Raw genomic sequence first — 72089 nt, forward strand, 5'->3', positions numbered from 1 at the left:
CCCCTCGCAGCCCCGATCCGTCTAAGGCTGGAAATTACCTGAAAAGTTAATAAAGCGGGTGAGTTTACGAAAACTCAGTGTGAAATCCCCTACTATAAAAGGAACAATCAGTCATATAAAAGAATTAAAAGTCTGGCCCCAACCTTACTTACAGTTTCAATACCAATTGGGCCTTAGCCCATTATAACAGACAGTACCAAATGGGCTTTAACCCATTACAGAATAAGAAACATTATCAGAACTAGAATCAGAATCAGAATCAGAATCAGAATTAGGTGATAGAATCAGAATCAGAATTAGGTGACGTAATCGTAATCGTAATCGAATTAGTATCGTAATGTAATCAAAATCGTAATCATTATCAAGCAATGTAATCTAAAATCAGAATGTGAATGCAATCCCAACCCAATCGTACCAGCCCTACACTCCATGTGGGGAATAGCTCAACCCACCTAGCCCTACACTCCACAGTTGCAGCATTGCTGCTCAGTTATCAGATATTGTGACAGAGTCACCAGATATAGATATTGTGGCAGAGCCACCAGAACAGATATTTGTGGCATAGCCACCAGAAACAGATAATGTAGCAAAGCCACTGAACAGAATACGTGGCACAAAGCCATCGATAACTGCATTATGTTAGGCACATAGCCATCAACTAGAGTAACATAACCGGCACACAGCCCTAGGTAAATGTGATCGACATAGAGTCGTCAATAACCATATATTGGCAATAGCCTTAGGCAAATATGTTTGGCACACAGCCATAATCAGGTTGGCACAGAGCTATATGTAGGTTGACACGAAGCCATAATCAGAAGGCTTTAAGCCATCGGTAGCTGTATCATGTTAGGCACATAGCCATCAGCAACGGTAATATAGTCGGCACACAGCCTCGGGTAAATATGATCGGCACTCAGCCATTGATCGGTCCATAGTTGTCTTGGGTGACCCGTGCGACCTTATCAAATTAGTACGAATATACGGCTCTTAAGCCTTCGGTGGATCCACAGTCGTCAAGCAACCATGCGATCCTAACAGATCAGATCTTCCTCTGTACAAAATCCCAACCCATGCAACATGTCATGTATGCAGAATGTCATGCCCATAGTTGAATCAAACAATCACAGTCAAGTCATTCATATACCAACATATATTCACAATCAAATTCGTCAACCACACAGTCCAAGTTAGTCACTTGGCCACAAGGGCAAAACAGTCATTTAACACGTTAGGGGCAAAATGGTAATTTTACCCCACAAGGTATCTCGGTAATTCCACCCTACAGGGGTATTTTAGTAATTCTACCTTATAGGGGTATTTCGATAATTCTACCCTACAGGGGTATTGCGATACTTCTACCCTACAGGGTTATTTCAGTAATTCTACCCTACAGGGGTATTTCGGTAATTCTACCCTACAGGGGTATTCCGGTAATTCTACCCTACAGGGGTATTGCGATAATTCTACCCTACAGGGGTATTGCGGTAATTCTATCCTACAGTGTGACAGCCTTAAAACGACCCTAGTCGAAATGTGGTTTCGGGACCACAAAACCAAGGCATAAAAATAATTTAATATTTATTTTATTGCCTATAATGTGTGTTAACTCATGTGTGATATTTTTTATGCTTTGATTTAGAATTATAGATGTGAATTTCACTAGAAAGGACCTAGTAATAAACTTTGAAAGTATGAGGGAAATGTGTGATGACTAATTAAAGGATGCATGCAAAACAATGGACTTGCATGTCAAATTTCCCCCCCCATAGCTAGTGGCCGGCCATGACAAGGATTTATGGGCAAAAATCATGTCATGAAACATGTTTGGTAAATGGGTTATGATGGAAAGAATAAAATAAGGGTATGGAATAAACAATTAATGTTAGTAGATGAGAAAAAAAAAAAGTGTCCATCTTCCTCCATAGCTTGGCCGAATGTCCTAAAGGAAGAAAGAAAAAATTTTGTTCATCTCTTTTCACTCTCTTGTTGGCCGAAAATACTAAGGTTAAGGAAGGAGTTTTGCTTCATACTTGGTTTGGAAGAGGATTAGGAAGAGGTTGGCTAAACTTGCATCAAGATTAAGGTATGTTTGAGGTTCATGCATGTTTTAGTTGCTAGCTTAATGTTCTTGTTAGCCCATGGTTCAAATCCTTGTTATGTCATGGGAATGAAATTCGGCCAAAGTGAATGTGGTGTTAATGCCATTGCATGTTAAATGACAAGCTTGAAAGTGATACATGTGATGGAGGATTGAAGATTCTTAGATTTTCTTTTAGCATTTTTTTGAATGAGATACTAAGTTCTTTGTTTCACCATGACCAAATTGAAATGGTGTGGTGTTGTGGTATTCGGCCATGATATATCCATAAGTATAATTCATGCATGTTGCATGGTAAGTAAGATTTAAGCTTTGGAAATGTGTATATATTTGGATATAAGCCACTTGAGAATTCGGCCCTTGCACCTACATGAATATATGTTTGCACATGATGGATTGGTATGACATATATACTAATTCAAAGTGTATATTTGCTTGTGATGATGTGTTGATTATGAAGTAAATAAGAGATGTGCAATGAATTACGATATGTAATGTGTTAGTAGTAAAATGTATGCTGTTTTTTTTTGTGTGGTATTAAGTGTATATTCGCCACATGAGGGGTAATTAGTGTGCATGCATTCGGTTTGAGGCAAGCATATTGATGCCTATTCTTGGCTTAGAAAATTCGCTAAGAGGAATATTAACTAATGTGTTGAGTTCGATTTATGATTTCGTACATATGCAACTTTGATGCCTAATGTATATAAGGGCCAAGTACTTTGAACTTCACGTTGATGTTTGAATGTATTGAATTGCTTGTTGTGATGTAAAATGTGCATGACCATTGTGTATTTGAGCTAAAGGATGGCCATATGACCATTTACACTCCTTGTCATATTCGCCATAAGCTATCATGATGAGATTTTAATAAGTTAAATTTGTGTGAATTAGCTCAAGAGCAAAGGGAGCTAAATCCGATAAAGGGAAGGAAAAAGTAGTTGAATAGCCGTTAAATCGCTCGACAACATCCAAGGTAAGTCTTGAGTGATGACCCTACTTGAATTATATCAAAATTATGCTCCTTGTTTGTGTGGCCATTGAGCGAAATAGTAAAGGTTGATAAATATTTTGTGTTAGAGCTTTAGTAACGAAAATGAACTATGGACGTGTCTTGAATATTGATATATGTGTAAGTGAACATTGGAAATATATCCGGGCTAAGACCCGAAGGCATTCGTGCGAGTTGATATATCCGGGCTAAGACCCGAAGGCATTCGTGCGAGTTGATATATCCGGGCTAAGACCAAGGCATTCGTGAAGTTGATATATCGGGCTAAGACCAAGGCCTTTGTGCAAGTCACCAAACCGGGTTATGACCAAGGCAATCGTATGAGTCGCTATATCCGGTTAAATCCCGAAAGTATGTGATTCGGAAGTGAGCAATCTTGCTGTGAAAATTTCAGCTTATACACTTGTGAAAATTCCAGCAATGAGGTATGTTTGTATGTGCTTGTACTAATTGAATTCTTACAAGTAAGTATGCGCTAAGTTGATAAACGAGCTACCGCCTTGGGCTAAGTTGTTCTTTTGTGTATGAACATAAGGGTCGGTGATGTGAAATAAGTATGAGTATGGGAATGTGAGTTAGTAAAGTGGTTTAATTAGCCATGTGAATAAAATACCTTAGTCAAAGCTGATTTCATTGCTTGAGACTTACTAAGCATTAAAATGCTTACCCGTTGCTTTGGCTCTCTGTTTTATAGGTTTCGCTCGTTAGCTATCGGATTCGGGATCAAAGAAGTCAAGTCATCCACACTATCGAAGCCCCATTTTGGTACAAATTTTGGTTGAACTTTGAAATGGCATGTATAGGACCATCCTTTGTTGAAGGTCATGTACCTTCCGGTTTGTGTAAACTTGGATAGCCATGCGAAAATGGCTTATATCGTTTTAGCATAGAACTATAATCGTTTGTATGTTGACCCTTATGAGGTATGGAATTATTTTGAAACGATTAGCCATTGGAATGGTTAATCATGATCACGCTTTGTGCTATGTATGTAAAAGGGCCAATTGAATCATGGAAAGTATGAAATAGGTAAAGCCTACTAAAGGCAGATGCTGACAGCAGCAGTGACGTGGATGTGAAAAATCACTAAAATAGTAGGAATGGTATTAAATAGCAAATAAATTATGTAAGTGTACCTTGATGAATCTACTTTCATATGGAAGAAACGAAATGGTCATATGAGTTATAAGTTAACAGATTTTAAAGTTCTTGTGAAATAGGGCCAGAACGGTTTCTGGATCCCCTGTTCCAACTTTGGAAAATCATTGTAAATTAACCAGAGATAATTAGGAGTCATTCCATATGTGTAGATTCCTCTCTGAGTCTAGTTTCTATAGAAACAAACGGCATTAGTATTGAAGCCCTGTACAGGAGATATCCAATTCGTAACGCACAAAGGTCAGTGTAGTCGATCCCTACAACAGGCGAGACTTTAACTAATAAACTGTACTAATTGGCTCGACCAAAAATTCTAGAAAAAAATATGTAGATGGACATATGAGTCTAGTTTCAGGAAAAATTTACGGAACTGATTTTCGAGTTGTAAAACTCAAGTTATGAATTTTGGAGCGACTAGTACTCAGATTGGCAGCTTGTCTGAAAATTGTCAATAAGTGGGTTGAAGTTCATTAACACCTCGCGTTCGACTCGTGACGGTCTCGGGTTCGGGTGTTACAATTTTATTGGTATCAGAGCTACGGTTTAGTCGATTCTAGGACTACCGTAATGCGTTTGGGTCTAGCTATACATGCCATTTTATGTGATTATATGATAGTGTGGTGATTTCTGACGTTTGAACTTGTGTTTATTTATAGTAATGGATCCCGATCCCAACCGAGCGATAGCTGATGATGTGGAGAGTGTGGCGCTGCTCCTCAAGACAAGGGACAGCCGGCGGACTCTCAACCTGTTGCTAGCAATCCGAATGACGAGGCTAGACAAGCCTTTTATAGCGTGATGAATGATTGGTTCAACCAATACATTCGAACTAATACTACTGTTCCACAACCTCCATTCCCAACAAACACACCCCAAGACCTACAATGCCTCCGGTAATTGACCAAATAAGGTCGAATAAGCCCCAGTTGATAGAATCCAAAACATGGGGCTACTGAATTTAAAGCTACGGATAGTGATGATGCCGAGCAAGTCGAATTTTGGTTGGACAACACGATCCGCACTCGATGAGCTATCTTGTACACCGATGAATGCCTAAAGTGTACCATCTCCTTGCTACGTGATTCGCCTACTATTGGTGGAGTACTCGACTTTGTTGTGCCCATGAACAAGTAACTTGGGAGTTCTTCCAAACCGAGTTTGGAAAAAGTATATCGATCGAGATTTATGGACCAAAAGCGAAAGGAATTTCTCGAACTTAAACAAGGTTCCATGTCGGTTACCGACTATGAACGAAAATTCGTGAGGCTTAGCGATGCGCGAGAATGCATTTCTTCGAAGTCGTGATGTGTAAACGCTCAAGATGGACTGAATGATGAGATAAAGCTGTATGTTGGCATTTTGGAAATCAGAGTTTGTGACTCTCGTCGAGCGAGCGATGCAAAGCCGAGGAGTTTAGTATGGAGAAAAGGAAAGCGGAAGCGGGAGCAAGGGAGTTTCAGAAGAGGTATTCGGGAAGCCCTTCCAACAGTCATCAAAGAAACTTAGAGATGGCTTAGGCCGATCTAGAGACACTTCGGCTTTTCTAGACGAGATCGCGATCGACCCCCGTGACCACACACGAATCACTTCGATCGCCATGAGTGGGAATGATCGACGAGAGAGGACGGAGTGCCGTGATTGTGGCAAATGGCATTTTGAAGTCTGAGATTCCGTGACCGCTCTGTTACAAGTGTGGATCAGTTGACCACTTCATTAAAGATTGCCCGAGGTTGTGCGAGCAGAATGTAGATCGGAGTGGGAAACCGGTACTACCACCGCCGAGGTAGACCATCCGGAAATACGGGCAAGGCTAGTGGTGGTCGAGAGGATCTAGAGATCTGCGACCAGATCCGAGGCTCGCGCTCCAGCTAGGACTTATGCTATCTGCGCACGCGAGGATGCCTCCTCGCGGATGTTATTACGGTACTTTCACTCTCTTTGATACTAATGTGATTGCTTTGATTGACCCCGGTTCTACTCATTCTTATATATGCGAAACCTTAGCATCCAAGAAGACTTTGCCTATTGAGTCTCTCGAGTTCGTAATTCGGTGTCAAATCCTTTGGGTCGTTATGTGCTGGTCGACAAAGTGTGTAAGAAATGCCCCTAGTAATTGAGGTACTGTTTTCCGGCGGACTTGATGCTTTTGCCGTTCGATGAATTTGATGTTATTCTTGGGTTGGATTGGTTGACCGTGCATGATGCGGTTGTGAATTGCAAAAGCAAGACTATTGATTTGAGATGCGCAAACAACGAGATGATCCGAGTTGAGTCTCTGAACTTGAAGGGGTTGCCATTGTAATATCATCAATGTTGGCCCAGAAATATGTAAGAAAAGGGTGTGAAGCATACCTTGCGTATGTACTTGATGATAAGGAGTTAGGAATAGAACCCAAATCTGTGCCGGTGGTTTGTGAATACCCGGACGTTTTTCCCGAAGAATTGCCGGGTTTGCCACCTGTTAGGGAGATAGAGTTTGGCATTGAGCTTGTACCTGGGACCACACCGATTTCGATAGCTCCATATCGTATGGCACCAACGGAATTAAAGGAGTTGAAAGCTCAGTTGCAAGAGTTGATGGATAGAGGTTTTGCTCGCCCGAGTTTTTCACCTTGGGGTGCACCAGTGTTGTTTGTGAAAAAGAAGGACGGAACCATGAGGTTGTGCATCGACTATCGTCAGCTTAATAAAGTGACAATAAAGAACAAGTATCCGTTACCACGTATCGATGATTTGTTCGATCAACTGAAGGGAGCCTCAGTGTTCTCAAAAATAGATTTGAGATCGGGCTATTATCAGATTCATGAATCCGAGATTCGGACATACCCAAAACCGCCTTCAGAACGAGATATGGTCACTACGAGTTCTTAGTGATGCCGTTTGGGCTCACTAATGCCCCTGCGGTATTTATGGATTTGATGAATCGGATCTTCAGATCATATTTGGATCGGTTCGTAGTTGTGTTCATCGACGACATCTTGGTCTATTCAAGAGATGAGACCGAACATGCGGAGCACCTGAGATTAGTGTTGCAAATTTTACGGGATAAGCAGTTATATGCTAAGTTTAGCAAGTGTGAGTTCTGGTTAAGAGAGGTTAGCTTCTTGGGTCACGTGGTATCTGCATCGGGTATTCGAGTCGACCCAAGCAAAATTTCAGCCATACTTAACTGGAAACCTCCAAGAAATATTACTGAGGTTCGGAGCTTTTTGGGACTTGCCGGTTACTACCGACGGTTTGTAAAAGGATTCTCGATGATAGCCACACCCATGACGAAACTGCTTCAGAAAGATGTCAAGTTTGAATGGACGGAAAAGTGTCATGTAACACCCCGAACCCGAGACCATCGCCGGTGTCGGACACGAGGGGTTAGCAAGCCAAGTTCACTTGTTTTGCCCATCCATTGGACATTTCCAGTCAGGCTGGAAAAACTGCGTCACTGTCGCCTTAAAAATCATATCTCGAGTTTCAAAACTCGGAAACTGGTTTCGTAAATTTTCCCTGAATTTAGACTCATATATCCATCCATGGATTTATTTCTAGAATTTTTGGTCGGGCCAATTGGTACAGTTTATTAGTTAAAGTCACCCATGTTACAGGGATCGACTGCTCTGACCTTCGCGCGGTATAACTTGAATATCTCTCTGTACAGGGCTTTAATGCTGGTGCCGTTTGTTTCAAATGAAACTAGACTCAAAATGGAATCTGTACATATAAGGTATGTCGCCTAATTCTTTCTGGATAATTTATAGTAAATTTTAAAGTTGCGACAGGGAACCCAGAAACCATTCTGGCCCTGTCTCACAATAGCTTTAATATCTCTTAACCTGTAACTCCTATGACCATTTCGTTTCTTCCATAAGAAAATAGACTCATCAAGGTTCATTTACATAGCTTATTCACTATTTAATTCCATTCCTATGAATTTTGGTGATTTTTCACATTCACGCCACTGCAGCTGGCAGCATCTGTTTTAAGGTAGGTCTTACCTATTTGGTAGTCTCCATGAACCAACTAGTCTTGCCATACATAGGTTCATATATGATCATTTTAACCATGCCAATGGCTGATCATATGACCAACATTCCCATTTCAATCCATAGCCACATCATGACACCAAATATATACATACAAACCACAATTAGTCTAAGTTCATGCTTCCTTTTCGAGCCATTTTCGCATGGCCGTACATACTTACATTACAACATATTTAACAAACAAGAGGTAGTCCTATACATGCCATCTCAAGTTCAACCAAAAATTTATACCAAAATGGAGGCTTGATAGTGTGGATGACTTCGACTTCAACGATCCCGAATCCGATTGCTATCGGCGAAATCTAGAAAAGCGAGAGCCAAAGCAATGAGTAAGCATTTTTATGCTTAGTAAGTCTCAAGGAATATAATCAACTCTAATTACAGCAATACATTCACATAGTTAAATGCATCATTTCATTAATGCACATTCACATAATCATACTTACTTCACCATCCCAACTCTTATGTTCATACACAAATAACGGCTTCATTAAGGCCGATAACTCGTTCCATCATAGGAGCGGATATTCACACGCTCTTACTCCTAGCGCATAAAGCACACACCGCACTTACCTTGTCATTGGGAAATTTCACAAGTGCATTAGCTGAAATTTTCCAGCAAGCTTATAATTTTCAAATCACATACCTTCGGAGTTTAACAGGATGTCGCTACTCGATCAATCGCCGGGACATAGCCCGGTTATGGTAACCCGCACCAAGGCCTACGGGACTTAACCGGATATCACGATTTGCACAACGCGCCTTGGTCTTAGCCCGGATAGAATGACTCGCACGAATGCCTTCGGGTCTTAGCCCGGATGTAGCCACTAGCACAATTGCCTTCGGGTCTTAACCCGGTTATAATTTCCAGCATAATTGTCTTCGGGGCTTAGCCCGGGTGGAATTCAAATACTCATACACACATAATCAATAATCATACACATCCATATTTCATCTCACCTAATTCAAGTAAGGTCACTTCTTGAGGACTTACCTCGGATGTTGTCGAACGGCTTTTACGGCTATTCGATTACTTTTTCCTTCCCCTTGTCCAATTGTGGCCCTCTTAGCTCTTGAGCTAATTCAAACAAATTCAATTTATCAAAACCTCATTGTGCTAGCTTATGGCCGAATATGACAAGGAATTTAAATGGTCATATGGCCACCCTTTAGCTTGAATACACAATGGTCATGCACATTTTATACTACATCAAGCAATTCAATACAATTTATTCGAGCATCAAGGAAAAGCTAAGGCCTTCAATAGGCTACCCAAGGCCGAATATTCATGTACATGTTGAGGTCAATTTTGCACTTAATACCTCACAAAAACAGCATGCAATTTACTAATTAATGCTTTGCACATTGTGGCTCAAAACTTATAATATAGCATCAAGCACTTATATGTGTGTTAGGCGAATTGTGCTTGCAATTTCACAAGCATTCTTCCACATTTTCTTCTTTAAACCAATATATTCATCACTTAGTTCATAACCAAACATAATGTGCAATCATATATATGCGATATGAGCATGGCCGAATTTTCAAGGTGTCCATAGCCATCCAAAACACAAATTTTAACTAACATGCAAGAAGCATGAATCATGCTCAAGAATGCATCATGGCGAATATGACAATCATGCTCCTTTTCAATTTCAATCATGATAAAACAAAGAGAAAACTCAAAATCTTACTCAAGAGTAGACAATCCATCATTGCATGCATCATCATCAAGCTTCACACTTAGCATGCAATGGCTTTATCACCATAACAACTTTGGCCAAATACCATTTCCATGGCTTAACAAAGATTTGAGCCATGGCTAACATGCACATCAAGTTAGCAACCAAAGCATGCATGAAACTCCTAACACAACCTCATACATACCTTAATCTTGATGCAAACTTAGCCAAATCTCCTTCTAGATCTCTTCCAAACCAAGCATGAAGCAAAATCCTCCTTCTTCCTTAGTTTTGGCTCAAAGAAAGGATGAACAAAATTTTTTCTTTCCTTCTCTACAACTCACGGCAATGGGGGATTACCACACTCACACACATTTTTTTTTCATTTTTTATCACCCATACACCTTTGTTTATTATTTCACCCTAATGCACCAACAAAACATGTTTCATGACATGTTTAGCCCATCCTCCTTGTCATGGCCGGCCACCACCTATAAAGGGGGAATTTGACATGCAAGTCCATTATTTTGCATGCATGCTTTAATTAGTCATCACACATTTCCTATCATACTTTCAAAGTTCATTACTAAGTCCTTTCTTGTGGAATTCACCCTTATAACACTAAATCAATCATCATAAAATGTCATACATGAGCACACACATATTATAGGCATCAAAATAAATTTTAATTATTTTTATGCCTCGGTTTTGTGGTCCCGAGACCACCTTCCGACTAGGGTCAATTTTGGGCTGTCACAACTCTCCCCACTTAAGAAATTTTCGTCCCGAAAATCTTACCGGTAAATAGGTTTGGATATCGCTCTTTCATAGAGTTCTCGGTCTCCCAAGTAGCTTCTTCTATCCCGTGCTTGAGCCATAACACTTTTACTAGCGGAACCCACTTGTTTCACAACTCTTTCACTTCTCGTGATAGGATACGAATCGGTTCTTCCTCATAACTCATATTAGCTTGAATTTCAATTTCTGATGGACTAATCACGTGCGATGGATCGGATCTATAGCGTCGAAGCATTGAAACGTGAAAGACATCGTGAACCTTTTCGAGTTCGGGGGCAAAATCAAACGATATGCCTTTGGATCGACTCGCCGGATATCTCATATGGCCCAACGAACCTCGGGCTCAACTTGCCCTTACGGCCGAATCGAGTATCTTTTTCCAAGGCGATACCTTGAGAAACACTTTATCACCCACGATACTCGATATCCTTACGCTTCAGTCGCGTCGACTTACTCGACGATCGGAGGCTATCTTGAGACTTTCACGGATTACTTTCACTTTCATTCAGCATCCCTAATCAAATCCACCCGAAAATCTTGCTTTCACCGAGCTCGGTCAAAACAATGGTGTACGGCATTTACGACCGTACAAGGCCTCGTAGGGTGCCATCTTAATACTTGATTGAAAGTTGTTGTTGTGCGAATTCAATCAATGGCAAATACCGCTCCCATAAACCACTAAACTCGAGGACGCAACATCTTAACATATCCTCAAGTATCTCGAATTATCCGCTCGGATTGACCATCGGTTTGGGGGTGAAAGGCGGTGTTGAAATGCAACTTGGTACCCAAAGCCTCTTGTAATTTTTTTCCAAAATCGCGACGTAATCTTGGGTCTCTATCCGACACGATAGAAATAGGCACCCCATTCAATCGAATAATTTGGGAGACGTATAATTACGCCAATTTATCGGCGAAAAATCCGTATGGACAGGATAAAATGAGCGACTTGGTCGATCTATCAACAATGACCCAAATCGCATCTTTCTTACTTGCCGATAACCGGTAATCCGGATATAAAATCCATTGTCACTCGATCCCATTTCTATTCAGTATCATGATTGGTTGAAGTAATCCCGATGGCACTTGATGTTCAACTTTCACTTGTTGACATATCGACACCTTGAAACAAATTGAAATATCTTATTTCATACCTGGGCCACCAAAATTGGCGTTTGGTCATTGTACATTTTAGTACTACCGGGTGGATTGACATTCGACTCTCGTGAGCCTCGCTCAAAATCATCGAAACAAGTTCCGAATCCCTTGGAATACATAATCGACCCTTGAACGTCAAGCAGTCATTGTCGTCAATCTGAAATTCCGATTCTTCATCCGAAACACATTCGGCTCGCTTAGCGACCAATTCAGCGTCGACCTTTTGAGATTCAAGTATTTGATGAATCAATAATGGTTTGGCCTCTAATTCGACTACTAGCACCTCCTCGGGTGAAAGCGGATAAATGAGCATCCATCGCTCTCAAAGCAGACAGTGCCTTGCGACTTAAAGCATCGGCCACCACGTTGGCCTTTCCCGGGTGATAATCAATGCTGAGTTCATAGTCTTTCAACAACTCAAGCCAACGTCGTTGTCGCAGGTTTAAATCTTTCTGAGTCATCAAATATTTTAGACTCTTGTGGTCCGAATAAATATGACACCTTTCTCCAAACAAGTAATGCCGCCATATCTTCAAGGCGAACACTATGGCTGCTAGTTCAAGGTCATGGGTCGGATAGTTTCTCTCATGCGGCTTTAGTTGTCTCGACGCGTAAGCCACAACTCGACCTTCTTGCATCAACACACAACCTAACCCAAGCAAGGATGCGCCATCAGATATGACAAACTCTTTACCGGACTCATTTGTACTAGCTTTGGGGCCTCGGTTAAACAAGTTTTTAGTCGATCGAAACTTTCTTGACAAGCGTTCGACCACTCGAACTCAACATCTTTTGGAGTAGTTTCGTCATCGACGCAGCTATCATCGAAAAACCTTTCACAAATCGTCGATAGTATCCAAGCAAGCCCCAAAAGCTCCTAACCCGGTAACATTCCTTGGAGGTTTCCAATTGACTATGGTCGAAATTTTGTTGGGTCCACCCGACACCGTCGCGGACACCACATGCCCCAAAAAAACTAACCTCTTTCACCAAAATTCACATTTACCGAACTTTATGTATAATCGCTTATCTCGTAAGATTTGCAACACTAGCCTCGGTGTTCGGGTTTCATCTCTCGAATTGACCTAAATGTCATCGATAAATACAACTACGAACCGATCCAAGTATGGTCTGAAAATTCTATTCATTAAATCCATAAACACCGTTAGGGCATTAGTGAGCCCAAACGGCATCACTAGGAACTCATAGTGACCATATCTCGCTCAAGGCGTCTTGGGTACGTCCGAATCTCGGATTCGCAATTGATAATAGCCCGATCTCAAATCTATTTTCGAGAACACCGAGGCCCCCTTTAGTTGATCGAACAAGTCATCGATACGTGCAACGGATATTTGTTCTTTATTGTCGCTTTATTAAGTCGACGATAATCGATGCACAAATTACTGGTTCCATCCTTCTTTTCACGAACAACACCGGCGCACCCAAGGCGAAAAACTCGGGTGAGCAAAACCTCTATCCACCAATTCTTGCAACCGAGCTTCCAACTCCTTTAATTCGTTAATGCCATACGATACGGAGCTATCGAAATTGAATGGTACCGGTACCAATTCGATGCCAAATTCTACTTCGAACGGTGGTAAGCCGGCAATTCTTCGGGAAAACATCCGGTATTCACAAACCACGAGCACGATTCGGGTTTCTTTTTCGATTCCTTGTCATCGAAAGCACGTCGCAAGGTACGCTTAGCCCCTTTTCTTACATATTTCGGGCCAACATCGGCGATATTACGGTGGCAACTCCTTTAAGTCCGTAGACTCAACCCGTATTATCTTGTTATTCGAGCTCCTCAAATCGATAGTCTTGCTCTTTCAATTTACAACCGCGATCGTGCATGGTCAACCAATCCGGACCAAGAATAACGTCGAACTCATCGAACGGCAAAAGCATCAAGTTCGCGGAAAACAAGAACCTCGGAACACTAGGGGACTTTTCTTGCACACTTTGTTGACAAGCACGTAATGACCCAAGGGTTTGACACCGAATTACAAACTCGAGAGACTCAATAGGAAAAGTCTTCTTTGGATGCTAAGGTTTCACATATATAAGATTGAGTAGAACCGGGGTCAATCAAAGCAATCACATTAGTATTGAAAAGAGTGAAAGCACGGTAATGACATCCGGAGAGGCAGCATCCTCGGCGGCGCGATGGCATAAGTCCTCGCAGGAGCACGAGCCTCGATCCGATGGTAGCATCTCTAGATCCTCTCGACCGCCAACGACATTGCCCATATTTCTAGGTGGCCTACCTCGAGCAAGCAGAGTACCCGAGTTTCCACTCGACTCACATTCTGCTCAAGCATCCTCGGGCAATCCTTCCTAAAGTGGTCGGCCGATCCACACTTATAGCAGAGCGATCACGAAACCAACAGCTCCCGAATGCCATTTGCCACAATGTTGACACTCGCCTCTCTCGGCGATCATTTCCACCACTGGCGATCGAAGTGACTCGTGTGGTCACAGGGGGTCGATCGCGTCCTCGTCTAGAAAAGCCCAAAGCGCCTCTAGACCGGTTCACATCATCTCGAAATCTCTTCGGTGCCTGTTGAAGAGACTTTCCCGAGGACCTCTTTCGGAATTCTCCAGTTCCCATATCAGCTTTTTGTTTCTCCTTTCTAAGCTCTTCGACTTTACAAGCTCGCTCAACAAGTACTACGATCTCTCGTATTTCGAGAATGCCAACGAACATCCTTATATCATCATTCAGCCCATCCTCGAAGCGTTTACACATAATAGCTTCGGACGAAATGCATTCTCGCGTGTACCGGCTAAGCCTCACAAACTTTCGTTCGTAGTCGGTAACGGACATAGAACCTTGCTTAAGATCAAGGAATTCCCTCCGCTTTTGGTCGATGAATCTCTGACTAATATACTTTTTTCGGAACTCGGTTAGAAAGAATTCCCAAGTCACTTGTTCTCTAGGCACCACAGAAGTCAGAGTACTCCACCAATAGTAGGTGGAATCACGTAGCAAGGAGATGGTACACTTTAAGCACTCATCGGGTGTACAAGATAGCTCATCGAGCACCCGGATAGTGTTGTCCAACCAAAATTCAGCTCGTTCGGCATCATCATCATCCGTAGCTTTAAATTCAGTGGCCCCATGTTTTGAATCCTATCGATCGGGGCTTACTTGACCTTATTTGGTCAGTTACGAGGTATTGTATGTCTTGGGGTTGCATTTGTCGGGAATGGAGGTTGTGGGACAGTAGTGTTAGTTCGAATGTATTGATTAAACCATTCGTTCATCACACTATAAAAGGCTTGCCTAGCCTCATCATTCGGATTGCTGGCCATAGGTTGAGAGTCCATGGCGCTGTCCCTTGTACGGGAGCAAGCGCCACACTCTCCACATCATCAGCTATTGCTCGGTTGGGATCGGGATCCATTGCTATAAACAAACTCAAAGTCAAATTGTCAGAAATCACCACACTATCGATTCATCATTTAATGGCATGTATAGCTAGACCCCAAACACCTCACGGTAGTCCTAGAATCGACTAAACCGTGGCTCGATACCAATAAAATTGTAACACCCGAACCCGAGACCATCATGATTGTCGGACACGAGGGGTTAGCAAGCCAAGTTCACTTGTTTTGCCCATCCATTGGACATTTCCAGTCAGGCTGGAAAAACTGCGTCACTGTCGCCTTTAAAATCATATCTCGAGTTTCAAAACTCGGAAACTGGTTTCGTAAATTTTCCTGAATTTAGACTCATATATCCATCCATGGATTTATTTCTAGAATTTTGGTCGGGCCAATTGGTACAGTTTATTAGTTAAAGTCACCCATGTTACAGGGATCGACTGCTCTGACCTTCGCGCGGTATAACTTGAATATCTCTCTGTACAGGGCTTTAATGCTGGTGCCGTTTGTTTCAAATGAAACTAGACTCAAAATGGAATCTGTACATATAAGGTATGTCGCCTAATTCTTTCTGGATAATTTATAGTAAATTTTAAAGTTGCGACAGGGAACCCAGAAACCATTCTGGCCCTGTCTCACAATAGCTTTAATATCTCTTAACCTGTAACTCCTATGACCATTTCGTTTCTTCCATAAGAAAATAGACTCATCAAGGTTCATTTACATAGCTTATTCACTATTTAATTCCATTCCTATGAATTTTGGTGATTTTTCACATTCACGCCACTGCAGCTGGCAGCATCTGTTTTAAGGTAGGTCTTACCTATTTGGTAGTCTCCATGAACCAACTAGTCTTGCCATACATAGGTTCATATATGATCATTTTAACCATGCCAATGGCTGATCATATGACCAACATTCCCATTTCCAATCCATAGCCACATCATGACACCAAATATATACATACAAACCACAATTAGTCTAAGTTCATGCTTCCCTTTTCGAGCCATTTTCGCATGGCCGTACATACTTACATTACAACATATTTAACAAACAAGAGGTAGTCCTATACATGCCATCTCAAGTTCAACCAAAATTTATACCAAAATGGAGGCTTGATAGTGTGGATGACTTCGACTTCAACGATCCCGAATCCGATTGCTATCGGCGAAATCTAGAAAACCGAGAGCCAAAGCGGTGGAGTAAGCATTTTTATGCTTAGTAAGTCTCAAGGAATATAATCAACTCTAATTACAGCAATACATTCACATAGTTAAATGCATCATTTCATTAATGCACATTCACATAATCATACTTACTTCACCATCCCAACTCTTATGTTCATACACAAATAACGGCTTCATTAAGGCCGATAACTCGTTCCATCATAGGGCGGATATTCACACGCCTTACTCCTAGCGCAAAAGCACACACCGCACTTACCTTGTCATTGGGAAATTTCACAAGTGCATTAGCTGAAATTTTCCAGCAAGCTTATAATTTTCAAATCACATACCTTCGGAGTTTAACCGGATGTCGCTACTCGATCAATCGCCTTGGGACATAGCCGGTTATGGTAACCCGTACCAAGGCCTCACGGGACTTAACCCGGATATCACGATTTGCACAACCGCCTTGGTCTTAGCCCGGATAGAATGACTCGCATACGAATGCCTTGGTCTTAGCCGGATGTAGCCACTAGCACAATTGCCTTGGTCTTAACCCGGTTATAATTTCCAGCATAATTGTCTTGGGGCTTAGCCCGGTGGAATTCAAATACTCATACACACATAATCAATAATCATACACATCCATATTTCATCTCACCTAATTCAAGTAAGGTCACTTCTTGAGGACTTACCTCGGATGTTGTCGAACGGCTTTTACGGCTATTCGATTACTTTTTCCTTCCCCTTGTCCAATTGTGGCCCTCTTAGCTCTTGAGCTAATTCAAACAAATTCAATTTATCAAAACCTCATTGTGCTAGCTTATGGCGAATATGACAAGGAATTTAAATGGTCATATGGCCACCCTTTAGCTTGAATACACAATGGTCATGCACATTTTATACTACATCAAGCAATTCAATACAATTTATTCGAGCATCAAGGAAAAGCTAAGGCCTTCAATAGGCTACCCAAGGCGAATATTCATGTACATGTTGAGGTCAATTTTGCACTTAATACCTCACAAAAACAGCATGCAATTTACTAATTAATGCTTTGCACATTGTGGCTCAAAACTTATAATATAGCATCAAGCACTTATATGTGTGCTAGGCCGAATTGTGCTTGCAATTTCACAAGCATTCTTCCACATTTTCTTCTTTAAACCAATATATTCATCACTTAGTTCATAACCAAACATAATGTGCAATCATATATATGCGTATATGAGCATGGCCGAATTTTCAAGGTGTCCATAGCCATCCAAAACACAAATTTTAACTAACATGCAAGAAGCATGAATCATGCTCAAGAATGCATCATGGCGAATATGACAATCATGCTCCTTTTCAATTTCAATCATGATAAAACAAAGAAAACTCAAAATCTTACTCAAGAGTAGACAATCCATCATTGCATGCATCATCATCAAGCTTCACACTTAGCATGCAATGGCTTTATCACCATAACAACTTTGGCCAAATACCATTTCCATGGCTTAACAAAGATTTGAGCCATGGCTAACATGCACATCAAGTTAGCAACCAAAGCATGCATGAAACTCCTAACACAACCTCATACATACCTTAATCTTGATGCAAACTTAGCCAAATCTCCTTCTAGATCTCTTCCAAACCAAGCATGAAGCAAAAATCCTCCTTCTTCCTTAGTTTTGGCTCAAAGAAAGGATGAACAAAATTTTTTCTTTCCTTCTCTACAACTCACGGCAATGGGGGATTACCACACTCACACACATTTTTTTTTCATTTTTTATCACCCATACACCTTTGTTTATTATTTCACCCTAATGCACCAACAAAACATGTTTCATGACATGTTTAGCCCATCCTCCCTTGTCATGGCCGCCACCACCTATAAAGGGGAATTTGACATGCAAGTCCATTATTTTGCATGCATGCTTTAATTAGTCATCACACATTTCCTATCATACTTTCAAAGTTCATTACTAAGTCCTTTCTTGTGGAATTCACCCTTATAACACTAAATCAATCATCATAAAATGTCATACATGAGCACACATATTATAGGCATCAAAATAAATTTTAATTATTTTTATGCCTCGGTTTTGTGGTCCCGAGACCACCTTCCGACTAGGGTCAATTTTGGGCTGTCACATGTCGAGAAAAGTTTTGACCAATTGAAAACTCATTTGACGGAAGCTCGGAAGACTAGTCTGACCCGAATCGGCAAAGAGTTTGTCATCTATAGTGACGCCTCCCTACTTGGGTTAGGTTGCGTATTGATGCAAGAAGGTCGAGTTGTGGCCTATCGTCGAGACAATTAAAGCCACATGAGAAAATTATCCGACCCATGATCTCGAATTGGTCGCCATCGTATTCGCCTTAAAGATATGGCGACATTACTTATTTGGTGAGAAGTGCCATGTGTATTCGGATCACAAAAGTCTCAAATATTTGATGACTCAAAGAGACTTAAATCTGCGACAAAGACGTTGGCTCGAGCTGTTAAAGGATTATGAGCTGGTCATTGACTATCACGGGAAAGGCTAATGTGGTTGCGGATGCCTTAAGCCGAAATCACTTTATTTGCTTTTTCTGAGCGATGAATGTACACTTGTCTATCCTACCCGACAATGTGTTAGTAGCGAATTAAAGGCCAAACCATTGTTGACTCATCAAATTCGTGAAGCTCGAGAAAGTTGATGAGGAGTTGCGTGCAAAGCGGGCTGAGTGTGTTACGAACAAGGAATCGGAGTTTCAAATTGATGATGACGATTGTTTGAGGTTCGAAGTCGTTTGTGTGTTCCAAAGAATTGAACTTATTTCGATAATTCGAACGAAGCTCATTGTAGCCGAATGGCAATCCACCGGGAGTACGAAGATGTACAATGAGTTGAAAGCGTCGGTTTTGGTGGCATGGTATGAAACGAGACATCTCCGACTTTGTTGCAAGATGTTTAATATGTCAACAAGTGAAAGCGGAGCATCAAGTGCCTTGAGGTTACTTCACCGATCACGATACCCGAGTGGAAATGGGATCGAGTCACAATGGACTTTGTGTCCGGATTGCCGTTGTCGCAAGTAAGAAGGATGCAATTTGGGTTATTATTGATAGACTAACTAAGTCGGCTCACTTTATCCCCGTGCGTATGGATTTTCATTGGATAAACTAGCTGAATTGTACGTTTCTCGATTGTGAGATTACACGGGTACCGATTTACATTGTGTCGGATAGAGATCCGAGGTTCACCTCGCGATTTTGGAAGAAATTACAAGAAGCATTGGGCACCAAGTTGCATTTCAGCACCGCCTTTCACCCCAAACCGATGGTCAATCCGAGCGTATAATTGGATACTTGAGGATATGTTGAGATGTTGCATCCTCGAGTTCGTGGTTCGTGGGAGCGGTACCTACCTTTGATTGAATTCGCACAACAATAGTTTTCAATCAAGTATTAAGATGGCGCCTTACGAGGCTTTGTACAGGCGTAAATGCCGTACACCATTGTTTTGGACCGAGCTCGGTGAGAACAAAATTTTGGAGTGGATTTGATTAAAGATCTTTGAGCAGAAAGTAAAAGTAATCCGTGAAAATCAAGATAGCCTCCGATCGTCGTAAATCGATGCGGATTTGAAACGAAAGGACATTGAGTATCGGTGGGAGATAAAGTGTTTCTTAAAGTTTCGCCGTGGAAAAGATACTCAGATTCGGTACCGTAAGGGCAAGTTGAGCCGAGATTCATTGGGCGTCTGAAATCTCCGAACGAGTTGGCCCGATTCATGTATCGTTTGATCTTGCCCCCGAACTTGAAAAGATTCACAACGTCTTCCATGTTTCAATGCTTCGACGCTATAGATCTGATCCGTCGCACGTAATTAGTCCATCAGAGGTTGAAATTCAAGCCGATATGAGTTATGAAGAAGAACCGATTCGTATCCTAGCTCGTGAAATGAAAGAGTTGCGAAACAAAAGGGTTCCGCTAGTGAAAGTGTTATGGCTCAAACACGGGATAGAAGAAGCTACTTGGGAACCCGAGAACTCTATGAAAGAGCAATATCCAAACCTATTTACGGTAAGATTTTGGGGACGAAAATTTCTAAAGTGGGGAGAGTTGTGACCTTAAAACGACCCTAGTCGAAATGTGGTTTCGGGACCACAAAACCAAGGCATAAAAATAATTTAATATTTATTTTATTGCCTATAATGTGTGTTAACTCATGTGTGATATTTTTATGCTTTGATTTAGAATTATAGATGTGAATTTCACTAGAAAGGACCTAGTAATAAACTTTGAAAGTATGAGGGAAATGTGTGATGACTAATTAAAGGATGCATGCAAAACAATGGACTTGCATGTCAAATTTCCCCCCATAGCTAGTGGCCGCCATGACAAGGATTTATGGGCAAAAATCATGTCATGAAACATGTTTGGTAAATGGGTTATGATGGAAAGAATAAAATAAGGGTATGGAATAAGCAATTAATGTTAGTAGATGAGAAAAAAAAAAAAAGTGTCCATCTTCCTCCATAGCTTGGCGAATGTCCTAAAGGAAGAAAGAAAAATTTTTGTTCATCTCTTTTCACTCTCTTGTTGGCCGAAAATACTAAGGTTAAGGAAGGAGTTTTGCTTCATACTTGGTTTGGAAGAGGATTAGGAAGAGGTTGGCTAAACTTGCATCAAGATTAAGGTATGTTTGAGGTTCATGCATGTTTTTAGTTGCTAGCTTAATGTTCTTGTTAGCCCATGGTTCAAATCCTTGTTATGTCATGGGAATGAAATTCGGCCAAAGTGAATGTGGTGTTAATGCCATTGCATGTTAAATGACAAGCTTGAAAGTGATACATGTGATGGAGGATTGAAGATTCTTAGATTTTCTTTTAGCATTTTTTTGAATGAGATACTAAGTTCTTTGTTTCACCATGACCAAATTGAAATGGTGTGGTGTTGTGGTATTCGCCATGATATATCCATAAGTATAATTCATGCATGTTGCATGGTAAGTAAGATTTAAGCTTTGGAAATGTGTATATATTTGGATATAAGCCACTTGAGAATTGGCCCTTGCACCTACATGAATATATGTTTGCACATGATGGATTGGTATGACATATATACTAATTCAAAGTGTATATTTGCTTGTGATGATGTGTTGATTATGAAGTAAATAAGAGATGTGCAATGAATTACGATATGTAATGTGTTAGTAGTAAAATGTATGCTGTTTTTTTTTGTGTGGTATTAAGTGTATATTCGCCACATGAGGGGTAATTAGTGTGCATGCATTCGGTTTGAGGCAAGCATATTGATGCCTATTCTTGGCTTAGAAAATTCGCTAAGAGGAATATTAACTAATGTGTTGAGTTCGATTTATGATTTCGTACATATGCAACTTTGATGCCTAATGTATATAAGGGCCAAGTACTTTGAACTTCACGTTGATGTTTGAATGTATTGAATTGCTTGTTGTGATGTAAAATGTGCATGACCATTGTGTATTTGAGCTAAAGGATGGCCATATGACCATTTACACTCCTTGTCATATTCGCCATAAGCTATCATGATGAGATTTTAATAAGTTAAATTTGTGTGAATTAGCTCAAGAGCAAAGGGAGCTAAATCCGATAAAGGGAAGGAAAAAGTAGTTGAATAGCCGTCGAAATCGCTTCGACAACATCCAAGGTAAGTCTTGAGTGATGACCCTACTTGAATTATATCAAAATTATGCTCCTTGTTTGTGTGGCCATTGAGCCGAAATAGTAAAGGTTGATAAATATTTTGTGTTAGAGCTTTAGTGTGAAAATGAACTATGGGCGTGTCTTGAATATTGATATATGTGTAAGTGAACATTGGAAATATATCCGGGCTAAGACCCAAGGCATTCGTATGCGAGTTGATATATCCGGGCTAAGACCCAAGGCATTCGTGCGAGTTGATATATCCGGGCTAAGACCAAGGCCTTTGTGCAAGTCACCAATCCGGTTATGACCGAAGGCAATCGTCTTGAGTCGCTATATCCGGTTAAATCGAAAGTATGTGATTCGAAGTGAGCAATCTTGCTGTGAAAATTTCAGCTTATACACTTGTGAAAATTCCAGCAATGAGGTATGTTTGTATGTGCTTGTACTAATTGAATTCTTACAAGTAAGTATGCGCTAAGTTGATAAACGAGCTACCGGCCTTGGGCTAAGTTGTTCTTTTGTGTATGAACATAAGGGTCGGTGATGTGAAATAAGTATGAGTATGGGAATGTGAGTTAGTAAAGTGGTTTAATTAGCCATGTGAATAAAATACCTTAGTCAAAGCTGATTTCATTGCTTGAGACTTACTAAGCATTAAAATGCTTACCCGTTGCTTTGGCTCTCTGTTTTATAGGTTTATTTCGTTAGCTATCGGATTCGGGATCAAAGAAGTCGAAGTCATCCACACTATCGAAGCCCCATTTTGGTACAAATTTTGGTTGAACTTTGAAATGGCATGTATAGGACCATCCTTTGTTGAAGGTCATGTACCTTCCGGTTTGTGTAAACTTGGATAGCCATGCGAAAATGGCTTATATCGTTTTTAGCATAGAACTATAATCGTTTGTATGTTGACCCTTATGAGGTATGGAATTATTTTGAAACGATTAGCCATTGGAATGGTTAATCATGATCACGCTTTGTGCTATGTATGTAAAAGGGCCAATTGAATCATGGAAAGTATGAAATAGGTAAAGCCTACTAAAGGCAGATGCTGACAGCAGCAGTGACGTGGATGTGAAAAATCACTAAAAATAGTAGGAATGGTATTAAATAGCAAATAAATTATGTAAGTGTACCTTGATGAATCTACTTTCATATGGAAGAAACGAAATGGTCATATGAGTTATAAGTTAACAGATTTTAAAGTTCTTGTGAAATAGGGCCAGAACGGTTTCTGGATCCCCTGTTCCAACTTTGGAAAATCATTGTAAATTAACCAGAGATAATTAGGAGTCATTCCATATATGTGTAGATTCCTCTCTGAGTCTAGTTTCTATAGAAACAAACGGCATTAGTATTGAAGCCCTGTACAGGAGATATCCAATTCGTAACGCACAAAGGTCAGTGTAGTCGATCCCTACAACAGGCGAGACTTTAACTAATAAACTGTACTAATTGGCTCGACCAAAATTCTAGAAAAAATATGTAGATGGACATATGAGTCTAGTTTCAGGAAAAATTTACGGAACTGATTTTCGAGTTGTAAAACTCAAGTTATGAATTTTGGAGCGACTAGTACTCAGATTGGCAGCTTGTCTGAAAATTGTCAATAAGTGGGTTGAAGTCTGTTAACACCTCGCGTTCGACTCCGGCGACGGTCTCGGGTTCGGGGTGTTACATACAGGGGTATTGCAGTAATTCTACCCTACAGGGGTATTTCAGTATTTCTACCCTACAAGGGTATTTCGGTAATTTTGTAAATCGAGGGTAAAACGGTAATTCTGTAAATCAAGGGTGCTTTGGTAATTTTACAAGTTGAGGGTATTTCAATAATTTTACAGGTCGAGGGTATTTCAATAATTTCACAAATCAGGGATATTTTGGTAATTTTATAAACTAGGGGTATTTTGATAATTTTACAAACCAGGGGTATTTTGGTAATTTTACAAACTAGGGGTATTTTGGTGATTTTATAAACAAAGGGAATTTTAGTAATTTTACAAACCAGGGTTATTTTGGTAATTTTGTAAACCAGGGGTATTTTGGTAATTTTATAAACCAAGGGTATTCTAGTAATTTTACAAACCAGGGGTATTTTGGTAATTTTATAAACCAAGGGTATTCTAGTAATTTTACAAACCAGGGGTATTTTGTTAATTTGGTAAACTAAAGTATTCTAAACAGGGATAACAATACGAATGGGCCTAAAGCCCTTTCTCGGCCCAAATGGGCCCACACGCTCGTGTGGCCCTTTTAGCCCAAATGTAGCCACAGATATAAGATTCACCTAACCTAGTCCAATATTTACTACACAATCAAACAACTTATCCAATTGGGCCCGTAGGCCCATTCGGCCCATATGGCTCCTTTTGGCCCATCGTGGCCCGAAGTAGCCATCCTACAGCTAGAGTAGTGAGAAATACACACCTGATTAGAGACTGGAGTTAATCCACGCTCCAAGCACTTTTAGTCGACGCCCAACCCAAACGAGCATGCCATAAAGTGAAAGGGATCAGCCAAGAAAGGTACCTTACTCTCCTCATGGTTCTCTCTATTTAAAGACGACAGCATCCACTCTTATGTTAGCTTCTCGATGTGGGATCCTCCATCATCGAGTTTAAATTCAACACCAACTCTTGCCACCGTTAGCAAAATAAATGCTCTTTGCTTGCCATGGGATTGAACCCATGTCTCCCCTTAAATGCTCCACACGCTACTTGCCACTAAGCCACAAGGCTTTTGTGTCCTGATTTCTCCAACAATATTCTTAAGGCCTACCTACTACACCTGGGGTTGATTCACCTTAAACCAAAATTTTTGCTAGAGTCCGTGTTTGAACCCGTGATTTCTCCAACACTTCTCAAAGACACTTAACCACTAAAACAAGCCTTCATTAATGAAATTTTCATGCACAACAAAATATTATAAGCTGCCTTCAACCGCTCCCATGCTCAAGGCCCAAAACTTCTAGGCCCAAATTCAGGGTGTTACAACTCTACTTCCCTTAAAGAAATTTCGTCCCCAAAATTTTCGTCTAATAGGGTAGTCGTGTAACATCTACCCCACTACGCTATCTGCAAGCAAGACTCGATCCTACTATCACTATCACAGTTCAACTAGAACTTGAAACATCTCATACATACAACACTTATTCACAGAAGCAGCCACATATTTATCACACATATATACAATTTCTATATCCAAACATCACATCCACATAAATAAATACCAAATTTAAATTCAGAACAATATCTAAGGAATCCATAGTATTTCAATTTCTAAGCAGACAAAAGTATTCAGAAGACTTACAGATTCGGCGCCGGAGACTCGGTGTGCCACACTTTTTAAAAGAAATACTTCAAACTGACCACGTGGTTGAAAGTAATTTTCTAAAATTCAACCTTTGAAAACCTAATCCACAGCCGAGTTGTTGCAACCCAGGCTCTGATACCACTAAATGTTACACCCCAAACCCAACCTAGAAGTTTGGCTCGAATCTGGCGTGTCACATTGAATTATTTTTTGAAAACCATGTTTCCATTAAAAACCCTTCTTAATAATTAAAAACTTATACCCTTTTTAAACCTTGTTAGAAAACCTCAGCTGAATAACATTCTTAACAACTTTGTAAAAATTAAGCGATTATGGAAGCTTAATTTAAAAACAATTGTTGTTACGTGATGTTTTGAACAACAGTAGTTGCTTTGGAAAACCGTGTTCTAATACTAGAAATTATAAGAACAATAAATAAAATTCCAAATTTGAAATCCAAAAAAATGCAACGGCTTTACTACAACCCACATAAAACATTTAAAAGTAATAATCAAAATTGTAACATAAGCGATTGTGTGGCTTCCTCCGAGCCACTCATGATCCGATCCGTCTAAGGCTGGAAATTACCTGAAAAGTTAATAAAGCGGGTGAGTTTACGAAAACTCAGTGTGAAATCCCCTACTATAAAAGGAACAGTCAGTCATATAAAAGAATTAAAAGTCTGGCCCCAGCCTTACTTACAGTTTCAATACCAATTGGGCCTTAGCCCATTATAACAGACAGTACCAGATGGGCTTTAACCCATTACAGAATAAGAAACATTATCAGAACTAGAATCAGAATCAGAATCAGAATTAGGTGACAGAATCAGAATCAGAATCAGAATCAGAGGATCAGGTAACAGAATCAAAATCAGAATCAATATCAAGTAATAGAATCTAAAATCAGAATGTGAATGCAATCCCAACCCAAACCACCCTATAACCAACCGCTACACTCCACCCGCACCAGCCCTACACTTCATGTGGGGAATAGCTGAACCCACCCAGGACTACACTCCACGCTTAAAGCATTCTTTGCTCGGTTATCGAATATTGTGACAGAGTCACCAGATATAAATATTGTGGTAGAGCCACCAGAACAGATATTTGTGGCATAGCCACCAGAAACAGATAATGTAGCAAAGCCACTTAACAGAATATGTGGCACAAAGCCATCGATAACTGCATTATGTTAGGCACATAGCCATCAACTAGAGTAACATAACCAGCACACAGCCCTAGGTAAATGTGATCGACACAGAGTCGTCAATAACCATATATTGGCACATAGCCTTAGGCAAATACGTTTGGCACACAGCCATAATCAGGTTGGCACAGAGCCATATGTAGGTTGACAAGAAGCCATAATCAGAAGGCTTTAAGCCATCGGTAGCTGTATCATGTTAGGCACATAGCCATCAACGACGGTAATATAGTCGGCACACAGCCTCGGGTAAATATGATCGGCACTCAGCCATTGATCGGTCCACAGTCGTCTTGGGCGACCCGTGCGACCTTCTCAAATCAGTACGAATATACGGATCTTAAGCCTTCGGTGGATCCACAGTCGTCAAGCAACCATGCGATCCTAACAGATCAGATCTTCCTCCGTACAAAATCCCAACCCATGCAACATGTCATGTATGCAGAATGTCATGCCCATATTTGAATCAAACAATCACAGTCAAGTCATTCATATAACAACATATATTCACAATCAAATTCGTCAACCACATAGTCCAAGTTAGTCACTTGGCCACAAGGGCAAAATAGTCATTTAACACCTTAGGGGCAAAATGGTAATTTTACACTACCAGGTGTCTCGGTAATTCCACCCTATAGGGATATTTTAGTAATTCTACCCTACAGGGGTATTGCGATACTTCTACCCTACAGGGTTATTTCAGTAATTCTACCCTACAGGGGTATTTCGGTAATTTTACCCTACAAGGGTATTCCGGTAATTCTACCCTATAGGGGTATTCCGGTAATTCTACCCTACAGGGGTATTGCAATAATTCTACCCTACAGGGGTATTTCAGTATTTCTACCCTACAAGGGTATTTCGGTAATTTTCTAAATCGAGGGTAAAACGGTAATTCTGTAAATCAAGGGTATTTTGGTAATTTTACAAGTCGAGGGTATTTCAATAATTTTACAGGTCGAGGGTATTTCAATAATTTCAAAATCAGGGATATTTTGGTAATTTTACAAACTAGGGGTATTTTGATAATTTTACAAACGAGGGGTATTTTGGTAATTTTACAAACCAGGGGTATTTTGGTGATTTTATAAATAGAGGGTATTTTAGTAATTTTACAAACTAGGGGTATTTTGGTAATTTTGTAAACCAAGGGTATTTTGGTAATTTTACAAACCAAGGGTATTTTGGTGATTTTATAAACCAAGGGTATTCTACTAATTTTACAAATCAGGGGTATTTTGTTAATTTGGTAAACTAAAGTATTCTAAACAGGGATAACAATACGAATGGGCCTAAAGCCTTTTCTCAACCCAAATGGGCCCACACGCTCGTGTGGCCCTTTTAGCCCAAATCTAGCCACAAATATGAGATTCACCTAGCCTAGTCCAATATTTACTACACAATCAAACAACTTATCCAATTGGGCCCGTAGGCCCATTGGGCCCATAGGGCTCCTTTTTACCATCAGCGGCAAGTAGCCATCCTACAGCTAGAGTAGTGAGAAATACACACCTGATTGGAGACTGGAGTTAATCCACGCTCCGAGCACTCTTAGCCGACTCCCAACCCAAACGAGCACGCCATAAAGCGAAAGGGATCAGCCAAGAAAGGTACCTTACTCTCCTCATGGTTCTCTCTATTTAAAGCCAGCTTCGCATCCACTCTTATGTTAGCTTCTCGATGTGGGATCCCTCCATCATCAGAGTTTAAATTCAACACCAACTCTTGCCGCCCCCTGTTAGCAAAATAAATGCTCTTTGCTTGCCATGGGATTCGAACCCATGCCTCCCCTTAAATGCTCCACACGCTACTTGCCACTAAGCCACAAGGCTTTTTGTGTCACAATTTCTCCAACAATATTCTTAAGGCCTACCTACTACACCCAGGGTTGATTCACCTTAAACCAAAATTTTTGCTAGAGTCCAGGTTTGAACCCAGGACTTCTCCAACACTTCTCAGCACACTTAACCACTAAAACAAGCCTTCATTAACGAAATTTTCACGCACAATAGAATATTATAAGCTGCCTTCAACCGCTCCCATGCTCAAGGCCCAAAACTTCTAGGCCCAAATTCAGGGTGTTACAGTTATGTTACTTGCTATTTGCATGTGAACTTACTAAGCATTTATGCTTACTCCCTCCTTTTCATTCCCTGTAGTTTTGACAAGCTAGCTCGGAAATCAGGAACGGTCGGAGGCACGCTCACACTATCCGTATACCATCATGGCATAATGGCTTGTATATTTTGAGTATGGCATGTATAACATTATAATCATTTTTTATATATGGTCTTATGATATGGTTATTGAGTGGTATAAAAATGCTTGGTAATGATTAGCTATTGGAATGGCTAATTATGGTCATATTTGGTGTTATGTATGTCAAATTGCTATTGTGCTAGCAAGGTTGGTTTAATATATACATGTAAGTTACTTTGTATATGATGTTTAGAAAAAAAATAGTGAAGGGCAAAGTTAATGATGTTGGATAAATTTTTAGTAGAGTTGTGCTTAGACATTCGGTCATTGATGAGCATTGTGGTAACCTAGTTGTAGTTGCAACTCCTAATTTTGAGATGGAATTTGTACACATACGTTAAGTAAATGGTTAGGGCCGAATGGGGACTATGTGTTTGAAAGAATAAAATCGATACTATAATTGATAGTATAAGTATTCGGCCATTCAATCAAGGGTATAGGTGATGTTAGATCAATTTTAGCACATTCGGCTATATAAGTATACCCAATCATGATATTGCCTTTGATTGTATAAAATCAACTAAAATGGGTGGTTAGTGAGGGTGGTTATTTAATATACGAATATGTATATGTGTATGTGTGATTGGATTATTGATAGAATAGTAAATTGCATAAGGCTATTGGTAGAATAGCCAAGAACATAAGGTAGCAAGATAAAATTTTACCATGTCATTCCGTATGTTATATGATCATTAGAATGTGGATACCAACATATGTACCAAAGCGATTGAATGAGTTAATTTGTTTGTTTAAGCTCAAGATCCTAAAGGAGAGGCGTCCAACAATGGGAAATCGAAGGTCAACGAGTAGCCGACTTAGAATTATTTGCCCAACACAAGGTAAGTCATTAAGCATATATTTGGTGTTGATTTAAATGATCATAATATATATGCAATTGTGTTTAAATGAGTTGATGCGTAAATGGAAATGTATGTGTATGGAATGATGCCATTGTTGAATGTATAAAGGCAGCAAAATGCATAAGGTATTGGTCTCGGCACTAAGTGTGCGGGTATAAATGGACACGGTGACAAGATTGGCACTAAGTGTGCGGGTTTAAAATTGTACAGCACTAAGTGTGCGAGCTGAATATATATAGCACTAAGTGTGCGGATTCACTATATGCTCTTGCATTACAATTGGCACTGAGTGTGCGACATTATCGAGTTAATCCGGACAGCGGATCGGGTAAGTACCTTGAGCTCATGACGAATAGGCAATATGTTCATGCTCGGGGTTGAGCTTGGTAAGCTTTAAATCTATGTGATGATTGCAATTGTATGATTGTGGTGAAAATGAGTTGGTGTGTAAAAATGCCTCAAATATCTTATTATGCAGAATATGAAATGTGGATGTATGACTTGGTATGAGATTGAACCGAAAGGTCAGGAATTATGGTATAGTTTCGATATGGATGGAGTACCTAGCCTCGTTTATTGTTTCATGTTGTGATAATTTTATTAATGGATGGTTGTCGAATGCTTATGACTTCTTGAGTTATAAACTCACTCGGTGTTTTCTTGTCACCCATTTTAGGTCTCTTAGACTCGTATCGTTTTGCGTGCTCGGAACCGTCGTTGAAGTCATCACACCGGCTGGAAATCTTTTGGTATTGTCTTCGTAGTTGAACTAGGAGAACATTTGGCATGTATAGGCTATTTTGTTTTGTTGAATTTGGGTTGTAAACTTTAAGCCATGCGAAAATGGCCTATGTGGTCAGTTGAGTGTGAATCTAAAACCTATAGGCACGAGCCTTAGAAACCTTAATTTTGATAAGGTGGCCATAGTTTGTATTATGTATGAGGAAATAGTTGGCCATGGAAGAATTATGAAATAGTCATTGTTTGCTTTAGTAACAGATGCTGCCAGCAGCAGTAAGGTGAGATGGAAAAATCACTAAAAATAATAGAAGTAGAATTAAATAGTAAATAAATTATGAAATTGAACCTTGATGAATCTATTTTCATATGGACGAAACGAAACGACCATATGAGCTGTATTTTAAGAGATATTCAGGTTTTCGCGAAACAGGGCCAGAACGGTTTCTGGATCCCCTGCTCCGACTTTGAAAATTCACTATAAATTAACCAGAGAGAATTAGAAGTCATGCTCTATATGTACAGATTCCCATGTGAGTCTAGTTTCTCTAGAAAAAACGGAATAAGTGTTGGAGCCCTGTACAGGAAGATATCTAAGTCGTAGTGCACAAAGGTCAGTGTAGTCGAACCCTGAAACAGGGGAGACTTTAACTAATAAACTGTACTAATTGGCTCAACCAAAAATTCTAGAAAAAAATGTGTAGATGGTATTATGAGTCTAGTTTCAGGAAAAATTTACGGAACTGATTTTCGAGTTCTGGAACTCGAGATATGATTTTTAAGGTGACAGTGACGCAGTTAGCTAGCCTGCCTGGAACAGAAATTAAATATTTCCAAGAGAGAAATAAGGGAAGTAAGCCCGGTAACACCACGTGGTCAAATCCGGTGACGGTCACGGGTTTGGGGTGTTACAATACATTTTCGTACTACCCGGATGAACAGATAAATGACTGTTGTGAGCTTCGTTCAAAATCATCTGAATCAACTCTAGATTTCTTGGAACACAAATCCGATCTCTAAATCTCAAACAATCATCTTTATCAACTTTGAATTCTGAATCAGAATCTAAATCACTCTGAGCTCATTTTGCTATTATCTCATAATCAATCTATTATCTCATAATCAATCTTTTGAGTTTTGATAATTTTTTGAATGAATAACGGTCTTGCTTTCAATTCAGCTAAAACCAAACCATCATTGGACACAACCAAATGAGCATTCATCGCACTCAGAGCAAACAATGATTTTTGACTCAAAGCATCAGCAACAACATTTGCTTTTCCCTGATTATAATCAATCATAATCTCATAGTCTTTTAGCAATTCTAACCACCTTTTTTTTCACAAATTTAGGTCTTTCTGAGTCATCAGATATTTCAAACTCTCATGATCAAAATAAATGTGACATTTCTCACCGAACAAATAGTGGCGCCAAATCTTCAAAGCAAACACAATCGCAGCTAACTCAAGGTCGTGCGTCGGATAGTTCTTTTTGTGCGGCTTTAACTATCTCGAAGCATAAGCAATGAATTTTCCTTCCCGCATCAAAACACATCCCAAACTATTCAGTGAAGCATCACTATAGATCACAAATTCTTTACCTGATTCGTGTAATGCCTCAAAAATGTAAGTGACTATTTTTATATGTTGTGTGCATAAATCCATGTATGCCTCAGTGGTTGAGTGTCCTGAGGAGCCTTGGAGAAGCCTAGAGTTCATACCTTGGCTTATGCTAAATTTTTTTTTTACTTGAATTAAACTTGTCTCTGTTCTGTAGGTCTCTTAAAGAAATTTGGTAAAATATGACAAAAGAAGTTGATTGGTCTAAGGGGTAGTGGCATGTTACTACTGTTAGTAGGTCTTGGGTTTGAGGCCTATTGTGCACAAGGATGTTTATTTTTGTTGCTGAGCCATGTACGTAGTTAAGAAGTAGTGGAACTCTAAAGCTAGTGGGTGATTGGAGTGTTTGAAGAGGAGTGGGTGTGTGGCTGAAATTTAGGGGAAGTTTGAAAGGGGTTTGAATTGGTTGGTTGAGGGTTGTGAGGATAGATTTGGGGAGAAAGTTGAGGATAGGATAATAGGATGGAGGGAGTGGTAGAAGTTGACCGAAACTAGGTTTCCCATAGTGCTAATTCAATCATAGACTTGTGAGTGCCAAAATTGTGTGGGGTTTTTGGTTTTCCAGTCTTGCTAGTTATCATTTCTTTTGCTACGTTTCTCTCGATTTTCCTTTCTTTCAGGTTTTTGTGATTGTGGATCTTTCTTTTGATTCTAAAGCCGAGTTGGCTAGTGCTTTCGGGTACTTTCTTTTTGGGGCTATTTCAGTTTTTGTTCTTTTCTCTCTACTCCCTTAGCTGCCATTCTCCTTCAAACTTCTTGTTGCCAAATACTCTTATTCCTTCCCTCTCAGACCCTTTTGGTTTTTAGCTTTAGTCTAAACCGAATCTCTTCTTCTTCCCTTGGCTTATTTGATTATCTCATTGACCAATTGCATCTTTTCTTTCCTCTCTTTTCATTTAGATATATTGGCCAAATTTTATACCCCTCTGTTTAGTTTCTGTTGTTGCAAGTGTTCTTTGGCAAATCGGTAAGCACTCGGTCTCTCTTATTTCTCTCAACTCTTATCAAGCCTTTTCTCTCTTACACTATTTTGGCCGACTACTTTTCTATTGTTATTGTCGAATCTCATCTCCCTTTTCTTGTGTGGTGTTCATAGGTTCCTAGTCTCTCGGGGAATGGAGGAGTTGCAAGTGATAACTGAATGTACAAATCCTTTCCTCATTTTCCAATCGAAAGTAACTTTATTGTGTTTATCACATTCAATTGGGGCATGTTGGCTTACATTCCTTGGTGTGGCCAAATGCTCCTTTCCCCTGTACTAATGAGTTTTGGTTTCTATGTAATAGTACATGATGTTTCAATCCATGTGTTAGGCAATCGTGTTAATGGATTTCACTGATAACGCAGATTTTCAGCAAGGAGCAAGGGATCAATTTTAGTCAGCGATCTAAGAGGACTAAGCCACAGTTGGCCAGTCAAGGCAAGTATTATAAATAGTTGGATTAAGAGTAAAAAGGAGGGAATTTAACCCTAACGTTGATAAGTGACTAATCGAACTTCTAACTGTGATAGGTATGGAATACTCGTAGGCCAATAGAGCATTTTCACAATCAGGTGTGTAATCACACTATTGTAACTGTTATGGAAAAAGCCAGAAACCATGTCTGTATACACTATAAGAGCGTGCGCTCGCTCCTGTTTTGATTCGAATGCTTAATACATGGGCATTCTATCGTAGAGGCCTTCGTGAGTGATTTCATGGACTTAGGTTGTTTTGGGCCCGTTGGGCTGAAATAGGCCGTGTGGGCCCACATGGGCTATGTTATGGGATTTGGGCCGAATATCACTGTTTGATTGTTAAGGTTGCACGAGTCACGCAAGACGATTGTGGACCTATTGTTGGGCCGGTAAGTACACCTAAACCCTAATTTGTGTTATGATTGTTATACCCCTAGAAGGTAAATGAGGAATATACCCCTGTATGTTGTATGACTATTGAGCATGCCATATTTATTGTATAAACATATATATTATGTTGCATTGCATAGGGTGGGATATAAGATATTGGAGGAAGTGTACTGAAAGGCTATAAGCCTATACTAGCAGCTCTGTTGCAAATAGTGTTAATGCCAAGACCGGTACTATATTTTGGAGTGCAGGGATGGGTGGGTTGATTTTATCCCCACATGGAGTGTCACGCTGGATGGAGTGGAGTGTAGAGGATGGATGGGTAGGATCTCTATATGCATTTCTGATACTTCCACTGTAATAGGCTAAGGCCCACACTGATATTGCTACTGATATGGGCTTAGGCCCAGACTATTCAGTACTATATATTTGACTATTTGATAAATAGGGATTACACACTGAGTTTTCAAAAACTCACCTTTTCTGCTTATCTGTGCAGGTAATCCTTAGGCGGGTCAGTACTGTGAGGGACTCAGAGATGGCCACACCGCTATTTATTTTTTCGGTTTGATTTTAGTGAAAGTAATTTTATTTGGGTAAATTGATGTCATAAGGCCATTTCAAGTTTTTGTTTTTATTTGGGGATTTATTGAAATTGACTCATATATGTTAGCACTAGGACTTGGGTTTTAAAAAGGTAAACATTTTTCAACTACCACGCCATGTTACTGGTTTTTAAAGCTTCCGCAATGAACGATGTTTTAAAGTGTAGTAACGATTTTAGTAAGAGACGTGTTTTGCTTAACAATCTAACAATTTAACAAATGAATAAGATAAGTTAGCATTTTAAAAGGACACAACGAGGTTTTAACATAAATAAATTTTTCCGCTAGAACTATGTTTTCAGAACTCACTTCAATGTGACATCACAGATTCGGCCATAATGTCTAGGCTGGGTTTGGGGTGTTACAATTCAGGTTGTACTAACACTAGAGCTTCAATCAATAGGGCTTTCAATTGATCAAAGCTTTACTGTCACTTTTCGGACCATTCAAACTTCACATCTTTCTAAAGCAGTTTCATTAATGGAGTTGCAATCATCGAAAAGCCTTTTACGAACCTTCTATAATAACCAGAAGGTCCCAGAAAACTGCAAACTTCGAAGACATTTCTTGGAGGCTTCCAATCCAAAATAGCTGAAATTTTGCTCGGGTCAACTCGGATACCTGATGCTAACAATATATGGCTCAGAAAACTGACTTCTCGTAACCAAAATTCACATTTGCTAAACTTCGCATATAGTTGCTTATCTCACAAAGTCTGTAGCACTATTCTCAGATGTTCAGCATGCTCAGATTCATCACATTAATAAATTAATATGTCATCAATGAATACGACAATAAATCGATCTAAATATGGTCTGAAAATTCTATTCATCAAATCCATAAAGATAGCAGGTGCATTAGTTAATCCGAAAGGCATAACTAAAAACTTATAGTGGCCGTATCTCATTCTGAATGCAGTTTTCAAAATGTCTGAATCTTTTACTCGCAACTGATAATAGCCTAATCTCAAATCTATCTTCGAAAACATAGTAGCTCCTTTCAATTGATCAAACAAATCATCAGTTTGAGGCAGAGGATACTTATTCTTGATAGTCACTTTATTCAACTGACGATAATCTATGCACATTCTCATCGTACTGTCTTTCTCTTTCACAAATAGAACAGGTGTAACATCCTGATTTTCGGGTTTATTCGCCATTTTCAATATTTTGTAAAGATTTTTAAAATTTTGTATTTGGATGTGGAATTAGTATTTTGAGTAGGTAAATGGGCTTATAGAAGGCCCATGAGTTGGCCAAAACCCAGTTGAATTTTTGGAATTTTAGACTTAGGAGTTAGGGGTTCTGGCTAAGTGGCCTTAAGTGGAGTGATGGGTAAATTGCATCACAAATGAGCCTTTGGTAAAGTGGCTAAGTGACGCCACTAGGGAGCTATGAAGGTGGCGTGTAAGTGTTGGGGGAAGACCTGGGTTCGATTCCCTTTGTTGGCAAATAGATGCATTTATTTTTTTAGTGCAGGAGGGGTAAGTGTTGGAGTTCAGGTGGATTCTACTAGAGGAGAGTTGGATCAGTTTAAATGCTTGGATTAAGGAGTGATAAGGGGAGAGATTTAAGGGATTGGGATGAGGCTAGGAGTTAGCGAATGGGGGAATTGAAGAGGAAAATTGGTAGGGGATTATGAGGGTAGTATTTGGCACTTAGGGTATTGTTGGTGCCGTTTTCTTACGCTTTTACACCTTAGGATCGTTCTTTTCTCTCTTTTTCCTCTCTAGCGAAACTACCACCTCCCTATTCTTCTTCTTCTATTTTTCTTCTTCAAACTATTCATCATACCTACTATTCATCAACACTTTTGCCAAATCCATAAAAGCGAAAATCTGTGATCCTTTGCTTGTGCCGATTTCTTCAAAGCCGTGTTCTCCTATGTTCTTTTGCTTTTATTAATTTACAAATTATCTTTTCTTAATCACGGATTCTGACGCAATTCTACTTCAAGGTTGTAGCCCGCATTATCATCTCCTTCATCACACAAAAGCGAAAAACCATAGATTTGGGGGCTTATAGCGAAACTTCGAACTCCGGAGTCGAGTTTTTACCATCGTTTGAAAGATAAATCTGCACGAGATTGCGTGGAGATCAAAAGGAGTAAGGGGTAAGTGTTCATCATCTCGGATCTGGTTATATTTTACAAAGTTAGGAAAAGCAAGTCCCTAAAATATAGAGGTTGTCGAATTGGGCATGTGGCTCTAAAGGTTTTTAAGCGGCGTTTTACATCAATGATTAGTGTCTTCTTAAGTGTTGGATTAAAGGCGTGGGTTGTTGGAGCAATCGGATTCGGAGCTAGCTACCATTTTTGGCAAAGAAGGTAAGATTTCAAAGGCTTTTAGGGATATGGTTTGTGCAGTAGCGTAGATCACGAAATTACCCCTAAAGAGAAAAATTACCGATATACCCCTAGGGTTTTAAATTGGCTGTACTGCTTGATTGATTACTACTGTATTTTGCATGATATGCATTTATTAATATCTGTTGCATGGGATTGGGGTATTAATGGAGGAAGTACTGAAAGTGGTTCATCCACGTACTGGAGGTTTTGCCTCAACTGACTAAAATTTGAGTGCGTTCTTTAAGCTGTGTGTGTAAGTGGGTGGGTTGAGATATTCCCACATGGTGTGTAGGGTTGGTGCAGGCGGTGTAGTGGTTGGTGGGTTGAGTAGTCACCCGGATGGGCTTGCATTCATTATTCTTGTTGTTACTCATGCTCTTGAGGCGGGCCTATGGGCCACCTTGTTATGTAAAAAGGGCTAAGGCCTTGCTATTGATACGAAAAGGGCTTGACCCTCGTGTATTGTTATCTGAATAGGGCTTAGGCCCAATGGGCTCGAGCTGAATTGGGCTTTGGATGGGTTTTATACACTGAGTTTTCCCAAACTCACCCCCTTCCTCTTCCATCCTTGCAGGTGAGCCCTAGAATTGGTGGACTTGGAGCTGGGCGGGATTCAGAGTGGCCATGAAGATTGATTGCCGATTTTAAATAAGTTTAGCATTTATTTTGGATTATTTTTATTATGCTTAAAGTTGTAATAAGGTCGCTCTTTTTAATTACTTATATTTTGGGGATTATTAAACTGGCTAGCACTAGGGTTCGTTTTATAAAATCTACTTATTTTAAAAGATCACGATGACGCATAAAGTTTCCATAAAGTAAATGTTTTCCCAAGAAAATAAATATTTTAAGCAAACGATTTGCAACCTTAATCATTTTCTTAATCTGGTCATAATCAAACGGTTTTCTCAAAATTATACAAGATGTTAGAGTGTGGCAAGAGCGGTGTGCATGTCTAGGATTGGATCCGAAGAGAGCTTGGTACTTAAGCAGTCCGACGGACTCACCTCCTCTTCTTCCTGGTTTCCTACCTGGTGCGCAGCTTCCATTCACTTTAACTTACTTTTAAAAGTGTCTTTTACAACACCAACTCAGCTTTTCCAAACTAAGTGTTTTGAACGCATCAATGTGGCGCATCAGATCCGGTCATAACATCCAGGCCGGGTTTGGGGTGTTACAACAGGAGCACCCTAAGGTGAGAAACTCGGTCTCGCAAACCCTCTATCAATCAACTCTTGCAACTGAGACTTTAATTCTTTTAACTCAGATGGAGCCATTCTATACGGACTATCGAAATCAGAGTAGTTCTCGGTACTAACTCAATACCAAATTCAACTTCCCGGATCGGAGGTAATCCTGGAAGTTCTTCAGGAAACACATCAGGAAATTCACAGAAAATAGGCACTGATTCAATTTTCTTTTCTGACACTTTCGAATCGATTACATAAGCAAAGTAAGCTTTACCACCTTTTCTCACAATACTCAGAGCTTTCATCGAAGATATCACAGCAGGTAATCCATTCAAATCACTAGATTCAATTTGAACTATTTCATCATTCTTACATCTCAAATCAATAGTTTTCCGTTTGCAATTCACGACAGCATCTTGCAACATTAACCAATCCATACACAGAATTATATCAAACTCATCAAAAGGTAATAACATCAGATTGGCTGAAAAACAAATGTCTTAAAACATTAACGGACAATTCTTGCAAACTTTATCAACCAAAACACATCTGCCTAGGGGGCTCGATACTCTAATCACAAATTCAGTAGACTCTACAAGCAAAGTCTTACTGGAATCTAAATTCATGAATATATACGAATGTGTTGATCCAGGATCTATCAAAGAAATCACAAAAGTATCATAAACTGTGAAATTCTAGTTATAACATCTGGAGACGAAGCTTCCTCACGAGCTCGAATGGCATAGGCTTTGGTAGGTGCTCTAGCCTCGGATCAAATAGTAGTGTCTTTAGTCCCTCTTTGACTACCACTCACATTTCTCATATTTTTGAGAGGTCTACCACGAGATGCATTGCCATTTAGCCTCAGATTTTGCACAATCTCTTGCTTAATAGATTTGGGGCAATCACAGATAAAATGGTCTAATGATCCACATTTGAAACAAGCCCTATCATACAGTATAAAATTGCTAAGATGTCTTTTACCACAGTGTTTACACTCAGAACGATCAGATCAAACATTTCCAACACGGGCAACAGATGTAGCTGGAGGTCTGAAACTCGAATGCGATCTCGTACGATCTCTACTCACATGGCCTACATTAGCCTTTGAACCGCTATAATCATCTCGAAACTTTTTTGATGCAAATTGAAATGGCTTGCTGGATGATCTCTTTCGCACTTCTCTAGCTTTTGAATCAGCTTTTCTTTTCTCTTTCCCAAGTTCTTTAGCTTTATAGGCTCACTCAACAAGTACAACAAATTCTTTGATCTCAAGAATCCTGACTAACAAATGGATATCCTCGTTCAATTCATCCTCAAATCTCTTGCATATTATAGCTTCAGCCAAAACACATTCTCTTCCATATTGACTCAGTCTTACAAATTCTCACTTGTAGTCTGTAACAGACATACGACCTTGTTTAAGTTCAAGAAACTCTTTACATTTTTTATCGATAAATCTCTGACTGATGTATTTCTTTCAGAATTCAACTTAGGAGAAATCCTAGGTGACTCACTCTCTCGAAACCACCGATATCAAAGTCTTCCACTAGTGATACACTGTATCTATTAGAAGTAAAATGGCACATTTTATGCATTCATTTGGATTCAAAGACAATTCATCGAATACTCGTATTGTATTTTCTAACCAAAACTTGGCTCTTTCAGCATCATCATTCGTATTAGCACGGAATTCTTCGGCCCATTGTAACACCCCTTACCCGTTACCATCGCCGGAACAGGATACAAGGTATTACCAGAATATAACACATACCATTAAACATAACCGAGATATAAATATGTCATCCAATTTGATAGTGCATCGTATAACATATGTCTTGAACAATATTAGCCAACTTTAATGGCTTGTACAAAGTAGCTGGTCGAGTCTTGTAACTAATATTTTAAACCTAGACAAATATGACACGTAACAAAATAATTAAGCCTACTATACATGCCATAATTCAAAAGCGTTTAGTTCAAATACCCTAAAGTATGATAGTGCGGGTAGATCTTCACGATCCTTAACTCCTGAGCAAGCCGAAGGACACTATAAGACAAAAGAGAGAAACAAAGTAAGCTTATAGCTTAGTAAGTAAGTATGTAAATACTAATTAAAGAATCTAACATGTTTACACAACAATTCAAGTATATCTACTTTAACTTCACTATTCATTCCACTTTGATTAATTTGTCTCGCTGCGTCATATTCACTAAATAAATCATAACTCGAGTTACAAAACTCGAAATTTAAATCCGTAAAATTTCCCTGAATCTAGACTCATAAATATTTATGCTAATTTTTTTCAATAATTTTTGGTTCAGCTGATTAGTACAGTTTATTAGTTAAAGTTTCCCCTGTTACACAGCTCGACTGATCTGACCTCTGTTCACTACGAATTGAATTTCTCTCAGTACACAATTCAAAAAACCCTGAAGTCTGTTTCATTTAAAACTAGTCTCAATAAGGAATTTAGGCATGTAAACTATATTTCTTAATTTGCTTTGTACAATTTTTAATGATTTTTCAAAGTTGGAACAGGGGATCACGTATTCATCCTGAGCAAGTCACATACAATTGTAAATATCTCAAAATATAGAATTCTTTTGCTTGCTCTGTTTCTTTTATATGAAAGTAGACTCATTAAACTTTAATTTCACATCTCATTCAACCTCTAATTATATTCCTCCTATTTTTGGTGATTTTTCAAAATCACGTCACTGCTACCATCTAAAAACAGTTTTAATGCTAATTTCACTCTTTCACACATTCTTTATGCTAACCTCATTGTATCTTATATATGTATATACCACAAATCATTTTCACCACATTTCATTCACCATAAGTGTAGGTCCAAACCATAATATCACCACAAAACCATCCCGTTGAACAATTCGGATCAATCCTCGATATTTAATGGTTTCAGCACACAGCCCTACCATCATACTTCGTTTAGTTCGGCTCTCTTGTACACATAGTGAACACTTAGTACCACTCATGCGACCTAACCGATTTGTCTCGTAGCTCTCTTGTCTACATGGTGTCCTTCACTTGGAATCATGCATGCGACCTAGCTACATTTATCTTTCACGTAGCTCTCTTGTCTACATGGTGTCCTTCACTTGGAATCACGCATGCGACCTAGCTACATTTATCTTTCACGTAGCTCTCTTGTCTACATGGGATACATCTCGTATCACACATGTGACCTAGCTACTACAGGGTGTCTCGTAGCTTTCTTGTACACATGATGTGCACTCAGCATCATACATGTGACCTAGCTACGCTCCCTCTATTTCATTCGATCTCTCCGAATGTTCAACCGGGATCTCTCTCTCTATATTTATTTCCATTCTTCCAATAGTCGATTTATATTTTAACATCAGCTAGTATATTTATATAATAGGCTGAAATATAAGAATGTACATGAAATTATTGTAATATTTACATACAAACTTACCTTGGTACAAAATGTGGAAATTTTGCAATTTAGTCCAAAACTTTTTCCTTCCCAGTTCGAGATCAATTCGTGTCTTTCTTGATCTATAATAACACATTTAGCTCATTTAATACTCATACTATTTATTTCAATCCAAAAATCACATCATGGAAAAATTACATTTTGCCCCTAACTTTACAAAATTACAATTTTGCCCCTAGGCTCGGAATTTAATTTCAGCCCTTATTCTTATATTTTATGATATGCTGAACATTTTCTCTTCTACAACAACATCAAATTCTCACTCTATCATATAGTTATGAACAATAGGTATTTTTCTGGATTATCTTGCTTTTACTCGTTTTCACTTAAAACCGAGTAGCACAAGTTATTTAACATAATTTAAAACCTCATATTCTATCATAAAACATCAAAATACACAAATTTCACCTATGGGTATTTTTCCAAATATGTACCACAGGTTAAATTATTACTAGCATAAGCTTAATTGAGCTTAGGGATTCCAAAAGCGTAAAGAACATTAAAAGCGGGCTTGGAATCACTTACTATGGAGCTTGAAATTTGAAGAAACCCTAGCTATGGAGAGAGGAGAATTCGGCAGCAACTAAGGAGGATGATGATCAATTTTGTGTTATTTTTCCCATTTTATTTCATTTAATATCCAAATGACCAAAATGCCCCTCCTTACTAAACTTTCAAAAATTCCTTCCATGTCCTAATTTTGTCCATGAACTTAAAATTGGTCAAATTGCTATTTAAGACCTCCTAATTAATATTCCAAAACAATTTCATACTAAAAACTTCCGGGATGCAAATTTTGCAACTTATTCGATTTAGTCCCTACTTTCAATTTAAGCACTTTAGGCATAGAATTTCATCACGAAATTTTCACACAATCATGCAATCATATCATAAACCCCAAAATAATTATAAAACAATTATTTCTATCTCGGATTTGTGGTCACGAAACCACTATTCCGATTAGGCCCTAATTCGGGTTGTCACAATTCTCCCCCCTTTTGAGATTTTCGTCCCCGAAAATCTTACAAATAAAGAGGTTTGGGTCTTTGTTTCCTCATAGCTTCCTCGGGTTCCCATGTAGCCTCTTCTATCCCATGTCGTGCCACAATACTTTCACTAAAGCTATACTTTTATTTCTTAAGCTGTTTAACCTCTCGAGCCAAAATCTTTATTGGTTTCTCCTCATAGGTCATATCCGATCGAATCTCAATTTACATTGGGAAATCACATGTGAAGGATCGAGCGATAACGTCATAACATTGATACATGAAACACGTTATGAATTCTTTCTAACTCTGCGGTAAGGCCAACCGATATGCCACTTGGTCTAATTCTCTCGGTAATCTAAATGCGGCCCAATAAAGCGCGGACTCAACTTGCCTTTTCGACTAAATCTCGAATCTTTTCCATGGTGACACCTTCAAGAACACTTTATCACCCACGAAATTCAATCTCTTTTCTTTTTAAATCGCATATGACTTTTGTCGATCCAAGCGACTTTCAAGCAATCCCGAATTACTTTTATTTTCTCTTGGTTTCTTTAACTAGATCAACTCCATGAATCATTTCTCACTAAGCTCGGTCCAATATAAAGGAGTCCGACACTTACGACCATACAAGGCTTAAATGCGGTGCCATTTGTATACTTGATTGATAAGCATTATTGTAGGCAAACTCAATCAAAGATAGATATTTCTCCCAACTACCTCCAAATTCTAAAACACGACATCTAAGCATATCTTGAGTACCGGATTACTCTTTCCGTTTGACCATCTGTTTGTGGATGAAATGCGGTACTAAAGTTCAATTTTGTACCCGAGCTTCTTGTAACTTTTTCCAAAATCTCGAGGTAAATCTTGGATCTCTATCGATATTATAGACATAGGTACTCCATGCAACTTCACAATTTCAGCAATATATAATTGGCTAATTTATCAAGTGAGTAATCAGTGCGTATTGGTATAAAGTGGGCTGACTTTGTTAATCTATCAACCACTACCCAAACAGACATCCTTCTTTTAGGAGTTAAAGGCAAACCGGTTACAAAATCCATGGTAATCTTGTCCCATTTCCACTCGAGGCACCATTCTTTGGTTGAAGTAATCACGAAAGCACTTGATGTTAAACTTTTACTTGTTGATGATCAAACACTTGGTTACAAATTGAAATGTCCTTTTCATACGCCACCTGTCTGACTTCTTTAAATCATTATACATTTTGTGCTACGGGATGAGCGATAAACGACCATTGTGCGCCTCATGTAATATTTTACGAATCAATTTATCGTTTTTCGGCACACATATCCTGTCTCGAAACATCAAGCAGTCATCTGGTCCAACTCGAAAATCGAGTCGTAACTTTGATTCGCATTGAGTTCTCTTGATCCGCAACTCACTATCATTCTTTTGAGCATCACAAATCAACTGGAGAAATAATGGTTTAGCTCTCATCTCGCTAAGATTGACCCATCATCGAGACAATGCTAACCCGTGTTCATGGCTCTCAAAGTAAAAAGAAATTTTACGCTCAAGGCGTCAAGAACTTCATTTGCTTTTCCGGATGGTAATCAATCACTAGATCATAATCCTTTAATAATTCAAGCTATCTTGATTGTCATGATTGAGATCCTTTGATTCAAACTTTTGTGATCGGTAAAAATTCGGCATTTTTCACCGTACAAATAATGTCGCCAAATCTTCAAGGCAAAAACAACAATGCCGTTCCAAATCATGTGTAGGATAGTTCTTCTCATGCGGTTTTAAGCGTCTCGAAGCATAAGCTACCACTTTACCCTCTTGCATCAACACACATCCAAGGCACATCAATGATGCATCACTATAAATTACGAACTCCTTTCGACTCAAAACGTACTAAAATTGGTGCTTCATCAATCGTGCTTTCAACTTTTCAAAGCTTTGTTGACATTTATCAGTCCATTCGAACTTAGCATTCTTTTGCAACAACTTAGTCATAGGAGAGGCAATCATCGAAAATCCTTCAACAAAAGCGTCTATAATACCGGCTAAGCCTAAAAGCTTCTAACCTCGGATACATTCTTGGGCGGTTTCCAATCAATGATCGCAGAAATCTTGCTTGGATCCACCGAATACCATCACCGAGACTATATGCCCCAAAATCGACTTCACGAAGCGAACTCACTTTTACTAAACTTGGCAAGCAGTTTCTTTTCTCTCAAGATCGCAATATAGTTCTCAAGTGTTCGGCATGTTCGAGACTCATCTCGAGAATAAATTAAAATGTCATCTATAAACACTACTACAAACTTATCCAAATATGGTAGGAAGATCCGATTCATTAAGTCCATAAATATATTTGGAGCATTTGTTAAGCGAAAGGCATCACAAGAAACTCATAATGTCCATACCTTGTCCTAAAGGCGGTTTTCAGAGACATCGACTCCTTAACTCTCAATTTGGTAGTAACCGGACCTCAAATCAATCTTTGAAAACACTGTGGCCCCCTTTAAGCGATCGAATAAATCATCAATCCTCGGCAATGGGTACTTGTTCTTTATAGTCACCTTATTAAGTCGAGCGGTAATCAATGCAAAGTCTCATTGAACCATCCTTCTTCTTCTGAATAATACAGAGCACCCAGGGAGAGAAACTCGGTCTCACAAATCCCTTGTCTGTTAACTCTTGCAATTGAGCCTTCAATTCTTTTAATTGGTTGGAGCCATTCTATATGGAGCAATCGAGATCGGTGCGATACCCGGCAACAAATGAATGGCAAAATCTATCTCTCGTTGGAGGCAACCCGGGCAATTCCTCCGGAAATACATCCGAAACTCACAGACTATCGATGCTTGATTCAAATTTCAGTTGAGGCAACTCAATATTCATTACATAAGCGGATAAGCTTCACACCCTTTTCTCATGTATTTACGTGCAGACATGTGCGAAATCACCATAGGCAATTTATTTGATTCATCTGTTTCAACCCACGAATTTCTCCATTTTCACATTTCAACTCTAGTGTCTTTTGTTTACAATCTACCTTAGCATCATACAATGTTAACGGTCCATTCCCAAGATAACGTCAAACTCACCAAATGGTACTTGACATCAAGTTGGCGGAAAAGCAGTGACCTTGAATCATTAATGGGCAATTCTTGCAAACCTTGTCAACTAGCACATATTGGCCTAAGGGTTCGACACTTTAATCGTAAACTCGATAAATTCAACAGCAACTTTTATTGGATACTAAATTCATGCAAATATAGGAATGAGTGGACCGGGATCAATCAATGCAATAACAATAGTATCATAGAGAAAATGTACCGATAATGACATCGGAGATGATGCATCTTCTCGCACGTATAGCATAAGCTCTAGCAGGTGCTCTAGCTTACGATCTTAGTTAAATCTTTCATCACAGTTTTACTACTAGTCCCACCTCCTGTATTTCTCGGTGGTCTACCTCTACTAGTGGTGGTATTCTGTCTAGCACTCTGAAATCTTTCTTCTTTAACTTTCTCCGGACAATCTCTAATAAAATGCTCATGAGAACCGCTTTGAAACAAGCTCTCTCGGTCCCCAACACTCACCATAATGTTGCCTGCCACATTGCTGACACTCGAGCTTTCTAGGTCGCACATTACCCACACTTGCCACCGAAGTAGCTTGAGCTTTAGACCCCGAATATGCTCTACCACGATCTCTGTGTGAATCCCCAATTGAAACTATCATTCGAGGGTTTGTCTCTTTGGACCTCTTTGGTTGAGATTGAAATGGCTTGCTTATCTGTCTTTTTCTAACATCTCGGGCCTCAATAGCAGCTTTTCTTCTTTCTTTGTTCAATTCTTCGGCTTTAAGAGCTCGATCAACCAATACTACAAATTCTTTCAACTCTAAAATTCCTACAAGCACTTTAATGTCCTCATTCAGCCCATCTTCAAATCTTCTACACATAATAGCCTCGGTGGACACACATTCCTGGGCATACTTGTTGAGTCTTACAAATTCGCGTTCATACTCTGCTACAGACATTTTCCCCTGCTTCAATTCAAGGAACTCCTTCCGTTTTTGATCAATAAATCGCTGACTTATGTATTTCTTTCTAAATTCTTCCTGGAAGAAATCCCAAGTAACTTTTTCTTTTGGCACCACTGCAACCAAAGTCTTCCACCAGTGGTAAGCCGAATCTCTCAAAAGTGATATGACACACTTTAAGCATTCCTCGGGTGTACATGAGAGCTCATCAAATACGGGTAGAATTTTCAAGCCAGAATTCCGCTTTCTCAGGATCATCATCGACCTTTGCTCTAAACTCTTCGGCCCCTTGTTTTCGAATCTTGTCAACCGGAGGCTTGTTCATTCTTACCAAATCTATACCTTGAGCAGCTACAGGAATCGTCTGAGGTATAGGAGGGGGTGGAGGAGGTTGAGCATTTGGATTTGCTCGAATAAATTCAGTATACCAATTGTTCATCATTTGGAGAAAGGCATCCCGAGCCTCATCTCCTTGTCTCAATGTCTCAGTCTACTTTCCACGGTAGCGGTCCCTTGTGCGGGGCCGGCGCATTACTAAGACATCATCGGTAGCAGTTCCTTTAGGATCCATTACTATATTAAAACAAAACACAGTTTAGAATAATCAGGAGTCACCACACTATCACAATATTTTTATGGCATGTATAGCTAGACTTTTACACACACTTTATTAGTCCGAGAACCGACTAAACCATAGCTCTGATACCACTAAATGTAACACCCCTTACCCGTTCAAATCATAGGAGCAGGATACAAGGTATTACGAATATAACACATACCATTAAACATAAGCAGAGATATAAATATGTCATCCAATTTGATAGTGCATCGTATAACATATGTCTTGAACAATATTAGCCAACTTTAATGGCTTGTACAAAGTAGCTGGTCGAAATCTTGTAACTAATATTTTAAACCTAGACAAATATGACACGTAACAAAATAATTAAGCCTACTATACATGCCATAATTCAAAACATTTAGTTCAAATACTCTAAAGTATGATAGTGCGGGTAGATCTTCACGATCCTTAACTCTGAGCAAGCGAAGGACACTATAAGACAAAAGAGAGAAACAAAGTAAGCTTATAGCTTAGTAAGTAAGTATGTAAATACTAATTAAAGAATCTAACATGTTTACACAACAATTCAAGTATATCTACTTTAACTTCACTATTCATTCCACTTTGATTAAGCTGTCTCTGCTGCGTCATATTCACTAAATAAATCATAACTCGAGTTACAAAACTCAAAATTTAAATCCGTAAAATTTCCATGAATCTAGACTCATAAAGCTTTTATCTAATTTTTTTATATAATTTTTGGTTCAGCCGATTAGTACAGTTTATTAGTTAAAGTTTCCCCTGTTACACAGCTCGACTGATCTGACCTCTGTTCACTACGAATTGAATTTCTCTCAGTACACAATTCAAACAACCCTGAAGTCTGTTTCATTTAAAACTAGTCTCAATAAGGAATTTAGGCATGTAAACTATATTTCTTAATTTGCTTTGTACAATTTTAATGATTTTTCAAAGTTGGAACAGGGGATCACGTATTCATCCTGAGCAAGTCACATACAATTGTAAATATCTCAAAATATAGAATTCTTTTGCTTGCTCTGTTTCTTTTATATGAAAGTAGACTCATTAAACTTTAATTTCACATCTCATTCAACCTCTAATTATATTCCTCCTATTTTTGGTGATTTTTCAAAATCACGTCACTGCTACCATCTAAAACAGTTTTAATGCTAATTTCACTCTTTCACACATTCTTTATGCTAACCTCATTGTATCTTATATATGTATATACCACAAATCATTTTCACCACATTTCATTCACCATAAGTGTAGGTCCAAACCATAATATCACCACAAAACCATCCCGTTGAACAATTCGGATCAATCCTCGATATTTAATGGTTTCAAAGACACACCCTACCATCATACTTCGTTTAGTTCGGCTCTCTTGTACACATAGTGAACACTTAGTACCACTCATGCGACCTAACCGATTTGTCTCGTAGCTCTCTTGTCTACATGGTGTCCTTCACTTGGAATCATGCATGCGACCTAGCTACATTTATCTTTCACGTAGCTCTCTTGTCTACATGGTGTCCTTCACTTGGAATCACGCATGCGACCTAGCTACATTTATCTTTCACGTAGCTCTCTTGTCTACATGGGATACATCTCGTATCACACATGTGACCTAGCTGGTACATCGTGCATCGTATAACATATGTCTTGAACAATATTAGCCAACTTTAATGGCTTGTACAAAGTAGCTGGTCGAGTACTGTAACTAATATTTTAAACCTAGACAAATATGACACGTAACAAAATAATTAAGCCTACTATACATGCCATAATTCAAAACGTTTAGTTCAAATACCCTAAAGTATGATAGTGCGGGTAGATCTTCACGATCCTTAACTCTGAGCAAGCGAAGGACACTATAAGACAAAAGAGAGAAACAAAGTAAGCTTATAGCTTAGTAAGTAAGTATGTAAATACTAATTAAAGAATCTAACATGTTTACACAACAATTCAAGTATATCTACTTTAACTTCACTATTCATTCCACTTTGATTAAGCTGTCTCTGCTGCGTCATATTCACTAAATAAATCATAACTCGAGTTACAAAACTCGAAATTTAAATCCGTAAAATTTCCCTGAATCTAGACTCATAAATATTTATGCTAATTTTTTTCAATAATTTTTGGTTCAGCTGATTAGTACAGTTTATTAGTTAAAGTTTCCCCTGTTACACAGCTCGACTGATCTGACCTCTGTTCACTACGAATTGAATTTCTCTCAGTACACAATTCAAAAAACCCTGAAGTCTGTTTCATTTAAAACTAGTCTCAATAAGGAATTTAGGCATGTAAACTATATTTCTTAATTTGCTTTGTACAATTTTAATGATTTTTCAAAGTTGGAAGAGGGATCACGTATTCATCCTGAGCAAGTCACATACAATTGTAAATATCTCAAAATATAGAATTCCTTTGCTTGCTCTGTTTCTTTTATATGAAAGTAGACTCATTAAACTTTAATTTCACATCTCATTCAACCTCTAATTATATTCCTCCTATTTTTGGTGATTTTTCAAAATCACGTCACTGCTACCATCTAAAACAGTTTTAATGCTAATTTCACTCTTTCACACATTCTTTATGCTAACCTCATTTTATCTTATATATGTATATACCACAAATCATTTTCACCACATTTCATTCACCATAAGTGTAGGTCCAAACCATAATATCACCACAAAACCATCCCGTTGAACAATTCGGATCAATCCTCGATATTTAATGGTTTGACACACCCCACCATCATACTTCGTTTAGTTCGGCTCTCTTGTACACATGGTGAACACTTAGTACCACTCATGCGACCTAACCGATTTGTCTCGTAGCTCTCTTGTCTACATGGTGTCCTTCACTTTGAATCACGCATGCGACCTAGCTACATTTATCTTTCACGTAGCTCTCTTGTCTACATGGTGTCCTTCACTTGGAATCACGCATGCGACCTAGCTACATTTATCTTTCACGTAGCTCTCTTGTCTACATGGGATACATCTCGTATCACACATGTGACCTAGCTACTACTGAGGTGTCTCGTAGCTTTCTTGTACACATGATGTGCACTCAGCATCATACATGTGACCTAGCTACGCTTCCTCTATTTCATTCGATCTCTAGAATGTTCAACAGGATCTCTCTCTATATTTATTTCCATTCTTCCAATAGTCGATTTATATTTTAACATCAGCTAGTATATTTATATAATATGCTGAAATATAAGAATGTACATGAAATTATTGTAATATTTACATACAAACTTACCTTGGTACAAAATGTGGAAATTTTGCAATTTAGTCCAAAACTTTTCCTTCCCAGATTCGAGATCAATTCGCGTCTTTCTTGATCTATAATAACACATTTAGCTCATTTAATACTCATACTATTTATGTCAATCCAAAAATCACATCATGGAAAAATTACATTTTGCCCCTAACTTTACAAAATTACAATTTTGCCCCTAGGCTCGGGAATTTAATTTCAGCCCTTATTCTTATATTTTATGATATGCTGAACATTTTCTCTTCTACAACAACATCAAATTCTCACTCTATCACATAGTTATGAACAATAGGTATTTTTCTGGATTATCTTGATTTTACTCGTTTTCACTTAAAACCGAGTAGCACAAGTTATTTAACATAATTTAAAACCTCATATTCTATCATAAAACATCAAAATACACAAATTTCACCTATGGGTATTTTTCCAAATATGAACCGTAGGTTAAATTATTACTAGCATAAGCTTAATCGAGCTTAGGATTCCAAAAGCGTAAAGAACATTAAAAGCGGGCTTGGAATCACTTACTATGGAGCTTGAAAATTGAAGAAACCCTAGCTATGGAGAGAGGAGAATTCGGCAGCAACTAAGGAGGATGATGATCAATTTTGTGTTATTTTTCCCATTTTATTTCATTTAATATCCAAATGACCAAAATGCCCTCCTTACTAAACTTTCAAAAATTCCTTCCATGTCCTAATTTTGTCCATGAACTTAAAATTGGTCAAATTGCTATTTAAGACCTCCTAATTAATATTCCAAAACAATTTCATACTAAAACTTAGGGATGCAAATTTTGCAACTTATTCGATTTAGTCCCTACTTTCAATTTAAGCACTTTAGGCATAGAATTTCATCACGAAATTTTCACACAATCATGCAATCATATCATAAACCCCAAAATAATTATAAAACAATTATTTCTATCTCGGATTTGTGGTCACGAAACCACTATTCCGATTAGGCCCTAATTCGGGTTGTCACACCCATATTTTTTAATCTTATCAACTAGAGGCTTATTTAACTGAGTCAAATTAGCTTGTGGCATAACAGGGACTTGTCAAGGATTAGCCAGGGTTGGGGATTGTTGAACAGCCGAATTAGTTCTAATGTACTATACAACAGCCCGATTTAGACCCTATTCGGATCGGTGGTTTCGGGACCACAAATCTGAGTCGAAAAAATATTTAAAAATCATTTCCTGCGTTTATCATGTATGAATTTATATGTGTGAAATTTTCGTGATTTAATTTTGTCATTTGAGTGCGGATTTAATAAAAAGGGCTTGATCGCATAAAATGTAAAAGTGACTAGATAAATGTGAAAGTGCCTAATTGTTATTATCTTTATAATATGAAGTACTTATGTTGCAATTAGGACATTGATTATATGAATGGATGGTAATGGCATGCAATATAGTTTTGTTATTAAATCATTAAGGTTAATTATGTAAATTGAATAATAAGTTAATATATGTTATAATAAAATATAATTAAAATCCATAGTTTTCATCTTTTGGTGTTGATCGAATATCAAAATAAAGAAAGAAAGACAAAACCTTTAAGGGTTCGGCCAAAACTAAGCTTGATTAAGGTATGTAACTAGATAAATTTTTGATAATTTTTACGTTTTTGAGATCGTTGCAGTGTAATGTACGAAGCCCACGCTTGAATTTATGATTTTGATGACTATTTTGAGTTATGCCATTGATGAATAATTGATCTTTGTGATATTGGTTCATGAATTATGAAATATATGTTTTGTATTGGAATTTTTGATGATTTTGAGTAATTAGGACTAAATTACAAAAATAATAAATTGAGGGACTAAAATGTGAAATAAATGAAATTTATGGACTTGTATGAACATGGGTAGTATTTCACCTAAGCATGGTGTGTCCAAATTTTGCATGTTTTGTGTTTTGTGCAATTTGGACTACATTGTAAAAAATGTTAAATGTAAGGAGTAAAATGGTAATTTACTGATTTATGTGTTTTTGGACTAAATTGAATGAAATTATATTAAAAATGAGTTTAATTTTAATATGTTTATATCAAGACCCAAAGAAATCAGATTTGGATTGGGGAAAAACCAAAGTTGTCGATTAGTCGTCCTGTTCCGATTATCGTTGTCTTAGGTAAGTTTATAAGCAAATAGACGTTATTTATTTGATTAAATATGAACTATATCTGCTGAAATGTATAATTTGATAGTATATATGTGAAAGCCGAATATGTATAAGCTTGGAATCTATGTGTACGAGTTTGATTCGATCGAGTTACGACGTCCGAAAGCCCCGTACGAACCTTATGAATAGCTAGGATACATATGTCATGACATAGGATCTCCGATATGTGTTCTCGTGTAAGACCACATCTGGGACATTAGCATCGATATATGTGATTACGTGTAAGACCATGTCTGGTACATTGGCATCGTATTTGATTTGTGTAAGACCTTGTCTGGGACAGTGGAATCGATATGTGATTACATGTAAGACCATGTCTGGGACATTGGCATTGTACAATATGTGTGATTATTTGAGTATCCTATTCAATTCTGAATGGTTCAATGGGCATTGATAAGTAGTGATCTAATGTGTAAATCAAGCTAAGTGACCAGGTATGAGATATTTGATTACTTATTTGAAAATAAGGTAAGTTGGTTATTTGATATGTGATGCAAATTATTACATGATGCTAATGTAAATATAAGTGTATTTGTGAAGTATATTCAGCCACATGCTATGTAAAAGTATGAGATATTAAAGTTTGATTCAAGAGTATATGCTTGTGAGGGTATATATATTCGGTTATATAATGGTACTATGGTTTTGAAATTGAATGTTACTTTGATAATAGATATATGTATAATCGGCCATGGTAAAATTTATATATGAAAGTATATGTGGTATATGAAATTGTGAGCTTGAAATAAATGTGATTATGATAGCATAAATTAGTTTGGTTAAATTGAGTTGATATTGACAGTAAGTTATTTATTTGCTTATGACTTACTAAGGAAAGATAGCTTACTGTGTGTGTATATTTGCCTTTGTTTTATAGATTTTGGAGTCAAGTTACGAGCTCGGGAATCGTCAGTAAAGTTTATCACACTATCGACTGTTTTCGGTACTTTATAAGCTAAATTTCAAACCTATGGCATGTATAGGCTAGATAATATTTGGAAATGTTGGATTTTAGCTTGTGTATATATATAAGCCATGTGAAAATGGCTTGTTTATTTTGTTAAGTTCAGTTTCAAGGTCTAATCAATATATGATTTTGTTTAGTTGTGGTTTTGGTGTTCCAGCTATGGTTTATACATAGATAAATATATGTGAATTTTGTTGATGTGCTTTGTTAAGGTATCACAAATAGCCTATGATTAGCTCACTTTCGGTAAGTTTGATGTATGGTATGTTTTGTCTTTGTGATTGGTTATTAATTTGACTTAGTAATGGAGTAAAATGATAATGATATATATTTTAATGTGTATTAGTTATCTTGATTCAGTTTGTAATGGCAATGTATGTGCATATGTTATGCTTGAATGGTTGGCTAATTAAGTACGGTTGATGAAGACAAATAATGAGTATGTTATATGATTGTTTTGGTTAATATGCTTTGTTTTAGGTATGGTAATGAAAGATCAAAATGTTAGGTTTAATATTGAGTTGAAAATGTACCATATTCGTGGTTAATAATTTGGTATATAATAGATAGGTACTTTGGCATGTTTTGCTCTGGTACTAGTGTTTAAAAAATTGATTATAATCATATTTGTATGTGGTTAAATGAATATTCTTGTTTCTGCGTATTATATACACATGCCTATTATGCCATGTGAATGTTTAGAATTTAGACAAACATGCATAATATATGAATTGGTATAGTCATGACTTAATTACTGGATTAGGTTAAAATGCGCATACTACAATAACATCAAAGGTATGTACGATCATTTAGTAATATTGCTAATGCCGCATATATATGATTGGACATTAAGTTGTATACATATTGGTTTGATTGGTTTCATCATATACATATACAAAAATTAGGAAATGAGATGTTTGATACTTAGCTAATGAAATTATGTACTGATGTATTTTCTATATATGAAAAGTGAGATTCTATGCTTGAATAGGTAAAATTATAAAAATGTCATTAATGCAATGTATATATGGAATCGATTAATGAAAGTGTTAAATATGTGCATATGATTTTGATGTATAAAAGTTTGATAATGTTATAAATGTATCGTTATTCTATAGTGTATGAAGAGTGATAAATGACAGTGTTGAATTGTGTTTTGTACGGTAATGTCTCATAACCCTAATTCGGCGACAGAACAGGTTAAGGGTGTTGCAATTTTATTAGTATTAGAGCTATGGTTTAGTCAATACTAGGACTAACATAGCGCGTGTGAGTCTAGCTATACATGCCATATTTTATACTGTGATAGTGTGATAACTCCTGACATTTAAAAATGTGTTTTCGTATAGTAAATGGATCCCGATAGAGCTATAGCTGATGATGTCGATAGTATAATGCCTGCTCTCGCGCAAGGGACAGCACCCGGTTGATTCTTGACCGACTTCGAGTAACCAAGAGGAGAGGCTAAACAAGCCTTTTACCAAATGATGAATTACTGGTTTACTCAATATATCCGGATGAATCCGACTGCACAACAACCTTCCCCCCTTACTAATCCTTCTCCAATACCTGCTATACCTCAAGTGTTTGATTCGTTGAGATTACATAAGGCCCCTATTGATAAAATTAGAAAACACGGGCTGAAGAATTTAGAGCCATTGATGACGATGATGCGGAGCGAGCTGAATTATGGCTCGATAATACTATCCACGTGTTTGATGAGTTATCTTGTACCCCTGATGAATGTCTAAAATATGCTATATATTTGCTACGAGACACCGCATATCACTGATGGAATACACTAGTATCGGTGGTTCTGAAAGAATGGGTGACCTGGGAGTTCTTTCAGACTGAGTTTCGTAAGAAATACAGCAGCCAAAGATTTATCAACCAGAAACACAAAGAATTTCTAGAATTGAAACAGGGTCGCATGACTATGACAGAATATGAATGGAAATTCGTGAGACTCAATCGATATGTCCGAGAGTGTGTTTTGACCGAAGCCATAATATGTAGAAGATTCGAAGACAGGTTGAACAAAGACATTAAACTGCTAGTTGGAAAACTTGAAATAAAAGAGTTCATAGTACTGGTTGAGCGAGCATGCAAAGCCGAAGAGCTCGGGAAAGAGAAAAGAAAAGCTGATTTTGAAGCTAGAGATTCACATAAAAGATCATCGGGTAAAGCATTTTAGTCGGCATCAAAGGAATTCTGAGATGATTTTAGTCATTCAAAGGCTACTACGGGTTATTCTAGACGGGATCGAGATAGACCACCTGTGAGCTTGAGAGCTACCTTAGTAGCTAGTGTTGGTAACATCTGACTAACCAACCTGAATACAAACATTATGGTAAACGACATCCCGGTAGTTGTAGATTGAATGATTGGGCTTGCTTTAAATGTGGATCGATGCATCATTTCATTCGTGAATGCCCTGAGTTAGCTGAACAAAACACAATACAAAATGCGAGATCAAGTAACATGTCAGCTTAAGTTAGACCACCCAAAAATACGGATAATATGAGTAGCAGTCAGAGAGAAACTAAAGACACCACAGTTCGATCTGAGGCTCGCGCACTTGCCAAAGCTTGTGCCATTCGCTCTTGCTAGGAGGCTTCATCCCCCGATGTTATTACTAATACATATACTCTCGATGATACTAGTGTAATTGCATTTATTTTGATCCTGGTTCGACTCATTCTTATGTGTGTGAGACCTTAGTATTCTGTAAGACTTTGCCTGTTGAGTCTACTGAGTTTGTGATTAGAGTATCAAACCCCTTTGGCCGGTGTGTTCTGGTTGACAAAGTGTGTAGGAATTGTCCTTTGATGATTCGAGATTCATGTTTTTCGACTGATTTGATGTTGTTTCCATTTGACGAGTTCGATATAATTCTGGGAATGGACTAATTGACTTTGCATGATGTTGTCGTAAACTACAAAAGAAAGACTATTGATTTATGGTGCTAGAATGATAAGATTATTCGGATTGAATCTAATGATCTGAATGGTTTGCCAGCAGTGATATCTTCGATGTTAGCTTAGAAGTATGTGAGAAAGGGTTGTGAAGCTTACTTTGTGTATGTGCTTGATAGTAAAGTGACCGAAAGAAAGATCGAATTAGTACCAATTGTGTACTAGTATCCAGACGTGTTTCCTAAAGAACTATCGGGTTTGCCATCTATCCGAGAGGTAGAGCTTGGTATTGAGTTAGTGCCGGGGATGACTCCGATATTGATAGCTCAGTATAGAATGGCACCTACTGAATTAAAACAATTGAAAGCTCAGTTACAAGAGTTGACAGATAGAGGTTTCATGCGATTGAGTTTCTCTCCTTGGGGTGCACCAGTTTTATTTGTGAAAAAGAAAGACGAAACTATGAGAATGTGTATTGGCTATAGATATCTTAATAAGGTGACTATAAAAAATAAATATCTGTTTCCACAGATTGACGACCTGTTCGATCAGCTAATAGGGCTACAGTTTTTTCAAAGATAGATTTGAGATTAGGTTACTATCAGTTGCAAGTTAAATACTCCGATGTACTAAAGACTGCTTTCCGAATGAGGTACGGACACTATGAGTTTTTTGTTATGCCTTTCGGACTCACTAATGCACCTGCTGCTTTCATGGATTTGATGAACCTGATCTTCAGACAGTATCTAAATCGATTTGTGGTTGTGTTCATAGATGACATTTTGATCTATTGATGAAACTGAGCATGCCAAACATCTAAGACTTGTGTTACAAACTTTACGAGATAAACAGTTGTATGCAAAGTTCAGTAAATGTGAGTTCTGGTTACATGAAGTCAGTTTTTTGGGACATGTTGTATCAGCATCGGGTATTCGGGTTGATCCGAGTAAAATTTCAGCTATACTTGATTGGAAACCTCCGAGAAATGTTTTTTAAGTCCGAAGTTTTCTAGTACTTGCTGCTTACTATAGATGATTCGTGAAAGGTTTCTCTATGATTGCAACCCCAAATACGAAGGTGTTACAGAAAGATGTTGAGTTCGAGTGGTCAGAAAAGTGCCAGAAAAGTTTTGATCAATTGAAAGCCCTTTTGACCGAAGCTCTAGTGCTAGGTTAGCCAGAATCGAGTAAAGAATTTTTAATCTATAGTGATGCATCTTTAAATAGTTTGGGTTGTGTTTTGATGCAGGAAGGAAAAGTCATAGCTTATGCCTCGAGACAGTTAAAGCCGTATGAAAAGAACTATCTGACACACGACCTGGAATTGGCAGCTGTTGTATTTGCATTGAAAATATGGTGTCACTATTTGTTCGGTGAAAAATGTCACGTTTATTCTGATCACAAAAGCCTAAAATATTTGATGACTCAGAAAGATCTGAATTTGAGATAGCATCGATGGTTAGAGCTATTAAAAAACTATGAGCTTGTGATTGATTACCATCCGGGAAACGCTAATGTTGTTGCCCATGCTCTAAACCGAAAATCACTATTTGCTTTGCGTGCAATGAATGCTCATATGGCTTTGACTGATGATGGTTCGATTATTGTAGAGTTAAAAGCAAGACCATTATATATTCAATAGATTTGTGATGCTCAGAAAGTTGATAATGAATTGTTATCAAAGCGGAACCAATGTGATTCGAATGTTGATTCAGAGTTTCGAGTTGATGATGAAGGTTGTTTGGGGTTTAGAAACTGAATATGTGTTTTGAGAATTCCAGAGTTGATTCAGATGAATTTGAATAAAGCTCACAGCAGTTGGTTATCTGTTCACCCGGGTAGTATGAAAATGTATAATGATATGAAACAGCTTTACTAGCGGCATGGTATGAAATGAGACATTTCTGGCTTTGTTTCGAAATGTTTAGTCTGTCAGCAAGTAAAACCTGAGCATCAAGTACCTTCGGGATTGCTTCAGCCGATCATGATACCTGAGTGGAAATGGGATAGAGTCACTATGGATTTTTTATCCGGTTTACCGTTGACACAGAGCAGGAAAGATGCGATCTGGGTTATTGTGGATAGATTTACTAAATCGGCTCATTTTGTTCTGGTTTGTACAGATTACTCACTTGATAAGCTAGCTGAATTGTATGTTTCTCAAATTGTGAGATTGCACAGAGTACCTATTTCTATTATTTCGGATAGAGATCTAAGGTTTACATCGCGGTTTTGGAAGAAACTGCAAGATGCTCTAGGTATGAAATTACATTTCAGCACTGCTTTCCATCCACAAACAGATGGTCAGTTCGAACAAATCATTCAGATACTTGAGGATATGTTGAGATGTTGCATTCTTGAGTTCAAAGGTACGTACGAATGATACTTACCTCTGATTGAATTTGCGTATAATAATAGCTTTCAATCGAGTATTAAAATGGCACCTTACGAGGTTTTGTACAGTCGTAAATGTCGTATACCATTGTATTGGACCGAGCTTAGTGAAAATAAGTCACACGAGGTCGATTGTTTTAGAGAGACTAAACAAAAGGTGAAAGTAATTCATGAAAGTCTGAAAACAGTGTCAGATCGTCAGAAATCGTATGCAAACTTGAAACGAAAAGATATAAAGTTTCAGATAGGGGAGAAAGTATTTTTGAAAGTCTCGGCGTGTAAGAAAATACTCGATTCGGTCGTAAAGGCAAATTGAGTCCGAGATTTATTGGTCCATATGATATTATTGAGTGTATCGAGCCGGTTGCTTATAGACTGTTGTTGCCACCTAAGTTAGAAAAGATCCATAATGTATTCTATGTTTCGATGCTTCATAGATATCGATCTAATCCCCCTGTAATTAATCCATCAGAGATTGAGATTAATTCTGATATGACATTTGAGGAAGAACCAATTCGTATTCTGGCTCGCGAAATTAAAGAATTGCAAAATAAGAAAATTCTGTTAGTGAAAGTACTATGGCATAAACACGGAGTTGAAGAGGCAATGTGGGAGCCAGAGGATGCAATGAAAGAACGTTATCTGATTTAGACCCTATTCAGAACGGTGGTTTCGGGACCATGAATTCGAGTCAGAAAAATATTTAAAAATTATTTTATGTGTGAATTTATGTGTGCGTGTAACACCCTAAACCTAGCCCAAACGTTATGGTCGAATCTGTGATGCCACATTGAAGTGAGTTATGAAAACTAGTTTGAAGGATCTGTTCTTTGTTGAAATCTCGTAGATTATCTTTATGAAAATTTAAAACATTTTGCACGTTATTAAAACTCAAGTTTGTTTAGCAAAAGCTTAATCACATTAAGTTATTATTGCGCTTTTAGAAACAATGTTTGTTTGCGGAAGTTTATTTTTTTCTTAAAATATGGTACGATTACGTGATGTTTTGAAAATATATGTTTTTATGGAAAACTGTGGCTTACTTTTAGCAGATATAAATCAAAGTAAGTGAAACCCAAATTAAAGTAAAAGTTTAGAGAGGCCTTATTACAAAGCAGATACCCCAAATCAAATAGATTAAAAATTAATAATTTTAAATGGTAGCAAAAGCAGTAGTGTGGCCTCCATCGAATCCCTCGCAGCATCGACCCACCTAAGGATTACCTGCATAGGAAGCGGAAGGGTGAATTTATGACAACTTATTGTAATCCCTTATTAAACAAACGTCAGTCACACCATAGGCAAAAGAAGTCTGGGCCTAAGCCTGTTTTAGTGACAGTCCAGCTACGGTGAGGGCCTTAGCCCAATATAGTAACAGTAGCAGTGTGGGCCTTAGCCCTTTTCAGTAATAGTAATAGAAATGTTGTAATATCCTGATTTTGGGCCTAGTCGGAATAGTGGTTTCGTGACCACAAAATCTAAGATAGAAATAATGATTTTATGATTATTTTGAGGTCTATGATATGATTGCATGATTGTGTGAAAATTTCGTGAAGAAATTTTATGCATAAAGTGCTTAAATTGAAATTAGGGACTAAATCGAATAATTTGCAAAACTTGCATTCTAGAAGTTTCTAGTATGAAATTGTTTTGAAATATTAATTAGGAGGTCTTAAATAGAAATTTTACCAATTTCTAAGTCTATGGACAAAATTGGACATGGATGGAATTTTGGAAAGTTTAGTAGTAAGGGCATTTTGGTCATTTAGGGTAAAATGAATTAAAATACAAAATTAAAAGCCAATTTTGCTCATCTTCAACCCCATGGCCGAATGTAGCAAGGAGAAACCATGGCTAGGGTTTTTCAAGCTTTCAAGCTCGATTGTAAGTCCGTTCTAGCCTCGTTTTTAATGATTTTTACGTTTTTGGAGTCCCGGTAGCTCGATTAAGCTTATGCTAGCAATAATTCAACCTAGGGTTCATATTTGGAAAAATACCCATAGGTGAAATTTGTGTATTTTGGTGCTTTATGATAGAATAAGAGGTTTTAAATTATGTTAGACAACTTGTACTACTCGATTTTAAGCGAAAACGAGCAAAAGGGCTTAATCGGTAAAAATACCTAATAGTCATAAGTACATGTTAGAGTGAGAATTTGATGTTGCCATAGAAGGGAAAAATGATCAGCATGTCATAAAACATAAGAAAATAGGCTGAAGTTTAATTTATGAGCTTTGGGGAAAAAGTGTAAATATGTGAAAGTTTAGGGGCAAAACTATAATTTTGCAAAAATATGAGTTTGGGTCAATTTGAATAATGTGAGTCCTAATTAGACTATATTTTAAATGATATAGCAAGGAAAACTAAAATTCGGGCTAAAATGGGGAAAATACCAAGTTGTGGACGAAATGGTAAAAGTAGCCATTTTCGCATACAAGGTAAGTTCATGTGTAAATAATGTAGCATAATTGTTATTTTTATGTTATTGATGTTAATTATATGAGACGCTGATTTTTAATCGTGAAATATTATGCTTTGTGGTTAATGTTGAGTAATATGCAAATTATGTTTACTACTTGATAAATATGAATTGCTACCGAGTATCGGTTCCGATATTCCATGGAAGACGACAAATGTGAGATCGAGGGAAAAAGCCCGTTTGAACCTTAGGAATAGATTAGGATACAAGTGACATGTCACTAGGATGGTTGAGCATTCGAACTCGTTGAGTTGAGTCCGAGTTCACTTATGGATGCGAATGTCCGAACTCGTTGAGTTGAGTCCGAGTTCGTGAGATGTAACTAGGCATCCGAACTCGTTGAGTTGAGTCCGAGTTCACTTATGGGCAGGTTACATGGTAGCTTGGCTACATATGTGGCACTTATGTGCAAACTTTCCATGTATCCGAATTATATTCCGATGTATTCAACGGGTAAAATTCTACTCGAATGGAGGAATACTCGAGATGAAAGGGACGTATTGGTAAGTGTTGTGAAATGAATACTTTGAACAGGTATGTACTTAACCCTCGGGTTGAAAACTAGATATAACAACAATATGGTGAGATGATAAATGAAAATGTGATATGAATGTCTCGGTGATGATTATGCAAATGATGTTTTATGTTTGCTTATATAGTTTGTTACTTGCTATTTGCATGTGAGCTTACTAAGCATTTATGCTTACTTCCTCCTTTTCATTCCTTGTAGTGTTGACAAGCCAGCTTGGAAATCGGGAACGATCAGAGGCAACCTCACACTATCCGTATACCATCTTGGCATAATGACTTGCATATTTTGAGTATGGCATGTATAGCATTATAATCATTTTGTATATATGGTCTTATGATATGGTTATTGAGTGGTATGGAAATGCTTAGTAATGATTAGCCATTGGAATGGCTAATCATGATCATATTTGGTGTTATGTATGCTAAATTGCTAGCTAATTCATGGAAACCATGAAATAGGTAAAATTTACCATAAAATAGATTGAGAGACAACAGCAGATGACGTGAGTTTGAAAAATCATTAAAAATAGTAGAGATACAATTAGATGATGAATAAATATGGAATTGAATAATTATGAGTCTATTTTCATATGGATGGAACAAAACAGGTGTATGAGTTATATTTTATGAGATGTTTAAATTTTTGTGAAACAGGGCCAGAGCGATTTCTGGATCCCCTGTTCTGACTTTGGAAATTCACCATAAATTGTTCAAAGATAATTAGAAGTCATGATTTATATGTACAGATTCCTTATTGAGTCTAGTTTTATTATAAACAAACGTCATAGTCATTGAAACTCTGTACAGGGAGATATCTGATTCGTAATACACGGAGGTCAGAGCAGTCAAACCCTGAAATAGGGGAGACTTTAACTAATAAACTGTACTAATTTGCTTGACCAAAAATTCTAGAAAAAAATTAGCAAATAGATATATGAGTATAGTTTCAGATAAAATTTACAGAATTGGATTTAGATTTTTGGAACTCGAGATATGAATTTTGAAGAGACTGTGATGCAGATTGCTAGCTTGACTGAAAATTTTAAAAATAAATTGTTTGAGCTGTTTAAGTAATGAATTAAGTCTGTTAACACCTCGTGTTCAACTCCGGCGACGGTCTCGGGTATGGGGCATTATATTTGGTGGTATCAGAGTAGGTTTAGTCAGTTCTCGGACTAACGTAGCATGTGTAAAAGTTTAGCTATACATGCCACTGATCTGTGATAGTGTGATGTCTTCCGACGCGTATGAGTACCGTCTTATTTAGACAGGGTACTCTCCAACCGAGCTGCGCCGACCATGTTCAATGTTATGTGAAGGTATTTGAGTAAAATTATGATTATGATAAGTCTCGGTTCAGAAAAGTATGAATAAAAGTTTATGATACATATGTGATAAATATTCATATTTGCTTAATGCTCATATGATGTAGTGTATGTGGCTTACTTGATAAGATGAACGGAATAAATAGAAAGTAGTAGAGGTATGAATAAAAGTCATAATATTATGATACGAATGAAAATGTCCTTGTCTTGATTTGGACGTCTAATGTTGATGAATGCTAATGATATATAATTTTTATGAGATAAATGATTATAATGAAATGAACTTATCTATGTTAATTAAATTGTTGGATTGAATTATATGATTGTAATGATATGTACATGATGATGCACGAAATGAAAGTTGTGATTGTGATGCAAATATCTATGTTTGTTTGGCCTTATATGATGTCATGAGTATGAATTAATTTAATTAAATGAATGGATAAGTAAAGCTATCTAGAAAACATAGAATGTATGCATAAGTATATTGTCTAAATGGGACAATAGGAAAATTTGTGTAAGCCAACATGAATGTTGCATTGCCTGAATGAATGACATGGTTTTGATGATGTTGCTATGATGATGGAAGTTGTGTCATATGTGTATGTATAAGAAAATTGAGTCAGAGGTCTTACAACCCCTCCCCCTTACCGAAATGGTACTTATAATGGAATTTCATGAGATTTGTATTGAATAAGTTTTCGGTTAAGAACCCAAAGAGTTCAGTGATAGAATAATTATAAGTATGATCAGAGATTGAAAATGAGCTGATAAGTAAAGTCAGAGTCAGTAAAGTATCGAATTGATATAAAGATTATTGGAATTATGCACTGTCCCAGATAGAGAAGGAATTCTCTTTGGTAAATCGAATTACTCAGGTGCAAGGTCGAGAAAAGTGTAAATCGAAATTTATTCAAAACTGGCCTTCTTTAGTGAATGGTTTAATATGAAATTTGTGATGGCAAAACTAGTTGGGGAAATGATATTTGAAATGTGAACTATCTCGAGTGTGATGATTATGATTTGGATAGATTTAGCGATCTCTTTTGAGATGTTCTATGTGTTTACCCGTTCTCGTAAATATTTCTATGGCTATTTATCTTTGAAGAAATTCTTGTTATATGGGAATGTCTTCTAATTCGGTGTTGGATGAAAGCATTGGTAGTCATTTGGTTTATAATTTATATTGCTCTATTTCATCGGGTATTACGTATTTTCTCTATGAGTTTGGTTTTCGATTTTCCGGCATAATATCGTATCTTGGGTTTCTTTATCCTGGATCTCTTTATTCTGGATTTCTTTATTCTAGGTTTCTCTATCTTGGATTTCTTTATTCGGTTTTCTTATTATCTTTGTTCCATAATTTTTCAATTATGACTCATGTTCGAAGTATGTTCTTTAGCTCGTGATAATCATGTCAAATATGACTATACTTCTAATTTGATCTTGGTAATATGGTGATTTTAGTATTAGGATTTTTTCTAATTTCTGTGTAAGGATTTGACATCAGTAAAGGCATAGGTGATAAAAGCGCGAGTTTCAGTCGGTATGGTGAATTATTTATTTGAAAGATTTCATGTGATAATTATGTCAGGATTATTTTTCTCAAGTTTGATAATATAATTTCATTTTTGTACTGATAAAAGAGTAAATAGTCTGAACGAGAAGTGTATATTTATTAGAAAGAGTTGGATATTAGTTAAAGTCACTACGAATGATAAGGTTTTCGTCTTCGAAAGCTGAAAAGTTTATTACATGTTGACAAAGTTTGGATAGATGAGAATATTGGTAGCAAGGCGTCGAACTAGACTAGTCTACATTGAGTAAAGACTTCCTAACTTTCAAGAATGTCTTGTTGTATGAATTGTGATGTGTTTCAAGACAGTGAGGTAATGTGATAGTTTAGAGAATTCGATGTTACATAAAATCGGAGTTGTTAAAGGGGTTAAAGCCGAGCATTGGGATCTATCAAAATTATCCTTGTCAGTGTTGATATTGGGATGGAAATGAGAAGGATTATTCTTGAGGCCATATCAGAATTATTTCAATAGCGGCAAGAGGAAAATGTGATGTATCCTATTGTGAAATGTTTGGCGAGATCTATAAATCAAATCTATATTGAATGAATTCCTACTTATCAGATTCATGGAATTTCAGGTCTCTTTGATTGTTGGATTTCTTGGAATTTCGGTCTCCATTAATCAAGTTAAGATCCGGTTTTATGTCATGATATCATGGGAAGCGAGAAGGGTTGAAAATTTAAGAACAGTTGAGAGTTGAGACTATAAGCTTTCAGATCATATGAGAAATTAAAGAGATGTATTGGAGGTACGACCTAAGTGAAAGTTCTTGACACCGAATATGAGATTAAAAGTGAAGACCACTTTTACGGTAAGATTTTAGGGACGAAAATCCCTAAAGGGGGGAGAGTTGTAATATCCTGATTTTGGGCCTAGACGGAATAGTGGTTTCATGACCACAAAATCCGAGATAGAAATAATGATTTTATGATTATTTTGAGGTCTATGATATGATTGCATGATTGTGTGAAAATTTCGTGAAGAAATTTTATGCATAAAGTGCTTAAATTGAAATTAGGGACTAAATCGAATAATTTGCAAAACTTGCATTCTAGAAGTTCTAGTATGAAATTGTTTTGAAATATTAATTAGGAGGTCTTAAATAGAAATTTTACCAATTTCTAAGTCTATGGACAAAAATTGGACATGGATGGAATTTTTGGAAAGTTTAGTAGTAAGGGCATTTTGGTCATTTAGGGGTAAAATGAATTAAAATACAAAATTAAAAGCCAATTTTGCTCATCTTCAACCCCATGGCCGAATGTAGAAAGGAGAAACCATGGCTAGGGTTTTTCAAGCTTCCAAGCTCGATTGTAAGTCTGTTCTAGCTTCGTTTTTAATGATTTTTACGTTTTTGGAGTCCCGGTAGCTCGATTAAACTTATGCTAGCAATAATTCAACCTAGGGTTCATATTTGGAAAAATACCCATAGGTGAAATTTGTGTATTTTAGTATTTTATGTTAGAATATGAGGTTTTAAATTATGTTAGACAACTTGTACTACTCGGTTTTAAACGAAAACGAGCAAAAGGGCTTAATCGGTAAAAATACCTAATAGTCATAAGTACATGTTAGAGTGAGAATTTGATGTTGCCATAGAAGGGAAAAATGATCAGCATGTCATAAAACATAAGAAAATAGGCTGAAGTTTAATTTACGAGCTTTGGGGAAAAAGTGTAAATATGTGAAAGTTTAGGGGTAAAACTATAATTTTGCAAAAATATGAGTTTGGGTCAATTTGAATAATGTGAGTCCTAATTAGACAATATTTTAAATGATATAGCAAGGAAAACTAAAATTCGGGCTAAAATGGGGAAAATACCAAGTTGTGGACGAAATGGTAAAAGTAGCCATTTTCGCATACAAGGTAAGTTCATGTGTAAATAATGTAGCATAATTGTTATTTTTATGTTATTGATGTTAATTATATGATACGCTGATTTTTAATCGTGAAATATTATGCTTTGTGGTCAATGTTGAGGAATATGCAAATTATGTTTACTACTTGATAAATATGAATTGCTACCGAGTATCGGTTCCGATATTCCATGGAAGACGATAAATGTGAGATCGAGGGAAAAAGCCCGTTTGAACCTTAGGAATAGATTAGGATACAAGTGACATGTCACTAGGATGGTTGAGCATTCGAACTCGTTGAGTTGAGTCCGAGTTCACTTATGGATGCGAATGTCCGAACTCGTTGAGTTGAGTCCGAGTTCGTGAGATGTAACTAGGCATCCGAACTCGTTGAGTTGAGTCCGAGTTCACTTATGGGCGGGTTACATGGTAGCTTGGCTACATATGTGGCACTTATTTGCAAACTTTCCATGTATCCGAATTATATTCCGATGTGTTCAACGGGTAAAATTCTACTCAAATGGAGGAATACTCTAGATGAAAGGGACGTATTGGTAAGTGTTGTGAAATGAATACTTTGAACAGGTATGTACTTAACCCTCGGGTTGAAAACTAGATATAACAACAATATGGTAAGATGATAAATGAAAATGTGATATGAATGTCTCGGTGATGATTATGCAAATGATGTTTTATGTTTGCTTATATAGTTGTGTTACTTGCTATTTGCATGTGAGCTTACTAAGCATTTATGCTTACTTCCTCCTTTTCATTCCTTGTAGTGTTGACAAGCCAGCTTGGAAATCGGGAACGATCAGAGGCAAGCTCACACTATCCGTATACCATCTTGGCATAATGACTTGCATATTTTGAGTATGGCATGTATAGCATTATAATCATTTTGTATATATGGTCTTATGATATGGTTATTGAGTGGTATGGAAATGCTTAGTAATGATTAGCCATTGGAATGGCTAATCATGATCATATTTGGTGTTATGTATGCTAAATTGCTAGCTAATTCATGGAAACCATGAAATAGGTAAAATTTGCCATAAAATAGATTCAGACAGCAGCAGTGACGTGAGTTTGAAAAATCATTAAAAATAGTAGAGATACAATTAGATGATGAATAAATATGGAATTGAATAATTATGAGTCTATTTTCATATGGATGGAACAAAATAGGTGTATGAGTTATATTTTATGAGATGTTTAAATTTTTGTGAAACAGGGCCAGAGCGATTTCTGGATCCCCTATTATGACTTTGGAAATTCACCATAAATTGTTCAAAGATAATTAGAAGTCATGATTTATATGTGAAGATTCCTTGTTGAGTCTAGTTTTATTATAAACAAACGGTATAGTCATTGAAACTCTGTACAGGGAGATATCTGATTCGTAATACACAGAGGTCAGAGACGTCAAACCCTGAAACAGGGGAGACTTTAACTAATAAACTGTACTAATTTGCTTGACCAAAAATTCTATAAAAACATTATGAAATAGATATATGAGTATAGTTTTAGGGAAAATTTACGGAATTGGATTTAGAGTTTTGGAACTTGAGATATGAATTTTTAAGCGACTGTGGTGCAGATTGCTAGCTTGACTGAAAATTTTAAAAATAAATTGTTTGAGCTGTTTAAGTAATGAATTAAGTCTGTTAACACCTCGTGTTCGACTCTGGCGACGGTCTCGGGTATGGGGCATTACAAATGCAATCAAAAGACCTACCCATCCATCCTCTACACTCCACTCTGTCCAACACTACACACCATGTGGGGATTAAATCAACCCACCCATCCCTACACTCCAAAATATAGTACCGGTTGCGGCACCAAACAGTATATGCAGCGGAGCTGCTAGTACAGTACACTTCCTCCAAATATATCGAACCCATCACCATGCAACATGTCATGTCATAATATCATATGTGTATGCAGAAATGTCATTCTCAAATACAATCATACGTAATATGGGGGTATTTCAGTCATTTTACCTCGTAGGGGTATAATGGTCATTTCTTCAGTATGGGGTCTAAGTGTACTTGCCAACCCAACAATAGGTCCACAGTCGTCTTGGGTGACCCGTGCAACCTTAACAATCAAACAGTAAAAATGGGCCCAAGCCCATTACACGACCCATGTGGGCTAACACGCCTATGTGACCCATAAAGCCCAAAAATAACCTTGGCCATATGAACTGCACAGCCTGGCCCAATAACCTCCACCCGTCCGTGCGGTTTACCCATGTGGGGCCCATGAGCCCGTCGGCCCACATGGCATATTTCGGTCCAACTTGGCCCAAAACAGCCAAAGTCCACGAAATCGCTTATGGTGGCCTCTACAATCAAATGCTTACACTTATGCGTTCGGATGACGACACGAGCGAACACACGCCCGTATAGCATCAACGGTAACAGTTCTTGATTTTTTGCCGATTTATGACTTAGGCAGTGGTTACACACCTGATTGTGAAAATGAGCTACTGGCCAACGAGTACTCCAATCTATTCCAAACAAGAGCTTTGGTTCATAGCCTAAAATCGAATTAAAGCAACCTTAATAAAAACACTCATTTGTTTAATTACCTATCCCTCGCCTTAATCGATCCAAGAACAGTTGCGAGCAAATCGTTTCAAATCCTTAGAGACTACCTGCAACCCACACACCACTTGTAAACTTTTACCATACACACAATCCATTAAACCAAATGTATAGTAACTTACCAAAAGCGTAGACTAGGAGTGAGGGACAGCAGTATTCAACCAACACCCAAAGTACCCCTTAGTTTCGAGGCACGAGATTAGACAATCTCGCTCCCTAGCAGAAAACGTCAGAAAGGAGAGTTATTAAACAAAGGTTATTTCAGCCAATACAAAAGAGGGAAGATGGAAGAAATGAAATAAAATGATGGAAAGGGAGAAAGAACCTTGCACTTGACCCCTAACTGATTGTTCAAAGAACCACTTCAAAAGCCAAAACACCATAGAGGTAGAGAGAGATGTAGTAGACAGTCAAGGTATTAAGATGAAGGGATGTCAAGAAGAAAGAAGAAAAGAAAAGGGTATTCAGCTACTTCTTGAGTGAAGGAGTGGGGTGCAGAGATTCGGCCAAGGCAAAGCTTATTGAGGAGAGAAGGAAAGGGAAACCATCAGTCAAAGAGTCAAGAACCAATAGCCCGAAAGTAATGAAGGAGAGGGAGAGGGGACAGTCGATCAGTAGAGCACTGTTGTGGAGAGCGAAAATGAAATAGGCAGACCCCAAAAAATGCCTGAATGGTCTCAAAGAAAAGTACCCCCAAAACCCTTGGCAGAAATCGGCTACTAAGTAAGTGAGTGAAAAGAACCCTAAAACGTAAAAGGGTAAAATATGGACATAAAACCAACAAAATGAGAAGCATGACCTCTAGGCCAAATTCTTGAGTGTCTAGAGTCCCCCTTCAGTACCAACTCCCTACAACTTCAAAATCCCTTGATTCTCTCCTAAAAACTCTCCTCATATCTCTTCTCAATTCCCTCCATAACCAATTCAAACTCCACTCCTCTCAGCAGTGTTTCAGGCAAACTCTGCTACCCACACGGCTTATGCAACAAAATAGAACACATTTGCGCATAGGAGGGCTCGAACTTAAGACCCTTAGGCATCCCAACATGCCACTTACCACTAGACTAACAGGTTCTTTATCATAAATTTTACCCACAATAATTTAATACTAACTGAAGGCAAGGGTTATTTTTTTAAAAAAAAGTTTTTGCAATTACCCAAGCTTGAACCCAAGACTTCTCACACACACCCAGACCACTTAACTACTAAAGCAGATAAACAGTTGTGTTACACAACATACAAAAAATGAGCACCTAAATTTTGGGGCATTACAGTGTGAAATTTTCTTGATTTAAATTTGTCATTTGAGTGCCGATTTAATAAAAAGGGCTTAATCGCGTAAAATGTAAAAGTTACTAGATAAATGTGAATGTGCCTAATTGTTATTGTTTTTATAATATGAAGTACTTATGTTGCAATTAGGCCATTGATTATATGAATGGACAGTAATGGCATGCAATATATAGTTTTGTTATTAAAGCCATAGTGTTCATCTTTTGGTTTTGACCAAATATCAAAATAAAGAAAGAAAAAACAAAACCTTTAAGGGTTTGGCCAAAGCTAAGCTTGATTAAGGTATGTAACTAGCTCGGTTTTTGATAATTTTTAAGTTTTTGAGATCGTTGCAGTGTAATGTACAAAACCCATGCTTGAATATCTAATTTTGATGAATATTTTGAGTTATGCCATTGATGAATAATTGAGCTTTGTTATGTTAGTTGATGAATTATGAAAGATATGTTTTGGATTAATATGTTTTGTAATGGAATTTTTGATGATTTTGAGTAAGTAGGACTAAATTGCAAAAATAATAAATTAAGGGACTAAAATGTGAAATAAATGAAATGTATGGACTTGTATGAACATGGGTAGTATTCGGCCTAAGCATGGAGTGTGCAAATTTTGCATGTTTTGTGTTTTGTGCAATTTGGACTAAATTGTAAAAGTCTTAAATGTTAGGGGTAAAATGGTAATTTATTGATTTATGTGTTTTTGGACTAAATTGAATGAAATTATGTTTAAATGAGTTTAATTTGAATATGTTTAGATCAAGAACCAAACAAATCGAATTTGGATCGGGGAAATACCAAAGTTGTCAATTAGTCATCTCGTTTCGACTATCGTTGCCTGAGGTAAGTTTATAAGCAAATAGATGTTATTTATTTGATTAAATACGAACTATATATGTTAAAATGTATAATGTGATAGTATCTATGTGAAAGTCGAATATGTATAAGCTTGGAATCTATGTGTATGATTTCGATTCGATCGAGTTATAACGTCTGAAAGCCTCGTACGAACCTTAGGAAGAGCTAGGATGCATATGTCATGACATAGGATCTCCGATATGTGTTCTCATGTAAGACCACGTCTGGGACATTGGCATCGATATATGTGATTAAGTGTAAAACCATGTCTATGACATCGACATCGTATTTGATTCGTGCAAGGCCTTGTCTAGGATAGTGGCATCGATATGTGATTACATGTAAGACCACGTCTGGGACGTTGGCATTGTATGATATGTGTGATTATCTGAGTATCCTATTCAATTTTGAATGGTTCAACGAGTATTGATAATTTGTGATCTAATGTGTAAATCGAGCTAAGTGATCAGGTATGAGATTGTTGATTACTTATTTGAAAATAAGGTAAGTTGGTTATTTGATATGTGATGCAAATTATTACATGATGCTAATGTAAATATAAGTGTCTTTGTGAAGTATAT

Source organism: Gossypium arboreum, chromosome 7 (assembly GCF_025698485.1).
Source record: "Gossypium arboreum isolate Shixiya-1 chromosome 7, ASM2569848v2, whole genome shotgun sequence".
NCBI classification, from domain to species: Eukaryota; Viridiplantae; Streptophyta; class Magnoliopsida; order Malvales; family Malvaceae; genus Gossypium; species Gossypium arboreum.